Source organism: Meriones unguiculatus, chromosome 20, assembly GCF_030254825.1.
Source record: "Meriones unguiculatus strain TT.TT164.6M chromosome 20, Bangor_MerUng_6.1, whole genome shotgun sequence".
In the NCBI taxonomy this organism is placed as follows: Eukaryota; Metazoa; Chordata; class Mammalia; order Rodentia; family Muridae; genus Meriones; species Meriones unguiculatus.
Window position 1 is genome coordinate 39,682,303 of NC_083367.1, and position 59,877 is coordinate 39,742,179.

The following is a 59,877-nucleotide window of genomic DNA, read 5'->3' on the forward strand; positions in this document are numbered from 1 at the left end:
ACTAAGAATTTAGTGCTTAAGGATTGCTGATCTTATCGCTCTGATTCATAGAACAATCAATACAGAGTGAATAATGCTAAACATTTAGATCTATCTTGGATTGTGAAAGTTTCTGTTCATGACTTTAAAGCAATGCCTTGGCACCAGAACAAAACACCACTCATCAACTCCCTGGGGCTACAGAATTTTTAGTGTCTTGGTGCTTTGGGTTTGACTTCACACACACTGTGAGCTTTTATGGGCCTGGATTACAAGTGAGGCTCTTCCTTGATCAGCATCAGGTTCCAGAGGTACCAGACAGTGCTGCTGTGCACATTTTTTTCTGCTTCCATTCAGCAAAGGGCAAAGGCAGTGGAGAACACTCCTGCCTCAAAGCCAGGAGGAACTTGCTGAGAAAGAGGCAAGAGGACTACTGATGCTTGTCTAAGTCACAGACTAAAGAAAAGAACCGAAGAACATTCTTTACCTACCAGGAGAGATGTCTCGCCCTGCACACAAAAAGCCAGAATATCACAAAATAGTAAGACCTTTTTTTTTTTTTTTTTCAAAGAGCCTTGCTTCTACCTTTCAGCAAATGTTTCCTTGAGGGATGTTTTAGTTTTTTGTTGTTGTTTTTTGTTTTGTTTTTTGTATTTTTGGGAAGTAATCTTGCAAGAAGAAGGTAGCAATTCGGAAGCAAAGATGATGTTTGGGAATGAGCCTACTGGGAATAGTTACAAGTATCTCTTAATAGTGTAGCAGGTTAATCAATTTTTATACAGATTTTTGGGGCATGCTTTGCTGATGGATGACTTGAATAAACTATCAAATATTCCTTTTGCCTCTAAGATAAAATATGAAAATATCAATTAATATGCTGTATTTAATGTTACATTAAATAGCAAATAAAACGTGCAGTCAACTATGTGTAAATTGAATAGGAAAAGAGCATCAAATATGAAGAATCAAAAGATTGCCATTAAAAAGTCATTCCTTAAGTCATAGTCTTAAACCTGTTTGTATTTTATGTACACTGTTGTTCTTTCTATATATTCCTAATTCATTTATTCCTAAAACTTAAAAAAAAAAAACCTTTCACTGTAGCTTTAACAATCCAGATATTACAGGTAGGAAAACTTATGGTTATGTTTAATGCTGTGTTAATTATTTCAGGGACTGGTGAGCATTTAGTAGAATTAGGTGATTTCATCCGTGTGCTCTCAGGGCTGCATTGAGAACCTGGTGAACACCAGCTGGAAACGCCTACAAGCATTCTGTATGCCATTCTGGGATCTTGAACTATTTGAACTGTTGAGCTATTAAATGACAAAAATGTATAGCACAGAATTCATATTGTGCCTAAATCACCACACACACACACACACACACACACACACACACCAGTTTAAAACTTTTTTATACTGATATACCCAAAACCACTGGAATTAATTACTAGAGTTCTATTTTTCACATGAAAGTGATTGATTTTATTGTTTTAAAAATCGTAAACAAATCCCTGTTGATATTTCTTAGGATCTGTAGTTTGGATTTGAGACCTGCTAGAAATGCAGTTCAAAGTATAATCTCAGGTCATAAAGCAAAATGAAGACACTGTACTTGAAACCTGGCGGGGGGGGGGAGAACATGTTTAAAGGTGTATTAGTATATCCCAAGGGAGAGAAAATACCTGAGGCTGGAGGCTGTAACAGATAGATAGCAGGGGCACAATTTTTTCTCTCTCCTTTGTGCAAGTTCATATTTGGGTAGAGTCGCAACAAGCACATTCCTCCCCTTCCTCTCTCTTCCTCCCTCTCTCTATTTCCCCGTCTCCCACCCTCTCTCTCTCCTCTCTCTCTCTCTCTCTCTCTCTCTCTCTCTCTCTCTCTCTCCTCATTCCTTTTCTCCCTCCCCCTCTCTCCCTCCTTTTCCATTTCACCAGCATCCTTTCTTTCTCTCTCTACTCTTTCCCTCTTCCTCTCCCTCCCTTCTCCCCTCTTCTCTCTCTCTCTCCCTGCTCCTTCCCCTTCCTACTCCACACTCATCACCTTTGTTTATTTCTATGCTACAACATTGGTACATAACAGTGTTTTATTTTCTGTTGCAGTTTCTTCTATGTTAGACAGAAGCTTCATCTATAACTCTTGGGTATTTGTTGTGTTCTATGTTGAGGCTCTTCGGGAGTTGATACCAGAAGTATTTACCAGGAATCTAATTGAATATTTGTGACCCTTAGTGTTAGGTTAACATTCCTTTTGTTCATGTCTTTTGCTTATATCCCTTATTTCCTAGTAAAAGTATTAGCATTATTTTCCTATACCTGAAATGTATATATTACCACAATACCAATTAACATGCAATATAAAGTAATTTATGTCTATGCTATGTATACTTTTGACATTTTATTTCTAGTTTTCACATAAATTAGGCCTATATCTACCAAATAATATTTAGATTCTTTAAAATTTTATCATCAATAAATATTTCCACTTAACAAGGAGGCACATTTGTCATAATATAAATCCACATAACTCATTCAGCTGTCCCCAAGTGAGGACACTGGGGCATTGAGTTAACGTTGGAATTATTTCTATCAAAAGTCATGGTGTTTTATAGAAGTTATTTGGTTGAATAAATATTTTATTATTTTTTAAGCCATTCACATCCATCGCTCAAATATAAACCCAAACATTATCAGGCCTCCACTACCCTCCATATAAAGCTGAGACCCTTGTTGGTAGAGGTAAAGATGGCCCTCCTAGCCTGAAATCCATATTTGACCTCTCATGAAAATCTAATGCTGTGTATGAAACAAGCTTATTTTCAGTAGTGGTCCCACTTCCCTCTCCCTCTTCCATTCCTCTCTGCTCCCTTCACACATATGCCTCAGTGATTAACTGTGTGTTAGGGTCGGAGCATGGAGTTGAGGGGCCCTCTGGTTCCACATGGATAGTCAAGTTGCTTTGTCTGGGACCTTTAGGATGGACTGTGTGGAACATGTCCTCACCAGGCTCCCTTCCCTTTCAGGGGAAGTACTTCTTGGCAGGAACAAGACAGACTTTTTAAATGCACTAATCAAATTTTGTGTTCTGATTCCATTATTTTCATTTTATCTATACTAAATGAAGCTTGGCTAGAACCCCTTTTTGCTTTTAATTTGTAACAAAAAATGGAACATAATTTGAAGTTCTATTAAAAAAAAGAAGCAACTAATGTTTATATTTGGGTCCTCTAAAACTCTCCTCTTTAAGCAAAAAGAGAAAAAAAAATGTGGTCAGGATCAACTTGAAGCCCACCTTGGTAGATCCAGGATTCAGAAGGGGCCATGCAGAGACTCACCATTTTTTCTTTACAACTGAAAACGGGCAGTGTAAAGTATAAGTCTTTCCAGAATGATGATTGTATCAGAAATTAATAGTTAAAAAAAAAACCTTCCACCATAAAAATACACATCAGGATATGCAATAGATACAAATGCGAAGGAAGATGAGAGAAGTCTACCTTCTCATGTGAAAAGGTAGACTTCCTTCTCAGCTCATCTCCCAGCCTAGCACTCTGTAAATGATGACTCAAGAGTGCAAGTTGTTACAGTATTGGCTGAGTGAGACGGGTGAACAGTTGATGCCCAGGTGTGATTTCAACCCATAGATTAAAAATAAAGAACACAGCAATAGACCATCATAATTGCCTGTAACAAAGCCATGCATGTTTCTCCCCTACAGAACAAAGACCTTTTTGTACTCACCTATGGAGCTCTGGTTGCTCAGCTATGCAAGGATTATGAAAAAGATGAGGATGTGAACAAATACCTAGATAAAATGTAAGTTGAAGTCTCCTTGCTACAGAATATCTACTGCGTCTTGATATTACTGAGTTTTCTCTCTCTCTCTCTCTCTCTCTCTCTCTCTCTCTCTCTCTCTCTTTCCCTGTTTCTAATGTCTTGCTCTACTTCATCAGCTCCTTCTCGGCTTCTATGAGAATGGAACATTATTTCTTAAAACTCAGCTTAAAATAATAGGAAAGAATTTCCCCTCTCTATCAAATACAGAATTCTCTTTTCTCAGGTTGGAAATGATTTCATTATTAGTCACGTATGAGCAGACAACGTGATGGGCTAAAGGTTCTTTTAGAAAGATGATGGAATATCTGCTTTGATTTAAAATTTTCATAATTCCTTACCATGAAGATATTTGCTTACATAAGCATGGATTGCGTATTGGGGCTATGCAATAACCAAGCAAACAAACAGAAAACTAGCAGTAGTAGCCTGTGAAGAAGAATGATATAAGAGGGATTTGATGGAAAGGAGAGTGTCTTTTTCTTGTACAGTACTTCCATTACTCCAGTGTTTAAAGACTATTTAGAATACAAAAACCCTATCTTTCCTTTTTAAATAAAGCCCATTTTCCTTTTTATTAGTGGAGATTCCTCTCGTTTATATTCAACCTTCTAGTCTTCCCCAAATAATCGAATGATCATCAAATTATTACAACAATGTCACTATTTTTAACTTTTTAAATGTTTTTGGGCACATGTCTATTACACATAATAGTTGGTGTCACTGTGACTCTTTCACATTCACAATACATTTTTTTAATTTTTATTAATTACACTTTATTCACTTTGTATTCCCCTTCCCCCCTTCCCTCCTCCCCTCCCAAGCCCACCATCCCTCTGTCTTCTCCAGGCATGCCCTTCCTCAAGTCTGCTGATAGGGGAGGTCATCCTCACATTTCTTCTGATCCTAGTCTATCAGATCTCATCAGGAGTGGCTGTACTGTCATCTTCTGTGGCCTGGTAAAGCTGCTCCCCCTCAAGGGGAGGTGATCAAAGAGCAGGCCAATCAGTTTGTGTCAGAGGCAGTCCCTATTCCCATTACTATGGAACCCACTTGGACACTGAACTGCCATGGGCTACATCTGTGCAGGGGTCTTAGGTTATCTCCATGAATGGTCCTTCATTGGAGTATCAGTCTCAGGAAAGACCCTTGTGCACAAATTTTTTGGTTCTGTTGCTCTCCTTGTGAAGATCCTCTCCTCTCCAGATCTTACTATTTCCCACTTCTTTTATAAGATTCCGTGCACTCTGCCCAACAGTTGGCCATAAGTCTCAGCATCTGCTTCGATAGTCTGCAGGGCAGAGCCTTTCAGAGGTCCTCTGTGGGAGGCTCCTAACTTGTTTCCTGTTTTCTTCTTCTTCTAATGTCCATTCTCTTTGCCTTTTGGGATGGGGATTGATCATTTTAGCCAGAGTCCTCCCTCTTAATTAGTTTCTTTAAGTGTACAGATTTTAGTAGGTTTATCCCATATGACATGTCTATATGAGTGAGTATGTACTCTGTGTGTCTTTCTGCTTTTGGGACAGCTCACTCAGGATGTTCCTTTCCAGTTCTCACCATTTACCTGCAAATTTCATGATTTCCTTTTTTTTCATTGCTGAGTAATATTCTATTGTGTAGATGTACCACAATTTCTGCATCCATTCAGTTGAGGGGCATCTGGGCTGTTTCCAGCTTCTGGCTATTACAAATAAAGCTGCTACAAACATGGTTGAGCAAATGTCCTTATTGTGTACTTGAACATCTTTTGGATATATGCCTAAGAGTGGTATAGCTGGATCTTGAGGAAGTGCTATTCCTAGTTGTCTGAGAGAGCGCCAGATTGATTTTCAGAGTGGTTGTACAAGTTTACATTCCCACCAGTAGTGGAGGAGGGATACCCTTTCTCCACAACCTCTCCAGCAAGTGTTGTCACTTGAGTTTTTGATCTTGGCCATTCTCATGGGTGTAAGGTGAAATCTCAGGGTCGTTTTGATTTGCATTTCCCTGATGGCTAATGAGGTTGAACATTTCTTTAAGTGTTTCTCTGCCATTAGCTATTCCTCTAGTGAGAATTCTCTGTTTAGCTCTGTTCCCCATTTTTTAATTGGATTACTTGATTTGTTGCTTTTCAGCTTCTTTAATATATACTTTATATATTCTTTATATATACTGGATATTAGCCCTCTGTCAGATAAACGGTTGGTGAAGATTCTTTCCCAATCTGTAGGCATTCATTTTGTTTTGATGATGGTATCCTTTGCTTTACAGAAGCTTTTCAGCTTCATGAGGTCCCATTTTTTGATTGTTGCTCTTAGAGCCTGTGCTGTTGGTGTTCTGTTCAGGAGTACAAATGAGTACCTTCCCCACTTTTTCTTCTAACCGATTTAATGTGTCTGGTTTTATGTTGAGGTCTTTGATTCACTTGGACTTTAGTTTTGTGAAGGGTGATAAGAGTATGGATCTATTTGCATTTTTCTACACGTAGACATCCAGGTAGACCAGCACCATTTGTTGAAGATGCTATCTTTTTTCCATTGTATGGTTTTGGCGTCTTTGTCAAAGATCAGGTGTCCATAAGTGTGTGGGTTTATCTCTGGGTCCTCTGTTCTTCAAGCCCAGATGTCAACATTCCTTACCTCTTCCCATCCTTCCAGCTCTTACATTCTTTCTGTGTCTCCATCCACAGTCTTCTCTACACCTTGAAAGGAGTGATACTGAGGCCCCATTTTTTAGCCTGGCATTCAATAGTCATTCATTTTCAATGTTCTGAGTATAAATGAGTCACTGCTTTCAACTACACACACACAAAATGACAGTTTACAGATTGGGAAAGGATCATCACCAACCCTTTATCTGAGAAAGGGCTAATATCCACAATATATAAAGAACTCAGGAAGTTAACCACCAACAAACCTAGTAATCCTATTAAAAATTGGGTACAGAGATAAATAGAGAATTCTCAATAGAGGAATATCAAATGGCAGAAAAACACTTAAAGAAATGTTCAATGTCCTTAACCACCAGGGAGATACAAATCAAAATGACCCTGAGACTTCACCTTACACCCATCAGAATGGCTAAGATCAAAACTCAAGTGACAACACATGCTGGAGAGGATGTGGAGAAAGGGGAACCCTCCTTGATTGCTGGTGGAAATATAAACCTGTACAACCACTTTGGAAATCAATCTGGCGCTTTCTCAGACAATTAGGAGTAGTGCTACGACAAGATCCAGGTATGCCACTCCTGGGCATATATCTAAAGAATACTCAAGTACACAACAAGAACATTTGTTCAACCATGTTTGTAGCAGCTCTATTTGTAGTAGCCAGAAGCTGGAAATGACCCAGATGCCCCTCAACTGAGGAATGGATACAGAATTGTGGTATATTTACAGAATGGAATACTACTCAGCAATTAAAAACAAGGAAATTATGAAATTTGCAGGCAAATGGTGGAAACTAGAAAAGATCATCTTGAGTGAGGTATCCCAGAAGCATAAAGACACACATGGCATATGGTCATTCATAAGTGGATATTAGACATATAATATAGGATAAACATACTAAAATCTATACTCCTAAAGAAGCTAAACAACAAGGCAGACACTAGGGAAGATGCTCAATCCCTACCACAGAGGGCTTCTGAAAGACTCTACTGATTGAGGTATCAAAGCTGAGGCTGAGTCTCATAGCCAAACTTTGGGCAGAAGGCATGGAATTTTATGAAAGAAGTGGGAGATAGAAAGACCTGGAGGGGACAGGAGCTCCAAAAAGAGACCAAAAGAGCCAAAAAACAAAACAAATAAAAACAACAAATAAACAAACAAAAACAACCCCCCCCCCAAAACAACAACAATAAAAAAAACCTGAGACCTGGGAGGCCTGCAGAGACTGATAACCCTAACTAAGGACAAAGCATGGAGAGTACCTAAATCCCATAGACTCAGTCTCCAAGTGGGTTCCCTAGTAAGGGAAGCAGGGCTTTGTCTGGCATGAATTCAGTGACAAGCTGTTTGATCACCTCCCCCTGAGTGGGGAGCAGCCTTGCCAGTCCACAGAGGAAGACAATGCAACCAGTCCTGATGAGACCTGATAGGCTAGGGTCAAATAGAAGGGAAGGAGGACCTCCCTATCAGTGGACTGGGGGAGGGGAATACAGGGAGAAGAGGGAGGGAGGGTGAGATTGGGAGGAGATGAGGGAGGGGGCCACAGCCAGGATACAAACTGAATAAATTGTAATAAATTATAATAACAAAAAATGATATTTTGAAAAAACTGTTCACAATGTAAAATAAAATTTTAAATGCAAAAATGATAGCAATGCTTCTCCAGTAATTTTATACAGTCAAAACCAATCTAAACCAAAACCTATCTATCTACCTTTGTTAAGCGCAATTTTAAAAGCTGATCCTCAATTTCAAATGGAATTGCAAAGATCTAGAAGCCCAAGTTGAGGATGCTAGTAGAATATGATAAAAAAAAAAAGTTTCTCTTACCAAAGCTGGCAGCAGCACTATTACACAGATATAAAGACAATTATTTATAAAGCAGTTTGATAAGTCCACTTAGCAAAACAACAACAGTAGCTTCCCTACTCGAGCCTAGGACCTTCCCAGCCTGTTGTTGCTGTTGTATTTATCCCCTTTTATTTACTTATTTATTTATTTACATTTTTTTCACAATTTATTATGTATACCAATTGAAGTCTCCCCCCTCAACTTCCCCAGTCTGATGAGACTTAACAAGCTATGGGCAGATGGCAATAGTGGAGAACTACCCCCCTTTAGGTAGACCAGGGGAAGGAGATGAAGGGAAGAGGGAGGGAGGGTTTACAGTCTTAAATGTGAATTTCTTCCCATAGGGAGGTCATGAAATCCAGTCAGTTACCACATATCAGACACTGTTGCACCCCTGTACTCGCTTTGCTTGGCTGGTCAGTATTGTTGCTCAGAGGACCCTACCCAACCTTGGAACTAAGCTTTTTGTTTAATAACCTATGGCTTCTGAAAACAGAAGCCACCTGTACAGGGTTCGGTCCTTCAACTTGTTTTTTAAATCATTTATTTGTTTTTATTTATTTATTGTGTGTGTGTGTGTGTGTGTGTGTGTGAAAATGTGTGCGCATGCACACATGCCATAGCATGTATGTGGAGGTCAAAAGGCAACTCTGGGAGATTGTTTCAGTTCTCCCACTTTACAGGCTCTGGGAATCGAACACAGTTCATCAGGCCTGTGCACAAAACCTACTAAAGCCATCTTGCCAATTCTCCAACTTAACTGTTTTGTTTGTTTGTTTGTTTGTTTGTTTGTTTGTTTGTTTGTTTTCTTTTTGAGACAGGATCTCTCACTGAACACAGAGCCCACTGATCGCCAACACTGGCTACCAGCAAGCTCCTCCCATCCCCTTAGTTGTAGACTCATAGACACACTTGTACCACCACGCCGAGCTTTCACATATGTGCTAGGGAGCTGAGAGCCTTGGTGCTTGCAAGGCAGGTACATCACTGGCTGGGTCATCTCCCCAGCCAGGACATCATCTTATTTTTGATTGGCCTATCAAGTATCAGATCTCGTTATAGCTTCTTCATACACCATGGATTTGTTGTCTCACCCCATCACTTGTTCTCTTCCCATCTCCCCAACTGACCTTCCCACTTAAACTGTTCTAGCTCTAGAGTTTTTTAACCTTTTAATTGTGGACTGTGAAAAGGGCTGTAGCAGATTATGGCAGGGAAATATGTATGGATTGTAAGATTTATTCAGGCAGGGTGAAGGAGAAATTGAGCCTAGGGATTTTTAGAGTTTTAAAAAGAGTCCATGGTGTTTTTGCAGGAGAAAGCAGAGAAAGTCACCACAAAGGACAACTTGAAAAAAAAGTTTTAAATTCTTATTTTCTTCCATTTTTATGTGCTTACACTCTTCTTTGGGGGGGGGGAGGCGGTGAGTTCTTTTTAGGCTCAGTACAAATAATTTTGTCGCATTTCTTGATCGTTGCTTTTTCAAAGAAGCAAATGTCTGCGCGGCACCTGCAGCCTCTTTCCTTTCTTAGCTGAACTGTCTGAGGCTGTGAGAGCTAATACCATCGCTTAAGCTTAGGACATACAGCTGCTGCAGCATTTCCAGAAACGACTCCAATTTATTTGACTTACATTAATTAATTTTGTGTTGTATGTGGATTGGCTGAAGAAGACAAAGAAACTCCCCTGTTTGATTAAAAATATGTCTTGGTGAGCCCAGTGAATAGCTTAACAGGCGTAAGCGTAGTAAGAGAATGCAAAGAAGAAACCTTGAGATACTGTAGCGAGGCCTTGCTTAATAAAAAAATAAAATAAAATAAAAAGTTTTCATATTTGAATTTCTTGACTAGCTTCTGAGAGCATTTCACATCTTAAATCTCACATATAAATGTGTATTTGTAGAAACCTATCCTTTGGTGGAAGCCAATATATACATGATTTTTTATGTATGGTACGTGTGCTACTCTTTACATTCTTTTCATCTTTGCCCTCCCTCTGTGGCTGAGCTCAAAACTATACATAATAATAATTAGCAGATATTGGACTCTTAAGGTTCCCGTTTAGCTGTCTTTTGGAGTAGACATCCTGCTCTTATCTTTGTGGCTATGCGCCTAGCCTTTAACGGTTAGCCATCTCTCCCTCTCTCTGCACAGAAGTCCTGCTCTTAATAAATAGAACATCTCAGTAGGCTTGGTGAATTATTAAGGATTCTGACCTCAAATCTATTTCCCCATAACTGCCAAGCTACAAGAGATTTTCCCACTTTTTAGGTTTCAAGGCACAACTATTGCCTTGGAAAACTTCAACCCTGATTTTTCCTGGGTTTTCTGCTGCTCTGTCCAAATGGTTTTATTTGTTTATTTCTATATGGCTTTGAAAGTAAAGGCCTTTGGGGGTGAGGGAAGGCTAGAAGTTAATAAAAATAATATTCCTTTGTGTTTCTATTTTAAGGTCTTATTTCTGTAACTGGATTAGAGGTTCTTAAAAGACAGAGACTGTAGCATCTCTTAGCGTCCTTCTTAGAAATTTAAGTTTCTCGGGCTGTCTTGTTCAAGGACACTGCTGAGCCATCTTAGCCACTTAGTCTGTTATGGTGTGACACTTCAGTGAAAGTTTTCTGAATTGAACTTCAGCTACTGTTAGAGGCAGTGGGTGGGGGGAGGAGTTAGTAGGTAAATATGTATCTTCCCCTGAACCCATCATTCCAGTTTCTATGGGGTGAAAACGTGTTTTCTGAAGTTGCTTGCCCACCCTGACACACACACACACACATGGGGAGGGGGAAAATGGGAACGGAGGGAAATAAACTTAAGAAACTTAAGTATTGAAACTTTCACAGGCAACTAAAGAAAATTTCTCTGTTCCTGTCCCCTTTTTCTTGCACAGCTCCTCATGTAAATGCAGCTCCTCTGTCATGATGAGTACTCTAAAGGAAGTTTGAGCAGCCAGGGCCACACCTGCAGCAGAAAAGTTAGCAAGGATCTTTCTGTTTCGCAATAACTAGCAGCAAGAAATATTGCTAAGGCCTTAGGCAACTGTCTTTCTCTAAATTTACAGTCAAGTTTGGGCCAGCTTCAACCCCAGTCACACTCCTCTGCCTGCAGAGACTAATTAATATTTCCTGGATACACTGATCTCTGCTTCTGTGGTTGGTGGAACACACACAAACCCATTATCTAAGACAATTTGACGTGTTACATCGGCCTAGTTTGTTATCTACTGTGCAAATTATACTTAACTTCATCCACAGGGGTTACGGTATTGGGACGCGGCTGGTGGAAGATTTTTTGGCTCGATCCTGTGTGAGAAGATGCCATAGTTATTCAGAAATTGTCGACATAATCGCCCAGGTAAATGCATATCTGATTATATCAATGTGTCCTAGGAACATGTCAAGCAAGAGGATATACACCTATAATCCAATACTCCTACCATTTGAGAGTTTGAGGCAAGAGGATTGTGAGTTCCAGGTGTGACAAATTCTAGGCCAGCCTAAGCTACATGAGATTCTGTCTGAAAAACAAAACAAAGAACAAAAAACAACTTGAATTCTTTCTGAGTTTGGCAGTTTTCAGTTAGGACTAGACAGGTTCCATCTCCACATGTTGCTAGATGCTGAGAAAGGAGATTATGATTGAAAATCTTTGTATTTTCGTACAGATATGTAACTATTATGCACTGAAGACCAAGGTGTGTGTGTGTATCTATGTATGTGAGAATGTGTGAGAGTGTGTAAGAGATTATGTGTGAGCGTGTGTGAGTGTGTGTGTGCTGTGTATGTGAGTGTATCACACTGGTGACAGTGTTTTACAAGGTATTGGGCAGGTGGCTTGGCTGGTGAAGTATGTGTTACACAAGCATGAGGACTCATGTTCAGATTGCCAGCAGGGCTACCGTTGGAAAGTTCTTAGATGGCCTGCAGGTGTCAATCATCTACAGCAAGAAGTCTCCAATGGGAAAACATCTCTGGCAGGTATTGGTGGCTGGTAGGTCGTCTTGGAGGCTGGAGGCAGCTGCTGAGATGCGGTCCTTTACGCAGCCAACGTGTAGTCGGGAAGCTGTGAAAAAAACAAAAAATAAAAACAACAACAACAACAAAACACAACACGGGCTTGGATCCCGAGGTCTTCAAGCTTCTTCCTGAAAAGAGCAGGCCAGGTTTCCAGCCCTGGAACTGGGGTCTGAAGTCTTCCTCTCTGCTTCCTCCTGCAGGTCTGAGTGAGCCAGGTTTCAAATGAGTGAAGTTTCAAATGACCTGAATTTTAGGGAACAAATTAGGCCCCAGATAGGCATATGTAGGTCTGAAAATAAGGTTAAAAAGAGAAAGAGAGAACAATCAGAGAAGACCTACCAAATCTAGAGGGGAGAGGGGTTCTAAACCACCCAAAAGTTGCCCCCCCTCAAAAAAAAAAAGAAAAACCACAGTTAGGTCTATAGGTCTCTGTGTCTGAAGAAATAAGGAAGTGGAGGTTTTGTGGCTTTTTCTTTTTCAAATTTTGTTAGTTCCTAGTTGCTATGGAAGTTTTTGCAGGCTATTCTTCATTCAGCCTGACCGTTTTGTTCATTGCTTGTGTTTTCTTAACTTGTTCCTGCAAGACAAATACCTTGCAAGTGCGTTGTGAGGATAAATAGAATAGACTGAGCAACCCACACCAGAACCAAATGTAATCATGTGGAAGGGACTAGTTTACCAGCATCAGAGATTATTTTCTGGAGCAATATTTTCCCAGGAGAAAAGAAAAGCTTTCTGTGTTTTCCTTGATATGTGATGCATGTGCTAGCTAGTCCTACACAGCCCTGACATACAGAAGACAGCCAGGAATCATCCAAGACTAGCTCATCATTCTTAGAATAACACATCTTTAGCCAGAGTCCTTTCATCTCAGGCTAGCATTGCTATTCTGTGACCTAGTTAGTACTTGAGGGCAGAAGATGCGTAGGAGGCCTTGGTGGAATTCGGTTCACACAACAGACCTACTAAGCTGGTTTCGTCTTCTTTTCTCTTCTGAGCTCTGATAAGTACACACATGGTGAAATGGACTCTTCACACGAACAGCCTTGACCCCAACCACACAGCACTTGCTCTGTGATTCTGAACGCAGGCACGGGCTTTGGTCCTTCAGTCTCAGAACGTCGCTCTGAGAAGGCAGAACAGGCGTTGATTATTGCCATTCTTTTCCCCAATAAGAAAACCAAGTTCCAGAAAGAATATGATAGAGATGAGTAATATACATGAAGAAATAAGCTTTCAAAACCATAATCCAAACAGAAGTTGTTTCTACTGTATTATTACTGTTATTATTTTATGGTTAGTGACTCATAAGACTGAGATTGGAATCCAGCTGTCTTCCAACATCAACACAGGGAATATAACATTCCATTAAACATTTATTTTTAAAAAGCAAAGCAAAGCAAAGAAGCTCCTTTCTGTATGTATTTGTGGGATAAGCAAGATTCTGCAGCAGCAGTGTTGCGTGAATGTTCATGTATGGGAAAACATGTAAGTGTAGGTGCACATGCATGGAGCCCAGAGGTCAACCCCAGATGTCAGACCTGAGGCACCGCCTACCTTACATTTTGAGATGAGGTCTCATTATCATGGAGTCCCCCATTCACCTAGGCTGCCTGGCCAGAGAGGCCCTGTCTCATCCTCCACAGCATCTGGGATTATAACACGTGCGATTACATCTGCCTTTTTCACATGCGGCCATACCTGGCTCTTTATGTGGCTACCGGGCATCAAACAGGTCCTTACCCTTACATGGCAGACACTTCACCAACTGAACTGTCTCCCCACGACTTGAAAGCTGAAGTTTTAAAATGAAACAGCTTTTTTACTAAGCCAGTTAGGAGAGGGATTCTATAAAAATACTTGTCATTTTAATGTAAACATTGTAATAGAAATGTATTAGCATATAGGGCTCTGCTTATCGAGTTCCCACTGGTACCTCCCCCAGCCTTTTGATTTGTGAATCATTGTATTCCAATAATGATGATTCTGAGATTGCTTTGGGAATGACTTCCCTTGGGCTTTACTGGAATTCATCCCAGAGTCTTTAAATGCATATAAATCTAAATTTAAAATATACGTAAGAAAAACCAAGCTTCCGGAGTATTAAGACAGAACACTGGCTGATAACTTTGCACAGTCATATAATATGGGAAATAAAAGCTCTTGCATTTAAGCTTGTTTGTTAGGGTTGACATCTGAAAACGGAAATAATTTTAAGAGCTGATTTGGACTCCCTTCTAAAAACATGTTCATAGGTCAGTAGACCTTTGAATTTATTCCTCTGGTTCTGTTTATATGATCTACATATTTTCTATTTAAATACTGTAACATAGTTATGTTTCACAGGAACATGATTAGCAGGTTATTTTAATTAATCAGACAACTGGTTGGGAATGGAGGTTTGTGAAACCTGTTATTGAGAACTGGAGGTTATCTTCTGTCATGCACTAAAAGATTGGAGCTCATCTGATCTGTGCTCAGTATACTGGGGGGATACTGGCTGTTGGTCCAAGTCATCTCCAGAGTGAGCAGCGCAGTAGCACAGGGGCCCTTTCAGTTTTCTCTGGGTGTTAGTTATTTTTAGCTCTGTGGATCTACAGTGGCAATCCCTCTGATTCATCTAAGTCAGAAAAACAAGGAAACTAGGCTTTGGTGTTGGCTAGCCTTTTGTCAACTTGACACACAAATTCGAGTTATCTGGAAGGAGGGAAGCTTAATTGAGAAAATATCTCCATAAGATCAGTCTGGAAGGCATTTGTGTAATTAGTGATTGATGGGGGACAATCAGCCCATTGTGGGTGGTGCCAGCCCTGGGCTGGTGGTCTTGAGTTCTATAAGAAAGCAGTCTGAGCAAGCCATGGGGAGCAAGCCAGTAGGCAGCACTCCTTCATTGCCTCTGCATCAGCTCCTGCCTCCAGGTTCCTGCCCTGCTTGAGTTCCAGTCCTGACTTCCTTCAGTGATGAACAGCAATATGGAAATCTAAGCCAAATAAAGCCTTTTCTCCCCAACTTGCTTTTTAGTCATGATGTTTTGTCATAACAGTTGAAACCCTAACTAAGACAGCTTCTCTAGTAGAAAAGGAATCCAGGAATCCATGTAAGAACTTTTAGCTAGGTGTGATGGCATAAACTGTAGTTCCAGCATTTGGGAGTTTGAGGCAGGAGGATCATGAGTTCAAGACCAACCTAAGCTACACAGAAATTGAAACAGTCTACAGAATGAGACACTGTGTCAACGCAAAATAAAACAAAACAGAAAGAATTAACTTTTTTTCTAATCAAAATTATTCTCCAAAGAATCTTTAACAAATAATTTAGGAAAGTTATTCTTGGCTACAATGATGAAAGTCTCACATGTCAGGTAACGTTCTTGTTACCTGAGCTCATCTGGAGAATGTTGTCTGTGTGCTGTTGGCTACAGGAAGATTATACAACCAACCCCCAAAATAGCAGTTCCAGTAAGGACTATGGTGCATGTTTAGTAGTTCATTTTAAGGGTCCTAAGCTAGAACTTGGGACTTGGTAAAATGAAATATTAGTTGGAAAAGTGAAAGCAAAGAAAAGATGAGAAGGAAGAAGGGAGAAGAAATGAAAGCAAGCTTTTGTTTAGGGCCTTTGGAAGAGAGCTTTTCTCTAACGGGGAGGGGCATGGGCATGCTTGTCAGACTGTTATGGGCTCCCTCAGCCCCTTTCTTTCTTCTTAAAAAATATTAATTTGTTATTTTATTATTTATTACAAGTTATTCACTTTGTATCCTCCCTTGTCTCCTCCCAGTCCAGCCCACCCTTCCTCCTCTCTCCATATGCCCTTCCCCTAGTCCCCTGATAGGAGAGGACCTCCTTCCCTTCTATTTGACCCTAGCTTATCAGGTCTCATCAAGGCTGGCTGCATCATCTTCCTTTGTGGCCTGGCAAGGCTGCACCCCTCAGAGATGTGATCAAAGAGGCAGCCACTGAGTTCATGTCAGAGACAGCTCCTGTTCCCCTTACTAGGAAACCCACTTGGAGACTGAGCAGTCTATGGGCTTCATCTGAGCAGAGGGTCTAATTCTTCTCCATGGTCCTTGGTTGGAGTATCAGTCTCTAGAGCCCCCTCCTCTCCCCCCCGATTGACTCTGTTGCTCTCCCTCTGGAGCTCCTGTCCTCTCCACATCTTTCTATCTCCCCCTTCTTCCATAAGATTTCCTGTATTCTGCCCAAAGTTTGGCTATGAGTCTCAGCCTCTGCTTTGATACCCTGATGGGTAGAGTCTTTCAGAGACCCACTTTGGATAGCTCCTGTCCTGGGCCTCGTCTTCTACTTCTAGTACCTATCCTGTTTGCCCTTCTTAATGAGGATTAAGTATCTTCCCTAGGGTCCTCCTTGTTGTTTAGATTCTTTAGGACTATAGATTTTAGTATGTTTATCCTATATTATATGTCTAATATCCACTTATGAGTGACTATATGCCATGTGTGTCTTTATGCTTCTGGGATACCTCACTCAGGATGATCTTTTCTAGTTCCATCATTTGCCTGCAAATTTCTTGATTTCCTTGTTTACGGAGAGGCAGGCAGATCTCTTTGAGTTCCAGGCCAGCCTGGTCTACAAAGTGAATCCAGGACAGCCAAGGCCACACAGAGAAAACTTGTCTTAAAAAACAAAATAAAACAAAACAACAACAACAAAAAAACCCCACTTTGTTTTGAAATAATACCTCGACTCCTTTCATGAAGATCTATGGTGTGTTTGCACCTGGTGGTGAAGTTTTCTCTGTAGAAATTATACAAGAGCAGTCTCTATGTACCAAATGGAAAAGGAATCTAGTGGAAAATAGTATATAGAGGGTGATGAAGGAAGAGAGGAAAGACAAAGAAGAGAGGGAAGACAGGGAAGGGAAGAAAAAAAGGAGTAAGGGAAGGAAGGAAAGAAGAAAAAAGGAAAGGAGAAAAAAAGAAAATGAATGCAAACAAAAACAGATAAAAATAATATCTCAGCCAGAGAGAAAAAAGGTCCACACACCATCCCCCCACTAAGAGAGCATATTATGTCTTGAATGAGTGAACAGTGATGAAGCCGCTTCTGCAGGTTAGAGCTGCATAATACTTGACAGGTTAGACACAAGACTGTCAGAGTTAAGATTTAAAATGTGTAAGATCTCTGCTTTCCATCATTCTCTTCTCCAAATGTTTCATGTCTTGTCAGCCATCCTGTCACCTGTAAATTCTCATCTTCCATCTTCCATCCTCAGTGAAGTTGCATTTCCATGGCTGTACAACATTTTCTTAGCAATAAAAAGAACATTTTCCCATTCTCACAAACAGAGCAGCAGTCTCCTGGATACCTCTTCATTCTAAGGTCTGGTTTTCACCTCTCAGTCATTTTTACTTTTCAAAAAAAAAAAAAATGCCCTTACCTATGGTGATGATGTCACTCGCTTCAGGAGCATTTTGACACAGATGCAAGGTCAGGCTTCAGCTGTGTGCACACCCACTGATGCTGTCCTTATAATTAGTAGCTTTCATTAAAAGACCTGGCCTTTGGCAGCATTATCTCATTAACCATGTAAAGTCTTCAGAGGAAGCAGGCGGTAAATGTGGCCGAGTCAGTTTTAGAGAACTAGGACACATTCTGATGAGTTTAGTCATAGCTTAATGTCCTGAGAGCGTAGCAGAGTGGGGCAAAGGGAGCAGTGGTTGTGTTTGGCTTAGCTGATCTCTCAGACCAAGCACTGAGGAGCCGTCTGCCCTCCTTCTAAAAGTACCAAACATCCGTATCCCTTGGTCTTCCTGGAACCCAAAGGAGCTGTTCTGAGTTCAGAATATGAGACAGGATACTCACTTTTCAAGCAAATTTACTGGACAGGGAAATGAAGGTCCTGACAGGAAAGTGATGCCTCTGAGAGTTAGGATGAAAGCAGGTCTCCTGAATTTGATGTCCACACTGCAATGCACTGCCTTTGAGAGACAAGGGCTACGCAGCTTCCAGAGTGAACAGTATTCTGTTTCTCTTAACTTTATACTTTCCAGAAGGAAGGTCATTACATTGCTAGACATCTTTCAATGTGTGTAAGATCTCAAACTTTGCCACCTAGTGGCCTGAAGAAAAAGCTCCCGTGAGAGGAGAATAACAACACATCTTACACTTTTTTTTTCGTTTATATATTTAATTATTTATTTATTTTTGAGATTTTTTTAAAATTTTTCATCAATTACACTTTATTCATTCTGCATCCCCCCATAAGCTCCTCCCTCCTCCCTTCCCAATCCCACCCTCCCTCCTCCCTCTGCTTGCATGTCACTCCCCAAGTCCACTGATAGGGGAGGTTCTCCTCTCCTTTCTGATCTTAGTCTATCAGTTCACATCAAAAGTGGCTGCATTGTCCTCTACTATGGCCTGGTAAGGCTGCTCCCCTCCCAGGGGGAGGTGATCAAAGAGCAGGCCAATCAGATTATGTCAGAGGCAGTCCCTCTTCCCATTACTATGTAACCCAATTGGACTCTGAACTGCCCTGGGCTACATCTGTGCAGGGGTTCTGGGTTATCTCCATGAATAGTCCTTGGTTGGAGTATGAGTCTCTGGGAAGTTCCCTGTGTTCAAATTTTCTTGTTCTGTTGCTCTCCTTGTGGAGACCCTGTCCTCTCCAGATCTTCCATCTTACACTTTTTTAAGGAGATGATAGGCTAATAACTCTAAGGTGAATTTTCTGCAACGTTAAAACAGATATAGTTTTTAAATGTGACTTTATTATCTACACCTTTAGTTGTTGTAATTGCATCCAAGTATAGCTACAAATATTAACCAAGATGCAATCAGGCTTTTATAGCCATATGTCCTTGGCTTTTGTTGTTAGCTTGACACAAACTAAAGCAGCAGTTCTCAATCTGTGGGTCGTGACCCCTTTGGGAGGGTCAAAAGACCCTTCCATATGGGTCACCTAAGACCGTCTACATATCTGATATTTACATTGAGATTCACACAGTAGCAAAATTACAGCAATGAAGTAGTAGCAGAAATAAGTTTATGGTTGGGGTCACCACAACATGAGAAACTGTATCAAACGGTCACAGCATTAGGAAACTTGAGAATGGCTGAGCTAGAGTTATCTGGGGAAAATCTATCATGGAAAATGCCTCCATGATATTGGCTATAGGTAAGTCTTGAGGGGCATTTTCTTGATTAACAATTTATGTAGAAGGGCCCAGCCCACAGCAGGCTGTGCTATCGTTGGGCAGGTATATGAACAAAGCAGGCTGAGCAACCCATGAGAAACAAGCCAGTAGGCCATGTTCCTCCTTAGTCTTTGCTCAGTTACTATATCCATGTTCCTTCCCTGACTTCCTTTGACGGGAGGTTGTGGTATGGAAGTGTAAGCCAAATAAACCCTTCCCTTTACACGTTGCTTTTGGCTGTGTTGTTTCATAACAGCATTAGAAACCTCATTAGGACACCATGGCTGCCACATCTGTAGGTTTAACAAGCAATTGATCAAAAACCTTGGAAAACAAATCATGTCTGCACTCGAGATGTACCTATCCCTCCTCATCACTATTTCCCAAACAGCACAGGGTTACAGATACATATGTAGCACTTACAATGCATTAGGCATTAGAACTGATCGAGAGATGATTTTAAATTATCTAGGAGGTTGTACATAGGTGCATACATTATTTGCTATTTTGTAAAGTGATGTGAGTAGCCTTGGTATCCATGGAAACCCTGGAGGCAGTCTTCTCCAGATACCCCAGAACAGTTGTCATTCCAACAGGTGTCAGTCACATCATAACATGGCATTGAAAAACCCCAATAACAAACAGATCTTCATCATGAAAGTTCAAAATAACTCTCACCTATTATTTATGTATTCCTTACAAGACCGTGTATAGTTGTTATGAAAGAGCAAGGATCATGAACCAAATGGATTGGGAGTGTAACCAAGACATATACTATCAGACAAACGTAAGAGAAGCCCCCTTAGAACTTGACTCATTTGGTTTCATTCTACTGCCATTTTTGTTTGTTTGTTTGTTCTGGGGTTTTGCTTTTACAAATACTTGCTTTTTTAAAATATAGGTTGGAAAGTTTTTCCTATTTTAATTGTTTTGAGACTGAAAATAAAAATGTGTAAGGTGCAAGAGAATGGCCAGAGCTGACCTTAGTTGTGGTAAAGCAGCATTAGGGAATTCATCTGTTGCTTATAGATCATATATCTCCCAGTTTACTGTAAGAGAAAGTAGGAAATACAGCCATAATTGTCTCTGCTCTAATGACTGCAAACACTTCCTTAGTCACACAATATATACTTGGTTATCAAACACATTTATAGGAAGACATTTTAATTACTACAAGAAGCTAATTAGAAATTAACTGGAGTTTTTGAAAGAAAGGTGATTGATTTATTTATTCACTTTCCATCCTGATCAAAGCCACCCTCCTTTCTTTTCTCCCAGCCCTACTCTCACACCTTTTCCCTTATGCCCCCTCCTGTCCTCTGAGGTACCAATCCACCCTGGCACATCAAGTTTTATCAGGACTAAGCACACCCTCTCCCACTGAGGTCAGGCCAGGCAGCTCAGCAAGGGGAAAGGGATCCAAAGGCAGGCAACAGAATCAGAGACAGCCCCTACTCCAATCGTTAGGGGACTCACATGATGACTACACTGCACATCTGCTACATAGGTGTAAGGGGTGTAGGTCTAGCCCATGTATGCTCCTTGATGAGTGGTTCAGTCTCTGGGAACACCCAGGAGCCCAGGTTAGTTTACTCTATAGGTTTTCTTGTGGTATCCTCAACCTCTCCAGCTCCCTCAATCCTTCCTCCCACTCATCCACAAGACTCCCTGAGCTCCGCCTATAGTTTAGCTGTAGGTCTCTGCATCTTTTTCTATCAGCTGCTAGATGAGTCTTTTCAGAGGACAGTTATGCTAGGCTCCTGTCTGCAAGCATAGCAGAGTATCATTAATAGTGTCAAGGGTTGGCTCTCTCCCATGGGGTGGGTCTCAAGTTGGGCCAGTCATTGGTTGGCCATTCCCTCAATCTCTGTTCCATCGTTATCCCTGCAAATCTTGTGCCCAGGACAAATTTTAGGTCGAAGATGTTGTGGGTAGTTTGGTGTTCCTCTCCCCCCACTGAGAGCCCTGCCTGGCTATGGGAGGTGGCCACTTCAGGCTCCATCTCCCACTGCTAGGAGTCGTGGAAAAAATATAGTGCACAATGATTGGTTTGACTTGGAACTTCGATCTCAGGCTTAAAATATTAAGCCTAGTATACTGTACTTGTTAAAAATGCCAGAAAGGAAAAAATAATAATAATTTTCTTTTATAGCCTAACTTGAAATTTACCTTAATTAAAAATACAAGCAAAAGAATTTTTTGGAGAGTGGTATAAAATCAATGAAATAAGTTAAAAGAAGTGATCATGGAAAGCAATGTAAGTAGGGATGCCTGGCAAAGGAAGAAATCTACACAGTGAATGTGGTAGGCCTCTGCTCTAGTGGTTCTCAACCTTCCTACTGCTGCAAGCCTTTAAGACAGTTCCTCATGTGTGGTGAACCCCCAACCATAAAATTATTTTTGCTGCTAGTTGGTAACTGTAATTTTGCCGCTGCTATACATTGTAGTGTAAATATCTGTACTTTCCAATGGTCTTAGGCGACCCCCCTGAAAAGATATTTTGACCCAAAAGGAGTTATGACCCACAGGTTGAGAACTTCTGCTCTCGGGCAAAAGAGTCAGGCGACACACCCCAGAGAAGAATCTGTGTAACATACTTTTCCGAATGTAAATGGTTTTTATTTTTAAAAAGAAGTTTAAGACTACCGCTGAATCCATATGAAAGGGTTGTAGCAAGTCACACAAGTCAGATTTTAAAACACTTTTTCTGATCTGAGGGTACAACACTCCCCTGGCCAAATCTATGCAGAGAATCCAAACCTTTTGCAGTCTCTTATTCTCATGCTGCTTTAGAATGGGGATCAGCACCCTGGCCATAGACTGCCAAGCCAATAGAAGTGTAAAGAATTGGGTCTACAGCCCAGCAGTAGAGCATTGACTTGCATGTCTGAGACCCTAAGTTCAAATTCTACTGACAGCAATAAAAAAATTATAGAGTAAAATAGAGGTGGTTATAGTAAATTAAAAAAAAAAAGAGTGTTGGGCTATATGTTTATTATTAGCCCTAAGATTACCAGGGTGGTATTATTTAACACGCTATCACCAATAATAAGACACAGACACCTGTTAGGTTTTATAATTGCTTTATTTACCTTGGGCCAGGCAGATATTCCTCCTATACTGTATCAATAACCTCTCCATCCATCTCCCAGCCCCCATCAAATGCCATTCTCTTTAATCATCCTCATCTGGTCTACCTTTCATACATAATCCCATGGTACTTGCTTGTATTTTTCATCTCGGCCTTTTCTCGCCATTATTGGAGTCCTTACTCTCAGCCCACATAGTTTTTTCTCCACACTAACCCATCATGGCATCCTCCTTTCCCCTCTCTTCCTGTCTGTCTGTCTCCTGTGATTCCCTGTCCTCTCCAAGTTTGAGAATCTTAGCCATGCCTTCTCCATTCTTCCCTGTCCAGGTATAGGCCATTTAATCAACCAATCAGATATAATGACTTAGGCAGGTTTATACAAAAAGAATAGGTTTAGCCAGATCTTGAGGGCTAGCATCAGAACAGCCCCCAACAATAGGCCTTTACTCAGAAGCAGTTATTTGCCACTTTAACGGAAGCATCAAAGCCTGACATAAATAAGGCATTTTTGGTGAAAGTGCCATAGAATGGAAAGTCTCAGCATTCCTTGTTAAAATTCTAAGAGACAAGACACAAAACTATCCAATATTTCCAACAAGGAATGCTAAATATTAAAAAAAAGTAAACTATGTACAGGGATAAGCATCCAAGGCAGCCACATACATAACATAGACTATAGGGGTCAAAAGAATACACAAAGCAGGGACACAATTTGAAGGAAAAAAAGCATGAAGCTCAAATCTGGTTGAAGGGAAGAAAATTCAGACCATGGGCAGTAGAAAAAATTTCTGGGTGTCCAGGCTGAGACCAATGGTGGTTATGATGCATGACTTTTCCCGGGGAAACGTGAATGAACATATGACCACTCTAGATATCATCCAATTGGAACTTTGTGAACCAAGGGATTTATTGGATTTACTTAACAGGACCGTGGGTAAGAGGGTTCTCATAGGAGCAAAGGTGACTTAGGCAGCTGCATTATGGAAAAGCTACTCCAGCATGAACCTGGTCAGTCTCCTTCCTCCTCCAAGAGGAAAAGTTTCAAATACAGAAGAACAGCTACACAACAGGTAGGCAGAGAACTAGGAGGCAAAACTGGCCTATAGGAATCCTCCATTTGGTATAAGTGGTCTGAGGCTTCGACATTAGAAAGGGTACATTAGAAAAGTTCATCCCATGTACTGCCAGTTACTAAGGTAGGTGCAAACAAAGAAAGGATGAACCAGAGTAAGTGTCTTCCCATCTGTCTCTATTGCAATTTCTACTTGTAATAGAGGGAAGTTTACATGGTTTAGATGGAGTTCACAGAGCACTAGAGAGTGGCTTTTGTCTCAAAACCAATGCAGAAAGCATGAACCATTAATATTTCCATGACCGTTGCTATGGCACCTTTTTAGTTTTGTGACCTTATATTTGACCTCACCCTGCCTGTTTGTTCACACTCTTGACTAGTTCATTCCTGCCTGGGCAATTCAAGCTGGGTAGTGGGAGGAGCAAAGGAAGCCACATTTTTCCCCTTTTCCAAGAGACTGCCAATAAAAACAAGTAGACTGAGGAGTAGTACTATTCTAAATCAGTAAACTTTTATTCAGAAATAAGGAATTTTTATTGAACATTATGGAATTTGTCAAATACAGCCACTGCCTCTGCTTTCTATGGATTTCTAATAACTAAGTCTCTAATTCACTCTCTCTCATGACTATTAATTTTAGTGTCCACTTTATTACTGTTAGAGGTACTACTACATGGTAGAACCGGTAGAGGTGCTCCGACATGCTCAAATGGCCAAGAACCCCAGAATATTGCTGATCAAATCTCTCTATAAGCCCAAAGACCTGATACGCAAGGCATAGTGGCAGATAGTGTCCACACGTGAGCTCTGGGCTTAGACTTCATGACTGTGTGAAAGCAGCATGAGTTTTAGGCCACAGTCACCTTCCGCAGTACCTGTTGATTCCATAGTGGTCAAAGGGTGAAATTCAGTTTGTGGGACAGGAGTTACAGTGTTGAGATAAATAAGCAAAGACTGATCATAGAAAGGAAAAGGAACCTACGATTTCATTCCTTAAACACCTCTTTTATAAAAAGAGAGCTACATAAATACATATTTAGGTTTGTTTGTTTGTTTACTTTTTAGTGATTCTTTGTGAATTATTTTCACATCATACAACCCAATCCCACTCATCTCCCTGTACCTTCATATCTACCCTTCACACACACAACCTCCCCGCAAAAGAAAATAAAAAGCAATATACAAACAAACAACAAAAAACCCATCTCATTGTGGAAGCTGTAGTGTGTCACGATGTGTTCCTCAGTATACCCCTTTGGCCACACATCTTTACTTGCAAATGTTTATTACAATGAGTCATTGATCTGGTTTGGAGCCTCTGGCTTCTGATACATTGTCAATACTGGAATCTCATTGGGGCTCTCCTCTGATATATTGTTACTGGCCTGTGTCATGGAGATCCTGTAGTTTTGAATCTGCAGGAACGACCCTTGTACATGCTTTAGTAGTTCATAGATGAGGTAGATGCTGGGGTGGGTAGGCCAGCTCAAAGCCCTGGCTTTGGGCCTAGGTGGTAGCGGAGCTCAGCATGCCAGATCACCTGTGCCCATACCACTAAGGTGAGCTCTCCAGCACTGTCCCAGCTGGCTCACCCAGTGCCATAGCCAGTAAGGGGCCGGGCCAATTCTCCTGGGTCTAAGGTTTTAACTAGGATGAGAAATACAGCTATTTTGCATTTGATCTTCAAAATTTTTTGCTGATTGGTTTTCTTTGTATGGATTTCATTTCCCTATCTTACTAGAGCAAAAAAAAATGTCTTGAGGAGAATAGAAACTGTTGGCACAGTGGTCATGCCCAGAGTCCTGGCTACTTGGCAGGTTGAGGTGGGAGGATCTCCTGAGTCAAGGAGGCTGGGCATCAACATGAGATTCTGATCAAGGTGATCAGAATCTGATCATGATAGTACATGTAAACTTTGTTTGATTTGGGACATCATTGTATTGTATTGGTGACATTTCTAGGCAATTTTACTTCTCTTTTATATGAGTAAACTTTTTAAAGGGAGAAGATTGTCCAACATTGCTATTATTTAGTCTGCTATGCCACACATTATAAACTTCATTAAATGCTGTTAATGTGAACTCAGAAAAAAACTAAAAATCACACATCCATTCAGGGTATCTTTTTCTATTTTTTCTAGAAACAGAGAAAGAGCTATATTTCAACTATATTTGAAGATTCCCACCCTTTCCTGTTCTACCTTAATTCCTACCACATGTAGAAGAACTTTGTGATCCAAGAAATATTTGCTATATTGAAAACCCAGTATTCCAGAAATGTCTGGTAGTTCACAGTAACAAACCACAACACCAAAACAGCAGAATCAAGGAGAGGAAAATATCTGATTCTCATTAAATAATAGACAGTGAATTCATCCTGATAATTTCATCAAAACGTTTGTTTTTACCACTGCCTATCCATCTGACTGTTGGGGAGTTTCAGAAGAGAAATATTCATTCCTCTACTCTGAGGTCAGCCACAATTATAAAGTGTAAACATTAAATAGATAATTAAGTAATTCCCAATTCTTAATAATAGTTCATGTTATTGTGAAAAATGTTTGAAATACATCCTAAAACTTATCATGGGAGGGGAACAGGGACTATTTCTAACAGGAACTCAATGACTGGCTCTTTGGTCTCCCCACCCCCGAAGGGAGGAGCAGTCCTGTTAGGCCACAGAGGAGGGCTTTGCAGCCAGTCCTGAAGATACCTGATAAAACAGGATCAGATGAATGGGGAGGAGGTCCCCCCTATCAGTGGACTTGGAAAGGGGCACGGTGGAGATGAGGGAGGGAGGGAGGGACTGGGAGGGAATGAGGGATCGGGACATGGCTGGGATACAGAGTTAATAAAATGTAACTGATAAAAAAAATAAAAAAAAAATAAAAGGAATATGGTTTAGAAGAAAAAAAAAAACTTATCATGGAGCAAAAAGGAAGTTGATAGACTCCTCCAATTGGCAGCATTAGGGCTCATCACAGGGTTTACTGAATGTATTCTGAGATGTAACATTTAGTCCCCAAGAAGAACACAATTGGAAAATTGCTCAATCAGTCTCATCAGGTCTTTGTGGCTCCCTGTTTCAGTCTCTTTCTGTTTTGGTAACTTGTCTGCTAGTTGTTTGTTTCTTCTTGCAGGTAGCTGCTAATATTTTCTTGGTTGGTTTGCTTGCTTTGTTTTTCTCTCTCTATGCTTCTGATGCAGCACAGGATTCTGCCTTGTGGCTTTTGTCTATTGTTTAAAAAGTGTGTGTGTGTCTGTGTGTGTGTCTGTCTGTTTATGTGTGTGTGTGTCTGTGTGTGTGTTTATGTGTGTGCATGTCTGTCTATTTTTCTACCTATGTGTGTGTCTGTGTGTCTGTGTGTCCTGTGTGGAGGTTAGAGGACAATTTTAAAGAGTTCCAGGTTTTGAATTCACCTCACCTTGCAGCAAGAACCTCTCTTTTCTCTTCCTATTGTCTTCTGCCCGTTCAGTCACCTCTGAGACTTTCTCTGTGTATGACATGTTTCCAGTTCTGAAAGAACATTTCTAATCTTCCCACTCAATCATGGGCCTCCTGGATAGTTTTTATGCTATGTCATTTCCAGATTCCTAGAGAAACAAGACTGACTGCCAGGCTCTCAAAGGCCCATAGGTTCCCATTAACTATGACCACAATGTAAAGGTCAGGAGGCAGAGCATGGCACCATGGGGACCCCTCAGACATAGTGCTGGGTTATTAAAAACACATTCTGAGATTTAGAGAATGGAGCAAAGCCATTGGTTATTCCTGCTTAGGAAACTGGTAAAATGTTTCTCTTACCTTCGCCAAACCCTCTGTCCACTTTATTCATTTCAGAGCCTGCTGTTTACTTTCTTTATTCCAGAGGCTTAGACTTTGCAGGGAACCTTAGTGTAGCAGGCTCCATTGGTACTCACCATGGGAATTGCAGTGGAGAGAACTGCCTTCCTTAAGTGTTTTGCAGATAATAATCAAGTAAGTAAATCTAAAAAACAAAAACAAAACAAAAAACAAAGAGCTTCCCCTAGAAAGCCTTCCAAGTGAAACCACATTGTTTGTTGAAAGTAAGTATTTGAGACCATTAGTGAGCTAGGCAGACATTTCTCAGAATGGTAAGTGCAAAGGGATACTTTGGCAACAGAGAGGCAGATAGCCTCCTAAGGAAAGTGATGGCTGTGCTGCAGGAGACAGGCTGGGTTTTCTTTTGGATTTAGAAAGGAACCAAGCATGCAAACTTACCCTAGTTTTCTCGTTCTATGGGACTTTTCTTCTGTTTGTTTTTTTTTTTTTTTTTTTTTTTTTTGGTTTATTTTTTTTTCCTCCCTAAATGTTTCCAGTCCTTTCTGAGAGCATTCTGTGTTTCTTCAAATAATGTTGCCTGAATGGACCTTATTTTTTTTTTTCATGTGACTAGGAAAACTGCCCAGATAAAATCAATTTGAATCAAATTTCTCGAGACAGAGAGATCAGCATATCTGAGGTTTATTTTTCTCTTTTAAATTTTCTTTTTCCAAAAATAAAAATAAAAAGCTTTTGAGCCTTCTGTTTCTATTACTCTCGCTTCTTTCCTCCTCCTCCTTCTTTCTGATTATATTTGTCTCCCTTTTTTCTAAGCTTTTTTTATTATTTACCCCAAGATTTGTTTTTAATTATTTACCCTGAATGCTGCCATATTTCACAATTCAAGCTCCCTTATGCCCAGCACTTGCACTACGTTGCACTGTATGCCAAGGGGCAGTCTGTGGCTGACCTCTGGATGGTCTTTCTTTTATAAAGTTAGAAATCTCTAATTCCATTTTATAGGGGCCTTCTACTCCCTCCTAACTGCCTCCTTTGTGTATACTCAAATGGACACACATGTATGCACATTGCACGCACACACACCTTCTCTTATAACTCAAGGGACGTGCTAAGAAATGTAGTCAGAAGGGTGCAAAGGAGAACCAGGAACCTGTAATAGAGGCACAGTGAAACCACTGAACGAGACAACTTCATGGGTAGAAAGAGAAGTTTATCCACAAACTGCTGGAGAGTAGAGGACAGCACCCTGCAGGAAAAGCTTTGAAAGCTTTACGGGGACAGGTAGCAGCAAAAAGAGGGCTGCAGGCCAGGCTGGAAGAGCCTGGAAGTTTGCACGAGCACTTTGATCTGTTGCAGGCTGATTGGGTTAATTGGGAACCAGATGCCCTTTGTTCAAGGTAGTTGACCATTGGGGGTGGATAAGGAAAGTAATGGCCTGCCTCAGGAGGCATGCTGAATTTAGGTTTCTGTTTACCTGATAGCAGTCCTTCTGATTACCAGTCAGGGTCCTGCTTGGACTGGGCCAGGATGTCACTTAAGATACTGTCAGCAGCACTATTTGTTTCTGTGCCACTTGTTTCTGTTCTTCTGTTTGTTAAACTCACTGATGTACAGAACTGGTATTTGCTGGTGATTTTTCAAAAAAAAAGGTGACCTATTCCTCCTGCTATTACCTAATCAGAGCAGGGAGCACAGCACTGCCTAGCTGTCAGCTTCTCCGAGTGATAATACCACCCCTGTCTTCTGGAAGGGACTCTGACTCCCCACATTACTGCCTAGCAAAGCTATAAACATTCCACATAGCATACTCAGACCTAGCCATCTTGGAGGGTCATTGCTCTATCCAGGATAATCCGTTAATGAGGAGGATGGAAAGAGGGTGTACATGAGGCTACCACTTATTTCAGAGTTCACCCCAAATCTTAAACAATTTGAATCCCTTGTCCTTATCTTATACAAGAATAGTTTTTGGAAATCATATGCTGTTTCATGTGCTTCTCATGCAGCCAAAGACTGGAGTACAAAAATGAGACACTGGAGTAATGCCAAGAATTCTGAGTTTAAGACCCAGGCAGTCTTGATCATGCATGGAGCTGAGGACTTGGGTGGGAAGGCCAAGCAGAAAGTCCATTTGTTAATATAGAGAGTCTGGGCAGGAGAATGAAGGATCACAACACATTGGGTGGGAAATGAAGGCCAGACCAGAGAGCACTTCTCAGTCCACAGTGCTAGCAAAGCAGGAATGAGGGCCAAAGCATCTTGCATGCCCATTCTAACCCTGGACTGGATTCGCTACTTCCTCTAATTCCTGAACTAGAAAAACAGGATGCTAATCAGATTACACTTAAGCTTAATATCTTCTTTTGCTGTTGCTATTCGGCAAAGCCTAACTCACAACCTAACCCAGAAGCATAATAAACTGCTTTCGTTTCCTCTTCTTTTCTTCTTCTAACATATATTAAAATAAGTGGGAGCCCTTGGTAAATGGGAATTAAATTCCACAGAAGTCACAGCCCAACACAGCACAGCATTCCAGAGGAGGTTGGCATCAGAGTTAGCTGAATGTCAGGCCATTTTCCTACCAAACATTTTTGGGCAGAGACGAAAGGAGCAGAAATAAGTTAAAAGGAAAGAAAAATTCTTTGTAGTCATAAATTTTTCAATATTTAAAAAAATGATAATATTAGCAGCCAAACCAACTCATAAAATATTTTAAGACGTTTTATTATTCAGACTAGAAATATGATAGTTAAGTTATTAAAAAGGAAAAAAAACTTAAAAAATATGTAACCACTTAAAATTTTCTCCCTTTGAGTAGGAAAACACTGTGTAATATGATCTAACACACACTTGATCTGTTTTGTTCTGTAGGGATAGGTAGAAGAGAAATGTGGGAAATTGTTTCTTGTGGAAAGCATGTGTGCACAGCCACTGAGTGATGTGGATTTTGAAACTCAAATTTGGGAAGAAGTGAGAGACCATATGAAGAGCTCTTGTTAGTGTTCCAATACAAAGAAACAGTGCCTTCAGGGAAATTATCCTTAAACTATAGTGATTATGTTTGACAACAATATTTTTCCTTTAGTCACAGAGAAGTATCTGTTAAGGTTTGATTGTCAGTGGATTCTGAAAGCCCCTAAACAAAACCCCTGCCTCCTTTCACATTGTTGACGAATATCTGTCCTCCCCTTCTATTTGTGATCAGCTTTTGTAGCCATAAGTCAGGTGTCCTCTAGGTGTCTTCTCTCCTTGGCATTTTTACCAAATATTCAGCTAAGATTTAAATAGTTCATGTCAACGTACGTAAACTAGGCTCCCTCATTTTGTATAGGAGCCTCTTAGCTTTATTCATTTGTTTAGTGTGCATATTGTGTGAATATGTAGATGGCCATGTATTTATACACATGGGCATGTGAGCTTGTGAACCTGTGAGCATGTTAATGGAAGCCAGAGGACAACATCTCTTTCATTCCTTAAGAGTCGTCAGCCAAACTAGACTTGATGGCACATGCCTTTGATTCCAGCACTTAGGAGGCAGGCAGATCTCCGCATTCAAGGCCAACCTGGTCTACAAAGTAAATTCCAGGACAAGCAGATTCACACGGAGAAATCCTGCCTCATGGCGGGGGGTGAGGGGGGTGGTGGGGGACTGAACAGAAAGAGTCATCAGCCTTGTTTTTTTCAGAGAGGGACTCTCATTGGCCTGAAGCTTACCAAGTAGGCTAGACTGGCTTGCCTGAAAGCCCCAGTGACCTTTCTGTGTCCACGTCTCAGCTCTGTGGTTATATGTGCAGCGCTAGGTCTGGCATTTTTATGTGGCTTCCTGGGCTCACTCAGGACTTCATGTCTCACGACAAGTGCCTCCTCAACTCAAGGCAAGCATCTCTCTAGCTCCTGGGTTTGTTTGTTTGCTTGTTCATTTGTTTGTTTTTGGTGACGCTAAACTTCTCTCAATCAAACTCATGAAAAAAAAATTGACAACAATCTGCAAGGAAGCCAAATATTCATCTCCAAGCCCTTAGGTTTCCTGTTCATTTGCATTACACTGGCCTAAGTTATAATTGAAATAATTACAAAAAGCACCTGAATTTATTTAATGTAAGTCTTACAATGCGTGGGAGCCTTCATTAAGAAACAGAGAACCAAAGGATTGAATGCTCACATACTAATTAGAAAAGGATAATATGTTGCCAAAGAGCAACTAAATTAATTAGGCAGTAAGGCTAGGAGATGAGAGAGTTTCATTAATGAAGTATGCAGAGAGTTTTCTCAGCCTCCACTTCCCATCTTATATAACAAGATTGAAATTGTTCCTTGTGGCATAGACAGAACATCTTGTTTGGGGATCCCCAAAACAACATGAAGGTCAAAGTGGCCTTCTGCTCCTGATGTTTTGCAGATCCTTTAATACAACAATAACAGGCCAGAGTAACACATTTAAGGAATATGGCTTATCCCCAAAACCTTTGAAAAAAACCCATTCCTGTGAATTGAGAATAGCTTTTGGAGCATCTCATCAGTAGAGCTAGTTATAATGAAATTTTTTTATTGAGGGATGGAAACTATGGAGCAAATATTCTGGGAAACAAAACCGTGCAGAGCTTTCTGAGTATAAAGACTCAGAGACATCAGGAAGGCCAGTTGAATTTTGGGCCATCCCTGATTGTCTGGGTTTATAGGTCATTTCAAAAGGAAAACTTGGTCCAGACTTCCCCTGACCTCTCCGGAATCTCCAGGCAACAGTTCTCTGCTACAGGGCTCCATCAAGCCCCTGAGCATCAATCACAGACAGTCCAGTGCTTGAGGTAATCTTTTGAACAGTTAAGTAATGGTCTCTAACATGACAAAGGTAATAGAATGTTTTAAATGTTCCCTTCATGTTTCTAACGAGCATTCGAGTTGAAAGGAAGGTTTTAGAGCAAGTGTGTCCACTGTAGGAGTGAGGTAGAACTCTCATGTCATGCCCATTAAACTCATAAAATAAAATAAATGAAATAAAATAAAATAAAATAAAATAAAATAAAATAAAATAAAATAATAAAGTGCACTGGAGTAACAAGAAAAAAAACATTCCAAAGATGTGACACAGGCTAAAGAGCTCAGTTAAAATAAGGCTCATTCTCCCATGGTTAGAGAGACAGGCAGAACTCAGGGGAGAAAGAAGAGAGAGAAAGCCACTTTTTCTACACATTTGCTCCAAAGACATGGAAACTGTAAAAACACTAATTCAGAAACTGATTTAAAAAAAAAAACCAAAAAACACAGAACTGCTTTGCTCCAAGTGCAGGGTCAATAAACTCAGTCAACCAACTGTTTCAGGAAGCAAATTTTTATAAAGCTCTGATCACTGTCCCTTATGCTTCCAAATTCCACCATGCAGATTCCAGCAAAGCCCTTGGGAGTAATAACCCTGACCTGTTTAAACCATTGGCTCTTGTCACTATTGAAGAAGCACATTTCCTAGATGTTGACATCTAGGGCTCAATGTTTTTACAATGCAAGCTGTCACCGTTTTCCAGGACTTATATTATTTACTCTACTAAGGACAAATACACTTTGAAGTTTTTTCCTTATAGTCATTTGTTAGCACAGGGTTCTCATTTTAGCCTCTTCCTTGGAATGATCCCGTAAATGTAATTAGATGAATTAATGAATTTTCTCCTATTTAGTCTGTTTTCATTACAATTTATATAACATTCTAGCTTAGAAATATTTCTTCTTGTATTGATATAGCTGCAGGTTTAGGAAATTATAAAAAGTGGGCTACCTGGTCAAACAGATAAAGATAGGTATTTAAAATCTGATGTTTAAGGAAAATTCTAACCCTTTCATGAACTTCCTATCAATGTAAATTTTAACAGTTGTCATCTTAAACTAAGGTACCAGGAATAAATAAACAGAAACCATGACCTTATTAACACAGAGAAGTACTGCTGAGCAAAGCTGTTCCAAATTTCCAGACACTGGTTGCAGAAGGGTCCAGTGCTCCCAACAGAGGCCAAAACACTTGAAGACAGACATTTATTTCCAGGAACATATCAGAAAGTTGGTTCACTAAAAATCCATGGGTTACTGCATATGGTTTAAGGTGGAAGACTGAGAGCTAATTCAGTATGTCTACATTACAAATGAGAAGGCAGTGAATTAATTAACCATGGTAACCTTTTTTAACTTTAATGTATTTTATTTTTAAAAAATGGAAATAGTAATACTCTTCCTCCTCAGTGTGCTTGTAGAATTTAGGTGGAAAAAGAAACAATACTACAACATTAGCTAAGTATTTAAATTTTATTTAATGAAATACCAACAGGAATGTAGCCATAGTTTGGTTCTGAATCAAAAATGCAGTTCTTGAGAACAATACAAAGAAAGAGCCTAAAGAGAGACGTAGCAAGTCAATTTTCCTGAGATTAAAAAAAAAATGATTCTCCAGAATGAAAGAGCAGATCTTGTAACAGAAACTTTTGCCTATTTGAAAGCATATTTAAAAACATTATTAGATGTTAAATTTGAAAGACCTCCTTTGAGAACATAGACAAAGAAACAGTAATATTGTGGGTGTAGAGTGCTACTATCTCTTTCCAGGGCAGTCTCCCAGTCATCAGTAGGAAATATCTCCTACAGGCTCCACCTCTTTCCATCAGCACCCATAGGGGTCTGTGGAAGACATGCCAGAACCAAGTGCAAAGTAGAATAATCTAAATTGGAATTTGCCTGGTTGCGTTTTTTCTGATATTAACTACTTTGCCTTATTCTGTTAACATTTCCTGTAAACTAGTAGTTTTCTCTAACTGCTTAATTATCTTTGGTTTTCATTTGTTTTTAGTAAAAACAAAAATACTTCTTAAGTGGTGCTGTTGTCTGCTTACTCTTATCTTGAGCCACAAGATATGAAATGTCTGCTTGCTGTTTTTGAGGATGTTAATGTAGATAATTGGCTTCAATTTGCACAGGATTTGACTCTCTTGTTTTCACCTAACAGTTTAGAATTTAATGTTTATTGTCTACATCCATTATGTCATTAGGAGTTGTAAAAGTTTCATTTTCTAGTTCTGAAAGGCTCTACAAGAAATAAAAAAAAAATCAATAAGGGGGCATAAAATGGAATCAAATAATAGCTTTCATGTACTCAGATAACAATCTTTGGAGAAAATGGAAAGAGACACCATTGAGAATGGCAACGAAGAATACTGACAAATGTTGCAAGAAACTTATGTGAGAGAGCCTTTAAAACCCTGCTAAAGCATCAAGAATATCTCTGAACCAATAAAAAGGCCCCCAAATTCTTGGATAGGTTGCTATAACAAAGATGTCTGACTGAGTAAGTCTGGGACAGAATCAGAATTATTGATTCTACCTACTCTCCTTTCCCAGAGTAGCTGGCTCCACGCTTCAGAGTTCTCAAAATGTGACATCAGCATTACCAGAGAACTAGCCAGAAATTTCCCTAGACCTATTAACTCGGACACTCTCATAAAGGAACCCAATGAGTTACATTTTACTAAGCAAGGCGATTTCAACATGAGCCAAGTTTGAGAAACCTCTCAGCTTGCATAGAGTCACCTATGTGTTTTCAGAGCAGACTTGATCCAGGGAGTATGGAGTCCGGCTCTTCTAACAAGCTCCCTCGAAGCTGATGCTCATGATCTGAGACAGAGCATTGTGAAGCAAGACTTGCAGGCCAACCCATCTTACTCAAAACCAACCTACCCTGTAACCTCCCCCACTCTCATTTTGACCCAGGAATTAATGACAAGTAGTAGTTTGATATGTTAATCCTCCAATATTATGTTTACTTTAACTGGAATTTAGCCTACAGCACTATGTTCTTTTCAGATATAATTTAACCAAAAATAGTTTGAAAACACATTTCAAGCTGTGGTGGAAATATTTTGGAGAGGCACTAATTCACGCTTATTAACTCAGGACATGTGAGTTACTATGCTACTTGGAACCTAAGGAAGAAAATGTCACTGGGAAAGAAAATGGGGAGGGGGTTATCTTTGTATAATTATACAGAGAACCACATTTTGCTTCTAATTTTTTTAAATAAAATGTTTGTGGCTTTGTTTTTGTTTTGTGTTTTTTTTTTTTTTTAGCTCATTATTTCAGGTTGCCATCTAATTGAGTGACTTGACACAAGTATTTACTGAAGCTCATGGTGTTCCTAGATGAGAAATGTGATCAGGACACAGCCTCATAGGGGTTAGCTCAAATGTGTAGGAGTGCTTATACCGTTTAGGTGAGGGTTGCATATCTAGGACCTTTCAAAGCCTCCTGATTCTTTTTCATTCTATGCCTGCTATGTTAGGACCACACTTTCCAAAAGGTCTCTTCACTCACAGGCTTGCCAGCCGACATTCAGTGAGTAGAACAATCACTGGGAGCTGTAAGGTTTCTTCTCCCTTGCCCTCACCTACCCCACATTCTCTTCTCCCTCTGTTTCTGTGTCTACACTTTTCTAACTTGAACTTCTTACTTGGTAGGCAACTTTAGCAGAACATGGGATATTGCAAAACATCAAAGAACTAGCTCTAAAACTTCGTATTGACCCAGTTTCGTGTTCTATTGTATTTTTGTTGTTGTTGCTGCTGCTGCTCACCTTAAGCCTAGGGGGATCAGGTAGTTCCATCTTTCATCTGCAGTTATTAATTCTATTTCATTTGCCATGTGTGATGGTTAATTTTTGATGACAACTTGATTAGATTAATACTTATTTGGTAAATCCTTATTTGGGAGTTTGTCTATGAGGGTGTTTCTGGGTGTGACTAGTACTTTAATTAGTTGACTGGATGGGAAAGTTCACTCTCACCTAATATGAGTGTAAACCATCCAATAAGCTTATGGCTTGGGGAATACAAGAATGACAGATGAGGGATGGATTTGCATTTTCTCTCTATCTCTCCCTTAATTAGCCTATGATCTCTCTTTCCTCCTCCTTCTCTTCCTCATTACCCACTCCCCATTCTTCCCACTCTTTCTGAAGAGTTAGCACATCTGTCTCCTGTTCTTCAGCATCAGAACTCTAGTTGCTCTATCCTTTGGCATCTGAGTGAGTCACTACATTAGCTTCTCTAGTTCTTGAACTTTTGGACATGAACTGAATTGAACCATATTACCCACTTCCCTAATCCTCTTGCTTGTGAATGGACTGTAGTGAGACTATCCAGCCTCCATGATTGTGTAAGCTAATAGCCACAGCAAACACCTTCTCATATATTGGTATGTATGTGTACAGACGCTACGGATTCTGTTTCACTGAAGATCCCTGCCTAACACCCTGATATTAGATTTTGTATATGCACCAAAACTGATTCAGAATTGACTTGGCTAGAACTATGTTCCTCCAAGAAACAAAGCAAACAAACAAAACAAGGTGTGGTGATGCAGATCTTCATTTTCAGAACTGAGAAGATCAGGAGTTCAAGGCCAGCTTTGGTTACAAGGTGACATAGTGAGTTAGGTCAACCTGGGCTATACAGCACAAATAAACAAACACAGATACTGTTTTTCCTACCTATTCATTTAAAGGTATCATGTTGGCAATTTAATATTGCACCAATGAACACTGGCAAATAGTTCTAATTAGGGCCTGGAGACACAAGGTCTGGTGAAGTGTCACTCTTTGAAAACCCGATAGTATTGCAAATATCACAGCTTCATGGTCTACCATTTCCATGGCTTCCCTAGAAACAATCATATGGGTGGTTTTCAAAATCCCAAGGTCCACATTCCAATAAGAAAAATAGATCAGGATATGTGGAGTAGGCCTGACACTAAGATTGTCAAAGCCTCAGGTTATTGCAAGGTACAGGCAATACTGAGACACATTGACACACTGACACCTTTGGATCCTGCCCAACATGCTGATGGATCCTGCCCAACATGCTGATAGTTTAATTCTTTTTCTTAATAACTTTGGGATAATTAAAGAGACAGATCCTAGTCCTATGCATAAAAAAAACCTAAACAACCTCTTGCTTGTACAACAGAAGACAAAGAGGAATGTTTACAAAATTAAGGAATATGTCTTAGAGAATTCAGAAACACCACATTCTAAGTATGATCATAGTACTGTTCTATGGTCTGCATCTGGCATGTTCTTCAAAGGCCCAATTAAGGTTTGAGCTCCAGTTTTTTTCACTGTTCTGAGGTGATGCTAGGAAGAGGTAGGACATAGTGGGAGGATTTAAGGTTATTTAGGGCATGCCTTGAATGGGTATAGACAGCCACAGCCTCTATTGCTTCTTGAAGTGGCTTTATTATGCCATGAGGTTCACGTGATGTGCTGCCCCGTCACGCTTTAGTGGGACAAGTCTGTCATGAACACTAACTCCCAAAATTGTGAGCCGAGGCAAACCTTCTCCTTTTGAAAGTCGACTTGTCTCAGGTATTTGTAACAAAGGCAAAAAGTTAATGAGAGTAGTTGAAATACCTGAAATGAACTATGGGAGGAAAAGTATGAGTTTTCTGCCATCTGGGGAGTCCTAGAGTCTTAGTCAGTTGTTATGGTAAACCACTGGACATTGGGCTTTGAACTACAGTGACACAAATAGTGTGACTAGCTTTATCAATTTCCTGCTAGATGTATACACATTCAATGGTGTTTTATAGGTAAAAGAAGAAAATAACATTTACATTAAAAACAGTTTGAGAACATATGCACAATTATATAAAATACATAGAATTTTTTAGTTATTTATCTATCAAGGCTTATTTTGTAATTTTGCTAAATACTTTTTCTCATTTCTATTGAAAATTAATAAGCTCAATGCATCCTAAAACTATTGGGATTATTGAGTCTGAACAAATAATAGCTAGGAATGCACAGGAGTGAAAGAACATTATATGTTTGTGGTTAGTTTCTCATGGGATAATTAAAATAGACAAAATGAAAATCTTTGAATTTTCCTTCTTATATCGGTCCCTTGTTTGGAGAGGCATCATGGCCTTTCTCAGAGCTCACTATCCTTTATGTAAAAGAAAGCAACTGTTGATTTGTTGATCTGGCTGGAAGCTGGAAGAGGCAGTAAGCCAGGGCTTGGGTGGGGCCTGAGATGTCTTCTGTTAATGTCAGTTCTAAGTCTAAAGGAAAGCACACATTAAGGGGGCCCTTCTGATACCTCCAGATAACTAATTTCCTGTTATGGAAAAAGGTCCATCCTACTTTGAAGCACTCACAACCAAATCAGAAACATTTAGAATAGTGGTTCTCAACTGTGGATTATGACCCCTTTGGAGGTCACATATCAGATAGCCTGAATATTGGCTATTTACATTACAATTCACAACTGTAGCAACATTACAGTTATGAAGTAGCAACAAAAAATTATTTTATGGTTGGGGGTCAGCACAACACAATGGACTGTATTAAAGGGTCACAGTATTAGGAAGGTTGAGAACCATTGCTTTATAGCCAAGACAGATGACCGGCATTTGCCATGGGATTGGTAGGACTGACATTTTACTTGAAACCCAATTCTACTTCCCTCTGTTCCGCAAGTGGTTCTTTCCCAAGCTCCGTACGTTTGGGGTTCTGTTTAGGGAGCCCCACCTATGAAAACAAACTGCTCACACTTATACACTTGTATACACCCTTCCTCCAGAGACCTGCACCCTCTGGACACCAAAGAACCGATACCAATTTTCTCTCCCTGTCTCCACCCATCTCCACCAAGGCTGTTGAAGGGATAGATAAGGAGTCTTGAACTTGCTTACATCCTGCATAAAATACCACTCCACCAGGAGTCAGGAGTCAGGAAGAGAACCTGACTCATCTTGGGGTGACTTGTTCAGAGTAGGAGTGTCCGTTCTTTTCCTACTCACTAAGCAAAAAGCACAGGCTGCTGGCTTGCCAACTTGAAGCTGCTGGCATGGGGCATCTCTAATCCTGAGACTAGGCTTGTTGAATATAAAAAGGCCCTGAGGTAGAGGGAGGCAGAGATGTGCTGCAGTGATTTCTCACTTCTCAGCCTCCTGCAACTAAGCTGCTTTGTAAAACTGCTGCCTCTGCCTTTGGCCCAACCCAGGAGATGCATGGCTATTGGCTGGGACCCACCTGCTTCCTAGGCCTCAGTAAGCACTCAGAGATGTGCAAGATCCCAGTCAAGAAAGGGCTGAGGAAAGATGCTCACCTTTTTTTTTTTTCAATTTTTTTTTTATTTGTCCTCGTTTGACACGCTGCCTTGTCTAATCCCAGTATGCCTATAGCTAGCACACACTCCCAATGCTGCTCTTCTGGAACCTGAAGAATGTGGTTTTTATCTTTCTGTATTAACACTTCTAGCCTACAAGGGCAGGTGTTTTCTCACACTGGTAAACCCCCCCAAAATGTAAATTGAGTGTCTCATAATTCAAATAATTCTAACATTAACTGTGGTTACACATGGCTCCCATCCAGGCTTAGAGCCCATTTCCCAAGAATTTTCCCCGACTTTGAAGGAGCAGAAGGATCCCAGGCTAACCAGTTAAAGGTTCTCCTGATTCTTTCTTCACGTAGGTTTATTCACTAGAGTAGCCTACAAGACTCAGGAAAGCACTGTGCTTATTATTATATGTTTGGGTTTTTCCATTACATTTGACTTATGTGTGTATGTCTGTCTGTGTGAGTGTACATATGTGTATGTGTGTCTGTGTGTCTTTGTACATATGTGAATGTGTGTATGCATGTGTATCTGTGTGCATGTGGTATGTGTGTGTATGAATGTGTATGTGGAGTAAATGTGTATATGTATGCGTGTGCAGTGTATGCATATGTATGTGCATATGTGAGTGTGTGGAGTATTGTGTGTATATGATTATGTGTGCATATGAGTGTGTGTATGCATGTACATGTATGTATGAGTGTGTATGTGGTATGTGTATATATGTGCATATGAGGGTGGTGTGTGTATGTCTGTATGTAAGTTGGTGGTGGTGGTAGTGTCTGTGTGTGTCTGTGTATGTGTGTGTAAAAGTGTGTAGTGGTGATGATGGTGCTGGTGGTGTGTGTGTGTGTGTGTGTGTCTGTCTGTCTGTCTGTCTGTCTGTGGGTTTGTCCTGACTGCCCAGCCAGTTCTGGGCATGGACTTAGTAGATGTCAGAATCTTGCTGTGATGTCTTGCTGGACAGTACTGCCAGGATCAAATCAACATTCAGTCCCTGGCTACTTTTCAGAGGGCAGAGGATGAGGCAGAAAGTTTCAGTCTTTCGTCACATGGTTGTTCCTGGCAGCCAGCCCCATCCTCGGCTGTGCAGAGGTCACCTCATTAGTAAATGGGCACGTGGTAAGAATTCCACGGGTTCTAGAACTTTGTACCAAGGATAGACACAAAAGCAAAAACATATTCCTCATTATAAATCACAATCTTAAGATTTTTTTCTAGGGCTTTTGGCCTTACAGGATTCTCCCACAGTTTCTCATCAACCTTTATGTTAGTGAAGCGCTAAGATGAAGCCTTCTTAAACCTGGGGATGCAGACAGCTAGTGATATAAGGTATGAGCTATAGAGCTAAATGTAGACACTGTGCCTTAAGTGTAGATCCACTCAGAGCTTTATCATATGCTGACGTACGCGTGTGCACACATACATGCACACACAGTGAATATTACATAGTAGTAACACTCATGTTTTTTCTGATAAGTATGACATGGGAACTCAATTTTATGCTGGTCTACTGTGGAGAGTCTCTTACGATCTCTATCAGATCATTACCAATCTATTCTATAATGTGTTTAAACTCTCTAAAATTCACATAGTGAAACCTAACCTCGACCGTGATGTCATTAGGAAGTGGGCTTTGTGGGATCACTTGATCAGTGAGGCAGAGCCTGCAGCATGGGCTGCATGGGCTCCCCCCAAAAAAGTCCCGTAAGCTTATTTGTCCTTTTCACCACATGACCCACAGTAGGGCACCGAAAATCAGCAGCTGAAGAAAAGCCCTCAGTAAGCCCTGCCTGAGCTGTACTCTTACCTCAGAAATTTTACCCTCCCAATTTGTGAGAACTATTGTTTGCAAGGCACATAGCCTGTGACATTTTGTTATAATAGCCCAAAGAAGCTAAGACTTACCTACAACATAGCAGCAACCATGCCCTGGGCCCAGAATTTTAGTAGGTATCTGTAAAAGTGATTTTCAATTTTAAAACCAGGAAAAAAAATGGAAATCTTTTTATTGAGAAAAGTGTTTTTAATATACAATATTAATGTCTTTATATTTATATCAATGCAGTCTTGAATGTGAGCCTTTTGTAATTGTCTTTTGAATGTAGAAATTGGTCCATGGAGGCATAAGTGCCAACCAACCACTCACAGCAGTCATGAGGCCTGGAGGCAGGCTTTCAGAATTTGGGGGAAATGTGGGAACCTTTGATTTTCAGACATTATATTCTTTCAGTTAGTGATTCTTGAGAGTAGGGGTATTTTGTAGAAAGGAGTGTTAGCCAAATGGTAGAATTCCTTCCAACTTGAAAGGTGTTGGATATACTTTGGAAAGGCTTCCAGCGGGGTACTCTCAGCTGCCACTGTCCGTGGACCCTTCCCCCAGAACCACGGCAGATACTTGCAAGGCGCGGCAGACCACCTTGCCAGACTCCGAAGGCTGAGCCATACAGCCTTAGAGCCTGAAGCAACTATTGGGCCTCCTGGACCGACCCTCCACCAGCTCCAAGTGTCTTTGTCTTCACTCAGCACCAGTTTGAGCGCATCCAGACATGGTGCTCAGAAACTTCAGAACAGTTTGCCCCTGTGCTGTTGTCTTCCAAAGCAGCTCTGACGGTGAGAAAATGCAGAGGTGCAGGTTGTAGCGCAGACAGCAGGAGACCCTCTGAATGTCCGTACCGCTGGACCCCTGAGCCAGTGGTGGTGGAGGACTCACACACTCTGGGCGGTTCCCACGAGGATCATTGTTGTCTCCTCTTCTTGGGCAGTTTGCTCCAGACCATCATCTACCACCTTGTGAAGGGTGCTGTAGTGCTCACGGTCTTGGTGGAACGAATGCAGCTCGGATGCAGCCTCCCAGGCAGTAAAGGAGGGCATGGGGAAAGGATCTGGATTCTTGTTTTCAAAAAAGCATTTGAGGTTCCTCTCACTCAGGTTGTTGGCGTATTCCAGGAGTTTGTTCTCCAATTGTTCCTTCTCCCTCTGTGCGTACGTCTTCCAAAAACTCAGCTGCAGATAGCTGACATGAGATCTGCAGCGTGTATAACAAGTGGTCAGCAGAGAGAAGAAGCATGCTGAACAAATCAGGCACCATCCTAGAATCTTAGGGTGAAAGAAATATTGAGGACATAGAAAAGCAGAATTGCATCTCAGGGAGCTGGATAATATTATACAGTATAGAACTAGATTAATACCACAGGCATTACAACCATCTCATTTGTAATTATCCATCTTACCTTTAAATGTTTTTTTTTGACACTCAAAATAAAAGGAGAGTTGATTCAATGTCCATTGCTCTACTCAACATAGCTGCTGTGCAAAGGAGTAAAGTAGCAAATGGAAAGAGTGACTGCTCACTCTTATAACTCTTATAAAGCACTTCAAGATAGCAGAAGAAAAACTTCTCTCTGATGAGTCATGTTGGACATTTGAATGAATGATCACTTTGTTATGCAGGTGTCCAGGCACTGATCAACGCATGCCCACATTGCTGACCAACTTTTCCCAAGTGACTTTGTAGGGAGCAGCAGCCACTCAATGAATCCTAGAATTCATTGCTCACAATAAAGAAAGAAAAGACGCAATACAGTAATGAGCAGAAGCTGTAAGAATTTAAAGCCTTTTTAAATGCTGAGAGAGACAGAAAAAAAGGGGGGGGGGGGTGATTCCAAACTTTGAGGACTATGTGTTCTTAAACTAAACTCTTTTCTGAATATGAATTATCCTGCTGATTTTTTTTTACTTTAAAAGCAAAAGTTTATAGTTAACATGTCTTCTAAATCTGTTGCTGCAATTTAACTTTCCATAATTTGAATTAATTTTACACTTTAAAAACTAACAGATTTCTTGAAAGTGCCCCTTAATTGCAGTTCAAAGGACCCTAAGATTTCTTGAAAGTGCCCCCTAATTGCAGTTCAAAGAACCCTCAGTTGAGAACAGAAACAACAACCTGCAAATTTAGATCAATCTGTCCATTCAGATCATTGCTTTAGCTTTAACTTAGTTGTTCCCAAACTATGGCCCAGAAGTGGGGATACTAAAAGGGCCTCAGCCTTTACATAAATGCCACTTCTGAGTTGGCATTCCTCAGGCATAACACCTAAATTTCCCCTCACTGTGGGTGCTGCCTGTGACTATTATATTATAGTATTATAATTTAATTATAATATTGAAATTTAGGTTACCCATCTCAGAAGTTATTTTAGGAAAAGCTGGGTAAAGAGCTCATCAGTTCTACCTGTTGTCTGCCTGTTTTCAAGCATCTCTGTCTGTTCTACATAACCAAGTGAGACACAGTCACTACTGTGTGAGAGTTCTCCTGCTCTTCTTCAGTCACCGGCTTATGGTTGACTTCATCAGACCTTCTCCTTTCTTTCAGCATCCCCTTCCTCTTCAGTGTGACTGGGCTTCTATGTAGAAGCCATTTCCCTTCTACCTGAGCTAATCCTGATGAGTTAGAAACTATTTGATCAGCTTCAGAACCCCACCCCATCCCTGTCATTTTCTCACCTGACTGCTGAGTCTTATCCTCCTAGACTCACAGGAGTCTAGCACTCCAACTAGAATGTGGTGACTGCGCCCAGTCCAGACCTTAATTGTGTCCTATTTGTCTCTTTCCTCAAATCCTGGCAGAATTCCTCACCTTGGAATACTTGATAATGTTCTAGAAACCTTATGCCCATTTATGTCCATTATCTCTAAAGAAATTTCTACAGCAGGTAGAAAATTCTACAGTCCGGCATTGTGAGAAAACTAGGGTTCAGAGTTCTGTATCACAGAGCTGGGGAGTGGCAGTGTCAGGATTCAACGCCAGCTGATTCCAAGGCTGAGCTCTTTCCACTACTCCATTGCACCATCCTAAAGACCAGAGAGTCATCCACCTGGGTTTCTTTTTGCTCTGCCCCACCCATGAATGAATGCACTTTTCCACCTCCGCCCATATGCCCAATTATTGTTTTGAACTGTGTGATGCCTGCTGCCATCTGAACCTCATGGTCAGCACCTGCTGTTGCTACACCTTCATTCTCTTGGGCATCCACCTGTAGGTCCTTCTCATTTTGATGAAAAGTCAACCATGACCTATTGGCCTATGACCTGTGGCCAACCTATACTATGACCAGATGTGCATGCTTTCTGTGGGCTTATATTTAAAGAAGAGCTGGCATGGTGATGAGTGTTTGGGGTTGCCACTGGCTGAATGGAGCCTGGCACCTTGAGAGGTAAACCATGTGTCACTCACACTATCAACTATCATAACATTAGTAATTAATACCTTCCTTCAACAAAAGATGAAAAGCACTCCTAGGAGCCGGGCATGTTCCATCTGACCTATGCTTTATGAATTAAACAAAGAAGTTTATCTAGGCACATTCTTTGGTTAATTAATTTATGAAGAATATAACTTTACTATTAACCATTTTAAATTGTGGGAGCTGACTTGGCTTTGATGTGTTTGTGGTAAGGGCAAGTCCTTACTAAAACGGTAAAATTGCAGTGTGCCCAAACATTTATCCAGAAACCAACAGTATTCCTGAGAAAGGATGGCTCTGTTTGTTTGCTCCTACAACCTCTTTTGACCTTAGGAATAGGAAATTGGCTTCATCACAAGGCCAGGCTAGGACTATGCACTTAGATCAGTGTTCAGACGCCTGGCAAAATGACAAGTTTCTTCCTTATATTGATTAGCTAGCTGAAGCTGTAAATTACTTCCCACAAGTAAGACAATGCTCCAAATCCTGAGCTTCTAAAGTAGCATGAGAACTTTCTTAGCTGTACAGCACACAGAAGAAAAGTCATAATCTCCCTAGGGAATTTCGGTCACTCTTCACCAAAAAGCCATTTAAAAGACTGCTCAGTCCCACTTCATTTGGGAAAACTTTCAATCCTGACAGCATAGGAGCAGAGGGATAGCAGTTGCCACAGTGATTGCTGGAGGAAATCTCCATGCTAATTACACCACCAGCTGCTTTAAAAAGTAGTAGCTGATTTGGCCCAGCTATATCTTAGCGGATGAATAGGATGTGTCTGTGGGTTTTTTGAGACACCGGCTTGAAAATAAATAATTGATAGGAGGCAATAACGCTTATTTACAGCTCAGGATTAGCACTCAGTACATGATTTTGTGTTCTGCATTATTTACAAAGTCAACCCAGAGAGATGGTTTTGAGCACTTAAGTATTTACATATGCAGAACCCAGAGGGTTTTTTTTTTTTTTTAAATAGAGACTGCACGATCCAATCAGCAATTTTACTGAGCCTTCCTGTCCCTAAAAACCTTTTCCTCAGATTGTCTTAATGCTCCATCATGTTCCAATTTCCACTTAGTGTCAAAATATTCTGGCATCTCTCATACTCTGGCCTGCCTGAAAGGAAGATAGAAATCTCTATGCTCACACTGGGAGCAAAAGGCACATTTGTCCTTACCTGAGACTGGGCTTGCAGGGACAGCTTCACCTCCTCATTGTCCATGGGTGCCATGCTACTTTTGCCGCAGGAGACTTTGTACAGTTCTTCTGAGCATTCTTTGGGCTTGCCCTTACAAATCAGCTCCAGGATCTTTGGGCTTCTTGTCCCGCTCACAGCACATTCATAAAACGTCCCATTAAGCAAAGCCACAGAGAGCCACATCACTGGGGCCACCAGCGAATTCAGTGTGATGTGACACAGGAGGTAGAAGAAGCGGCAGCATTGTCTCCTGGGGAAGATTCTTTTGGGATTCTTGCAACAGCCAGTGAAGAGTCTCCATGCCCTGCTATTCAGAAAGAATCCAAGAATCAGTAACACCCAGGCAGGGGCAAAGAGGAAAACCAGCCCATAGGCTGTGTTCTCAGCGCTGCAGGGGCACTTAAACGCCACCAGCGAGAAGAGACGCTCGCTTCCCACGGTGAGCAAAGCCATGAAACTGTAGCCAATAGCGGTTTTTTGGTTAAGAAGAAATTTTAAAATGCTCTGGAAAACATCCATGTTGGAGACACACAAGGAGGGGAAAACGTTTGCCTTGGTTTTAACACAGCAACTGTGGCTGTGACCGAGGGTGGAGCTCTTTTGAAACAACAGTCCTCCTCTGTCTGCATCCAGCCAGATAAGGAAACAGTGTCATTCCTCAGGAATGCTTATTTCCCAACAACGGGCAGATAATGCCTCCTACCGGTGGATGCTGACACTCGAGGGCAGCCAAAAACACTGACAAGTGCAATAGGACACCATTCCTGTTACTACTCTTTTCCATGAGCTTTTGGCTGCAAATCGAAAATTTCCATACAAATTATAGCATAGAAAATTTCCAGTGGGAGGTTCAGCCCTAGAAGAAACGGGTTTCAGCCATCGATTTGTTGCCAAACACACCTCCTTACGATAGGTTTCTTCTCTTGCTCTATGCCCTAAGATTTAGTAGACAGGGGTTCTGGCTTCTTGAAAGGGCTTCCATTAAAGACTTAAAACATAGTTTAGGGGTTGAGATTATTAGAATTCATATAGGAAGCCTAATAACTACTGGGGCTTCTAGAGAAGAGGAGGAGTCCTCCTTTCTCTTCATGTAACTTCTTGATTCATGACATGATCATTTTTACACAAAGGAAATCCTTCTAAAACGGACTCGGAGTCTGCAGGATTAGGACATCTGTGGGGCTCCCAGCTGCCCACCACTTGGCAGATGTGGACTTTCCTTGAACCACATGTTGTGTTTCATGCCGGGGCATGTTTCTTCTGTCTCTGCCCCTTCATCACACCAATTTGTTCACCTAGCAAATGCAAGCTCACTCCAGGCTCCTGGATTTCTAGACCTAAACATAATGTCAAACGTAGATGGTAAACTCACTCAGGAGTTTGATTTGCAAGTGGCTACTGAATTTGCACCACAGTAGACATGGAAGAGAAAAGCAGTCCTCCACAAACAGCTGTTAAATGAACCAGTAAACAAAGGAATAAACTTGTTTTGTACTTCACATTACAGGTAATTTAAGAAAATTGCTTCCATTTCTCTCCTACACTGCTCTTAATTTTAAAATTAAGATAATTAAGGCCTTGGAATGATGGCAATGCAACAAACTGACAGATTTCCATTAATATGCTTTAAAAGCTTGGCCTAGGTGTTTTGCGAAAAGAATCTGCCTTGGATTAGGAGCCAAAGAACTAAAAGGCTACTGTCTTCACTGTCATTTTTACTTTTCTAAATACCAGATTACACATTTGTGAAAGTTGTCCTTCAAGAGAAGTAGCAGGGCCAGTGAGGTGAATTGGACGAGGTAAGGCGCTTTCCTCTAAGCCTGGGGATCTCAGTTCTAGCCTTAGCACCCGCATGACAAGGGGAGAACCCACCTCCTAGTTGTCCTCTGGCTGTGTGCCATTACAGATTCATACACATATAAACAATCAAATAATGGTAAAACAATGTCTCAAAAAGAAGTAAATCCTAAGATGCTTAAGCTCCACTTACAAACAAAGACAGAAAGAAAGAAATGGGGAAAACGGGGGAGGGGGCTGTCTAAGGTTTTTATCTGTTTCTGCATTGTGGGGTTCTTTGAGTCCTGCACCACAGCAGACACTTTTGACAACTGCATTATTGCACAGTTATGTTGCTCCCACCACCGGCCCTTGTTCCTCCTGAAAGAGCTGACATCTACAGTATGATAATTATTCAAGTTCTTGTGTCTAATCTTCCCAGAGCGTACTCTTCTCAGACCAGGCCCTTCGTAATGCAGAACTCGTGCCGAGGAGCCCTTCCAACCCTGAATTTCATGGTTTGCCATGATCAGTGTGTTATACACTATTGTGTTGACACACAGTAATTAATCTTTTTGTTTCTCACCATCCTAAATCCTCTGTGTTTTCTACAAGGGTTTTTGGAAATAATTTTGTTTTGTCTTGTTTTTTGTTTGTTTGTTTTTGAGACAGGGTTTCTCTGTATAACAACGCTGGCTATCCTGAAACTCTGTAGACCAAGCTGGTCTGGAACTCACAGAAATCTGCCTGCCTTTGGCTCTCGAGTGCTGAGATTAAAGGCATGCGTCACCACGCCTGGCCTAGAAATAATATTTTTTACAAACCCATATTGTTCCACAGACCCCAGCACTTCAGGATGTTCTATAAAAATAAAAATTATTTAATAGTCTCACATGGCATAAGGCCAGTAAACCGCAAAACCAGGTGTGGACACAAACATCCTGACTGCAGACAAAGGCTGGCGAGCTTGACAATGGGCTGCAATACCTAGAAGAAGTTACCGGGTTGTCTGTATAGACTTCTGTTTGAGACTAAGTGCGATAATGTTCTCTCTCTGTGTGTGTCAGGTTGCTTTCAAGATGTACTTGGGAATTACACCAAGTGTGACCTGTCACAACTCAAGCAGAAACAAATTTTCCCTGATTCTAGACAAGAATCCTCTGGCAGAGTTTGTGGAAGAGCTCCCTGCTGGACGATCTGCCTTGTGCTACTGCAACTTACTGTGTGGGATCATCAGAGGAGCCCTGGAGATGGTAACGCATGTGTTTCATCCTGTCATTGCATGTCCAGCTACACACTGCTGTCCTTAAAACGTAACAACCTCAAATGAATGCACAGTCTCTAACAGTGGGAAATCCTAGACCATGTGGGCCCTGTTGCTGCAAGCCTGTGATCTCAGAGACTTGGGAGGTAAGGTAAGGGGATCAGAATTGTAAATTCAAGGCCAAATCCAGAGTGGTGGCGCACTCCTGTAATCCTAGCACTCAGTCAGAGGCAAGCGGATCTCTATGAGTCCAGCCTGGTCTACAGTGAGTCCCCCTATTTGTTTTTTGTGTTTTTTTGTTTTTTGTTTTTTGTTATTGTTGTTGTTTTCCTGAAACGGGGTTTCTCTGTGTAGCCCTTGCTATCCTGGAACTCATTCTGTAAACCAGGTTGGCCTCAAACTCAGGGGAACACTTGCTTCCCCTGCTGAGATTAAAGGCATGTGTCACCACCGCCCAGCCTTGTATTAAAATTTTAAAAATAAAATGGAAGGCTGAGGATTTTGCTCAAGAGAAAGAAAAAAAAAATCTGGGTGGGAGATGGCTCAGCTTGTGCCATTTAGCCTGACAACCTGACTTCCATTTTTAGAATCCCTATCATGCAAGGACAGAACTGACTCCTACAGGTTGTCTTGTGACTTTCATTCCTACTTTATGGTACATGCTCATGTGTGAGCATGAACACATACACATACACAATTAATTAATTAAAAAGAATTCCAGAGGTACTTCAGAATGCTCTTTCACAGCCTACTTTACATGCAGTTTCAGCTGTAGCCTGTGCAGACTTGCTGATACTAGGGAAGCTACCCACAGGTTCACGAAACCTCAGTGCCCTGCACTGTGCAGAGTCTTCCTAAAGTTCCTCTCCACATAGACCTCTTTGTAGATCTAATCACAGCCTGGCAATCCAAGCTGCCAACCTTGGTGCTATGTGGGAGGAGAAAGCAGAGAGCATGTGTTACCGGAGATACAGGTCAATGCAGGTCATTTTTGAGGCTGAGTTCCACACCTGAGTTATGCACTGGTTTAATTGACAATTAACATCTGTTAAAAGGTCAGGCACTGAGCTTGCAAAGATGGACAAGATACATTTGCTGCTGCCATAGAGAATCTGGTGTCTAGTTCAAGAAGTCATATGCAAAGAAGTATAAAAAAGGGCTGGGGAAGGATGTAGAGTAAGAGAAAATCCACATAATCATGATAAAAACACTGAACTGGAGTCTTGAAGGAATAATGGGAACTAAGTGAAGGTCTTGGTAAAGAGAGCAGGAAAGCAATATTTCAGGCAGACCAATCAGAATGTTTAAAGACCTCTCAAAATGAAAGAACTGCAAATGCAAATAAGTTCAGAATGTCAGACATAAAGACTGGGAGAGGGGCTAGTGTGAGAGAGTCTTAAATTCTTCAATGATAAAAGAAAGGAAATCGTGTGACCTGGAAATTCAGTCTTCTATATGGGAAGTATCAGAGTAGACTCAGGTTCAGAATCAAGGAAATGAGAGTTTGAAATTTGTGTTCTAGAAATCCCATTCCCTGTCAGTCAGGTGAAGGTATACATGGAAGGGAAAATTCTGAGGGAGGGAGAGAAGAGGGCGGGTATGAAAGTGCTGCTGGTAACCTCAGGCATCCCTGACAATAGCAATCAAGAGGCGACTCATGGGGCAGTAGTTGTCAGGGCAGAACAGACAAGACTTGGATGTCAGCTGCCTGAGAAGGTCAAAATTGAAAAGAAGAAATATTGAGAAATGACCCTCAGGTTTTTGTCCCCTGTAGGGAACATCTCATTATTAACCAATAGAACAAACTAAGATGGTTGGAACTGACTAGGAGAAAAGCTCAACCTTGAACCTGCTACTGTTGAGATGCTTAACAAACACACAGTGAAAAGTTCAGAAAAGTTTTTACCTTTTTTGTTCATTCATTTATAGATGAGGACTCATTAAGTAGCACAGACTGGCCTCAAATTCATGATTCTCCTGCCTTAGCCTCAGACTGCAGGCATTACAGGTGCTGACCACATGTGCTGACCACAAGTGTCAGGAGTCATGTGGCCTCACATTTCCAAAGAGCTTTCATAGTTTTTGTGTTTCTTTAATGGACCTTTTCTTATATTTTCTAAGATGTAAAAAAGAAAATAAACATATGGAAGAAAAATCAGAGATTAATTATAAGCCATGTATTTCAAATATAGCTTACTCTCTTTCATTGGATGGTGGGTGTCACAAGGCAAGGGTTTTGCACTCTCTGTGAGACAGATAATCTGACATTTGGAGGCCTGTGGTTTAGATATCCTAGGCTCATTGCCTAGGAATTCTCTATCTGGGAAGAGTGAGTCAGGTAAGTTTAAGTAAATATTAATTAATTGCCTGCTAGACCCAGGAGTTTTTCACTTACTATTTTCTACCGACTACCCTCACTCATTTATCTTCTTTATCCCAGTGACTAAAAATAAGTCTGATCAGATACTCAATTGAAAATACTGCAGCAATATTGTGCTGCTCTTACATGAACACATTTTAATGAATAGAGAAGTAAGCCCTTGGGCTTACTTCATTGTCTGGGAAATGGGAAATGCTTTCAAGTTGAAAAGAATGCCTGGCCATCAAATATTCATGTCTGTAATTCAATATCTAATTTTATATTTATAATGTATTTAGTCAGTATTTTTCAAAGCTCTCAAAGTCATAAGCAATTGCTAAATGTTGTTAGTATAAGCGATTATATTGTTTAGCTAATGACTGAATGCTTTATGGAAAGTCAGCTTGAGAGGAATCCTATAAGAGCCCATTTCTTCTCTGAAGTTTCGCTTGGCCAAGCACGCAGAGTGTGGTCTCTCTGTGAGTCAGGAACTTACATTCTTGCTGAGAGGAGTGGACAAGTCTGGGCCACTCCTGAACTGCTCACCCGTCTTTCAGTGCTCCACATTGATGACACAGGGCCGGGATATCTCTGGAGAACACAGTCTAAGGTTCATTATTCACAAAACAAACGATTCTTATCAAAAAAAGAAAAATGAAAAAAAATTAATTGTAAAAAAAATGCTTTTTAAGTGACACAAGTCTAAGTTGCTTTTTTTTTTTTTTTTTTTTTTTTTCCTTTTCTAGGTTCATTTGGCTGCTGATGTTACATTCTTGCAAGACAGACTAAAAGGGGACAGTGTGACTGAAATCGGAATAACATTTCTGAAAAAGCTGGATGAGAAAAAATACAGACGGAAAAAATGAAGAATGGCATGCAAAGTGTCACTGGTAGTTAGCTGTCCAGTGAGTATCAGCTAAGTACACAGCTACAAAAGTGTTGTATTTTTGCCTGATGGCCTGGGCTGTGACAGGCCTCAAAACCTTACTGTGTATCACACATTTTCAGGATTTCAGACACAAATAACTTCTTGTAAAACAGTAAGCATGAATTCTACCACACACTATTTGCTCTGTCCTCAGCCAGTCTATTTCATACCTGTAGCGGTGCGGGGGCGGGAAAGGAAGGCAACACCTATATAAGCGGTTAGGATGTTATCTCTCTTTTTTTTTTTTCTTATTAGTTACATTTTGTTAACTCTGTGTCCCAGCTGTATCCCGCTCAATAGAAAAAAAAAATGGATGAAACCAGACAGCATTAGAGAGACAGACCCTAGACGACATGTAACAGATATATTCCCATCATTTCTCATAGACTTTATTAATTATGAGTGTGATTTTTCCTCACCTATTGCCTTGGCTTATGGCTTCGGCTACTCTCTAGTTATAACCACTGAGCCAGCTATTTATTTGCCTGGATGCCAGTTCCGAAGCATTTAAAATGATATTTAATTTTAATTCATTTAGCTTTAAATTTTAATTTATTCAATTTGGAGATGGTTAAGATCAACCAAATGCCATCAGCGTGTCATGAAAGTTGCCCAATGGAGCCCGGGGAGATAAAATCCAAGGGTCTGACACTTAAAGAAGCATGCCCTAGCTCTATTGAATATATTCAGTGTTTGACCAATTAGACTCTACCTTTTTCCCCGTCTTGCCAACCTGGCCATCAAACTCACCACCCTGAAGGCACCTTCACCCAATATTCCCAGTGACGCTGAGTAAAGAACAGGATGACAGCACCAAAATAAATGTCATTCCTCCGCTTTTATCTCAATATCCTGGATTGAGAGGAGTATTTTGACCCATATGCCTACAGAATGGTTTTCTTGTGTTCAATATGTTTCATCCCAAAGACCATAAAAGACTCTTGAAAGCCACATTTATAGTTTCAAATACCCCCTTCTTCGTCCTCCTTCGTATCTTTCTCTTCTTTCCTCCCTAATGAGATGTTATGTTACCCAGTCTGGAACTGAAGTCCTGATTCTACTGTCTCCACTTTCCAAGTGCTGGGATTTCAAGCATGCATCATTACGCTCAAGCTAATTAAAAAAATTCCAGTACCCACATTAAGAAGGTGTAAAGAAACCAGTGACATTCATTTTAATAATAAATTCCACTTATATTTATTATAACAGATAATAAGTTTGAGCATGAACATCTTACATTCCTTTATGATATAGTCTTTGAAATCTGTTTTAAGCACAGTTCAATTCCATGATCAATGGAGTTTAAAGTAAAAATGTAGCCCTTCCAAAACAATAAATTTAAAATTAGTGGTGTTTGATGGCTTTGGTTTTTAACATATGAATCCATTAAGCTAAATTGAAACAAATGCCATGATAGTCACATAGTAAGTGTTTAGTAATGACATGTGTCTTGCAGTTGCTGCCATGGGCTGCACAAATTTAGAGTTGAAGGTTCAGTGACTCTCATTCCACTGATCTGGAAAGCAAAAAGAAAGAAAGAAAGAAAGAAAGAAAGAAAGAAAGAAAGAAAGAAAGAAAGAAAGAAAGAAAGAAAGAAAGAAAGAGAGAAAGAAAGAGAGAAAGAAAGGGAAAGAAAAGAAAAGAAAAGAAAAGAAAAGAAAAGAAAAAAGACACAGCAATTCATATCAACTTGACCTCACTACCAGAGAAGTGACTGAATCAAACAACAAATGAGGATGACACCAGTGTCTCAGTCCTCAGAGTGTGTTTTGACTCTTGTGGGAAGTTTCATCTTTTTGGTAAAGGGCGACAGAAAGTTACTCAACACAGCTGCAGGATATTATTATATTCCCATGTCACAAAGCCCTTCAGCTTGGCCCCAAACTTTTACCAAAAACAGACTTTTATTGGGTGGAAAAAAAGAAATACAAAAGGAAAGGACGTGACTATTCCTAGGTACGGTGGAGGAGAGAGTGTGTTGTAGGTATGTGGAGAGCATAGCCAGAGGCAGAGTGCAGAATGGACATGTCTTTGAGCCATTTGAGGAGAGGAGGGAGGGTAAAGGGGAAGAGACAGCACCTCTGCCATTTGTCCCAATTTGAAACTTAATACTTTTCATCTTTGCAAAGAAAAGATTCAGGTGGGTGCAGTTCAGATGACCTCCAGATTGCTGTCTGATCCCTTTCCCTCGGAGCCTGTTTGCTGTGTGCAGTTGCCAGGGTCAGAATCCTCCCTCAGCACTTCAGGTTCATATTTCTTGTCTCCTTGAGTTTCCTGCTTTCCTCATTTAGCTATTGGAAGTCTGGACCCCATCAGCAGTTGGGCTGTTGGGAATGAGTGGAAAGTTTCTTGTTGACTTGATTACCAAGGACAGAGTAAGTGTGGCCAAATAAGTGCATAAAGTGAGAAAACAGTTAAGATTTTGTAACCAAAGAGACTGGGTCAACAACAACAACAACAAAAAACTGTTATTTTTTAAACAAAAAATATGTTAAATATTTACTAATATAGCTATTATTCACTGAAGAGGAATACTCAGCTGGGATTGCAGATTTGGGTAGTCATGCTATTTCAGTTTCACCACCCAGCTATGGAATCTAAATTAACATCCTCTCAATAATACTGATAGAGTGATAGGGTCGGTGATAGAGTCATTTTTCCTGCCATGGAATCACAGGCAGGCCTCCATGCCTATCCAACGGTTATGTTCGTTCTAGAGATTCAAACTCTTGTCTTCGTGCTTATACAGCAAATACTTTATGCACTGAACCATCTTCTCAGCGTCCATATTTCATTTTTAAAAATCTGTCTAGTTACTGCAGTTCCTCTGTGTACAAACCTTCCAGAATTTTAGCCAAGCATGATCAATAGTCCACCAAGAGGATCTATGGAAACTATCAGGTTGACAGTAAAGGATGCCACATATACAATACAACCATATGTGCATCGGCTCTACCCTGAATTCCCTAGCCTAGGGGTGGGTGTGTAATCTACATCAAAAAGAGCAGGAGTACAAACCAAGTAAAAAGTTCCTAGGCCTTCCCTAAAAAGCTAAGAAATAGATGTCATGGGACAGTTTCTTGTTTTCCCTGAAACTCAGCTAAATCTTTTCTTATTAAATTCACTCAAGAAGCAGTAGGGAAAGAATGGCCTTCAGAAGGCTAAGCTTCCAGTCAGACATGTAGAAAGAGGGGTCCCAGTTGCAGCAAGTGAAGTTACAAAAGGCAAAGAGGGATCAGAGATGTTAGTTACCCACTGAAGACTCAAAATAATTTGACCAGAAAAAAAAAATTTTGGAGTTGGTAATGAGAAGGTCTTTAACATGTTACTATATCACTTAAGTTGTCAACTTCATAAGCAATCACCTCCCTGTAATACTACTAGATGGGAACCAAATCAACATATTAGCCTTTTCAAGGGGTGTTTCCTTTCCAAACAGTTCAATGGTATTGTCCTAAAGCTGAGAAAGAAAGAAAGAAAGAAAGAAAGAAAGAAAGAAAGAAAGAAAGAAAGAAAGAAAGAAAGAAAGAAAGAAAGAAAGAAAGGAAGGAAGGAAGGAAGGAAGGAAGGAAGGAAGGAAAGGAAAGGAAAGGAAAGGAAAGGAAAGGAAAGGAAAGGAAAGGAAAGGAAAGGAAAGGAAAGGAAAGGAAAAGAAAAGAAAAGAAAAGAAAAGAAAAGAAAAGAAAAGAAAAGAAAAGAAAAGAAAAGGCTGAGGAGAGGAGGGGAGGGGAGGAGAGGGGAGGACAGGAGGGGAGGGGAGAGGAAGGAAGAGGAGGAGATGAGAGGAGGAGAGAAGAGAAGAGGAGGGGAGAGGAGGAGAGAGGTGTGAAGGAGAGGGGAGAGAGGAGAGAAAAATAACCCTTCCCAAAGAAATCTGTACAAAAAACCTGGAGCCAAGGTGTAAAATAGCTCAAAGACAATTTTATTGACAGATTGGTTTAGCCATGCCAAGGGTAGAACCTAAGGTCTTGTATTTGCTAGGCAAGGGTTCTACCATGCTATGTCCCCAGCCAATGCAGTGACAACAGTTACTTCTACAAGATGCTGAAAAATTGCAAGAGAGACAGAGGCAGTTGTATCTCTGATTTTGAAGCCAGTCTGCTCTACAGAGTGAGTTCCAGGACACTCAGGGATACACAGAGAAGCCCTATCTTTGAAAAAAAAATTGAAAGATAAGATTCTTATTCTAAACTGTCAGATAGACACCTCTCAAGCTGCAGCTGTAACTATCTATAGCTGCCTAAATGTTTTGCACTTCAATCAGAAAGAACTCCAGTTCAAAACAACATTCTTTCTAACCCAACCAACAGGTGAACATTGCCTTTTAAGTGTCTGTGAACACCCATTGTATGGAGCCCTTCAGAAGAAGGTTGAACCAAAATGAATGGATGAGGGACAAAGTCCCCAAATGGGTTGCTGTAGTGTATACAACTCCGGGAGCACTTACTTACTAAGAATGCAAATTCTCCAGACCCAGGGTATTTCTATGCATGCCTCATCCAGCTATCTCCTAGCAAAGACATATCCTCTGAAGTTGAAAATTAACGTATTTATAATAGTTGACCCAAGTTGACGAGGCCAAGCATTCAGGGGTTTGGGTGCTGCTTGACAAAGTTTCAGTGTCCTGACAACTAAGTGTCCTGCTTGACAAAGGTCCAGTCCCTAGATGCCTTGGATTGACCCTTTACTGCCCTTGGTGGATATTTCTTACTGTTAAATCCTCTCTCCAAAGGCTAGAGTTGGAATAATGTAACAAAAGCTGGTGTTAATTAAAAAAATAATAAAACTAATGGTGGTTCCCTGGGGGAAAAAAAACAGCTATGCAAAAAAACAAACAAACAAACAAAAAAAAAAAAAACGAGTATTCCATAGAATCTATTTCGATTTACTGTTAGATTATTAATGAACAAACTTAGTAAAAAAAAAATGACATAGAGGATTTGAGAAAAATTGTTAGAAAAGAAAAAAAGGGAAATTTGGGAAGCTGACAAATTGTAACTGTCCCTTGCTTCAGAAAACAAGGAACTAGTATGGACAGGAAGATATTTTGATCATGCTATTATTAACAGACCTTGGTACCTTCCTGAAGGCAAAGTAAGCAAGTTTGGAAATCCTCATGTTCTATCCTTTACAGGATGGTAATAAAAATAAAATTCTATTGACACAAGGGTTCATGTCAAAGTCACAGAGACAAACATTTTGGCTCAGTGAACTGCCTGCCGTTTTGAGCAGACTTGTCAGATATGGATTTTTTTTTTCTAATATTGTACCATTTTAAGAATCCAAGAAAAGAATGACAGTTTTATTTTAAACATAAAAGAAAAATAGAGGAAGGAAAGGAAGAATCAACTAAAAGTCAGAAAGACTGAACTTTTGAAGGAAGATGAGTTTGATGTAAAAGGTGGAGGGAAATAATTTTATTTTTTTAAAGAATTATTTAGTTTATTATGTATACAATGTTCTTCCTGCATGTACACCTGAACTGATCTGAAGAAGGTATCAGATCTCATCATAGATGGTTGTGAGCCACCATGTGATTGCTGGGAATTGAACTCAGGACCTGTGGAAGAGCAAGCAGTGCTCTTAACCTCTGAGCCATTTCTCTGGCCTGGGGGAAATAATTTTTAATCTATTAATTCTATGCCAATTTAAAAGAGAATCAAACTCAAATAGAGTCATCCTGTCTAGAATTTTTGTAACCACATTGCTTTATGACACCAATTTTAAGGAAGAAAACTTGAGTTAAATGAAAACTGATTTTATCATAATGTTAAGTCTCAGTTCTTACAAAATTTGCTGTTTGCTCACTTTGTTTCTCGTGTTCCTATATACTTATGTAATCAAGAAGGACTTAAAGCTATGTAATCAATAATCAAAGTTTCTGAGGAAATGATTTTATGTATAAATAAAGCTTGCAAGTGACACAAGTTGTCAGAGCATGTCAAACCATACCTAGATGTGCTTCCTCTCTGTCCCATCTCTCATGAAATGAAACTGAACAGTGTCGAGGCTGATCTTCCTTCCATTATGGCTCTTGCATTCATTGACCCTCCTTCAAGCCCTTCCCTCACCTGGGGCTGGACCCCTGCTCCAAGTTTTGGTGATATTCTTCGTAGCTAACTTTGAAAACCAAAAATATTTGTCACAAATTTGTCTTGAAGACAGATGGACAAACCACATAATTAGAAAAGTCATCCTCGTTCTGTGATAGGAGACTTTATATAGAGAAAGCTGCAAACATAGAGTTTTGGAATGAAAAATGACCTTGGGAATTACATAAAGCACCTTGCTTTTTAATTGGTAAGGTCATTGTAATACAACAAAGTTCTTCGTGCATGCAGTCACCACCTATGGTGGTCACTACCACTAGGGCAATGGTTCTCTATTCCCAATCTTTCCAAAAACTGGCTATCATCTTCTTAATTATGTTATGAGCAATAATAGTCTTATGGGGTTTTTGTATGTTTGTTTGTTTAGTTGTCTTTTTTTTTTTTTTTCAAGACAAGGTTTCGCTATGTAACTCTGTCTGTCTTGAAACTCACTATATAGACCAGGCTGGCCTCAAATTCACAGAGATCTGCCTGCCTCTATCTCCCAAGTGCTGGGATTAAAGGTGTGTGCCACTACACCCAGCTTGTGCATTAAGATATTGTGTTTTACAAAACTGTATTAAATAATTTTGGAAAACTAAGATATTTGTACTTTTCTTCGAATTTGTTCACAGGAGAAAGAATACATGTAAAGAAACAGTGAAACATTAATGTAATAATGTAGGTACACCACATGTACTAATTAAAAGTAAACACAGCCAAAAGTTTATCAATACATTACTGATTGTGAGACTATAACACAGGTACAAAGTAGAATATTGTACTCCTATTAAAATAATGAAGTGTGTCTAATTTACTGCACGGTGCGATGATGATTCTGCTAAGTAACTGAATAAAGTAGATGAAAGTGTATGTTATAAACACATAAAATTAAGTTAAAAACACTTTTTGAAGGTTTACTCTTGCAGGCAGTAGGGAGATGGTTCAGTCAGTAAACTACTTGTCCCTGTCACAAAAGCATGAGGACCTCAGTTTGGATCGCTGACACCCACATAAGAAGCTGAGTGTAGTGACACCCAGAAGGCAGAGAGTGACAGAGGGAGACACCTGGTATCAACCCCAGGCCACATTCGTATGCATGGAATTGGAGCACACACATTTCCTTCCACGTGCAGACACCACACACCTGCACACAAAAGAAACCAGTAACCACTTTTGGTGAGAATGTAAAGCTATCTGTCAGCTCTTGTTAGTTGTTTGTAGCAGCCAAAATGTGGAATCAGTCCAAGTGTCCGTCAATGGATGAATGTTAAAGACGTGTATTTTAATACATATGGACATATCTACCAAGAACTCCTACTCAACATGAAAAGAAGGATGTTCTGATTTATGCTAACACATGGGTGAACCCTGAGGGCATTAGAAGGAGATGCACCATGTTAATGGTTCACAGCACTGTGAATGAACTTAG

The 59,877-nt window shown here is 40.4% G+C and overlaps 2 protein-coding genes across 2 annotated transcripts; one reads left to right on the plus strand and one right to left on the minus strand.

The window, feature by feature from the left end:
• The first annotated feature begins 251 nt into the window (after positions 1-251).
• Trappc3l (trafficking protein particle complex subunit 3L) lies at positions 252-53,629 on the plus strand. The gene is made up of 5 exons (XM_021662864.2): positions 252-520; positions 3,699-3,796; positions 11,566-11,665; positions 48,873-49,058; positions 52,175-53,629. The coding sequence occupies exons 1-5, from the start codon at positions 479-481 to the stop codon at positions 52,292-52,294; spliced, it is 546 nt and encodes a 181-aa protein (XP_021518539.1). The 5' UTR covers positions 252-478; the 3' UTR covers positions 52,295-53,629.
• Positions 41,594-46,618, minus strand: Calhm5 (calcium homeostasis modulator family member 5). Its single transcript, XM_021662862.2, has 2 exons — positions 46,009-46,618; positions 41,594-42,687 (listed from the first exon to the last, which is right to left on the minus strand). The coding sequence occupies exons 1-2, from the start codon at positions 46,546-46,548 to the stop codon at positions 42,298-42,300; spliced, it is 930 nt and encodes a 309-aa protein (XP_021518537.2). The 5' UTR covers positions 46,549-46,618; the 3' UTR covers positions 41,594-42,297.
• Positions 53,630-59,877: the final 6,248 nt, after the last annotated feature.

Excerpts from the sequence above, each read along its gene's own strand:
- Trappc3l (XM_021662864.2), top strand. The coding sequence starts at position 479 with ATGTCTCGCCCTGCACACAAAAAGCCAGAATATCACAAAATA. Across the intron at positions 3,797-11,565 it reads AACAAATACCTAGATAAAAT|GGGTTACGGTATTGGGACGC; the intron begins GTAAGTTGAAGT and ends CTTCATCCACAG. Across the intron at positions 11,666-48,872 it reads TTGTCGACATAATCGCCCAG|GTTGCTTTCAAGATGTACTT; the intron begins GTAAATGCATAT and ends TGTGTGTGTCAG.
- Calhm5 (XM_021662862.2), bottom strand. The coding sequence starts at position 46,548 with ATGGATGTTTTCCAGAGCATTTTAAAATTTCTTCTTAACCAAAAAACC. Across the intron at positions 42,688-46,008 it reads CCCTGCAAGCCCAGTCTCAG|ATTCTAGGATGGTGCCTGAT; the intron begins GTAAGGACAAAT and ends TTTCACCCTAAG.